We start from the raw sequence: 72089 nt of genomic DNA on the forward strand, positions 1-72089 counted from the left end.
ATTATGTCCTGGGATTTTCGCATATGATGTATCAGACGCGTGTGTCAAACGACTAAAGCGTTTGGTTGGGTTGGTAAGCGTGAGTGCTGGCAAGGGAGGGGGTGTGGGTTCGAACCCCATCTCCTACATATATTTTTTCTAAATTTCCAAACTCCTAATCCCACGCTCACGTGTCCATAGGCTCCACCATACACCCTCAAAAATCTGACCCTTCAGCCACTACCAACTCAGATCTAATGCCCAAGATCTGATCCCCTATAATATGCACCCTCAAGCCACTCATACTGAATCAAAATCCTAACAAACTAAAATAATTTTAATTAAATATTTGTTTTAATTAATTCTTTTAATATATTATTTATATGTTAATAATTATTTTTATAAATAAAAATTAATATGTGATATTTATATTAAAATGCCAATTTGTTGTTCGTGCCGATTAAATCGATTAATCGCTATGGTCAACAATAATTTTAATTAAAATGTTTATTTAATTAAAATACAAATGATTTCTATTTAGTTACATGGTTGCAACTATTTTATTAGTTGTGATGATTAACTTTCCTGTTTTCTAAATTCCAATTTGTTATTATTTGGAATCGTGTTAATCGGTTATGAGGGGTAACAATACAAAATAAAATTCACAAAAATAATAAAATACAATAATCCGTTATTAGTGATAATCGAATCAATCGATTTGAATTGGTAATGGTGCAAAACCCCTAATCTTTTGACTATGGTGATCAAACCTATTGATCATTGCGGTTAATAGTGCCATACTAAATCAGGGTTGTACGCCCATATTTCAAAACACTTTTCAAACTTCAAATTCAAAAATACAGATGTTTATCTACGATAGGCTATTCAAAGCCTTCAAACCTTCAAATCAAATTTCAAACCTTAAGGGCGTACAACCCGCCCCCCGAACTACGTAGACTCTGATCCTCCCTAAGGAGGTACGTAGGCACTTGGCAACAAGGCGAGTCCCCCTCCCTAAAAGCTCAATTTTTCCCCTATTCAATTCCTTAGCCACAAACCTTTATCTTTGAATGTTAGCCTTTAGGAAAGGGTTGAGGGTGCTTAACACCTTCCCTCGACCTGAATATAGTATCTTACCCTGATCTCTATACTGCGTAGGGTTTCCTATTCGCCCTTCAGAATAGGTGGCGACTCTAATCTTTAATTTTTAGGCAGGTTGCTACACATACCACATCCACTGTCCACAATTGAACTCTAACAATTCATACACATACGAACCGCGTCATTTCACGCTTCCGATGCACACTCTGATTTCCCACAACAAACAGATTTACCAATTTCATAACCATCTTCCAGCTCTTTCTAGCATTCACCAGAAACTCATTGTTCTCTCTTAACATACTCAACCTCTTAATATGCTGTGTCAGCTTGCACACCTGACAAAAGTCTTTGTATTATCCAATCAAAGGCAAAAAGCTAATCCAAACACATCCTTGTTTCACAACACAAGCCCTCATAGATCCTTAAGTGACCAAACCGTCCTCTCAGTCTGACCATCCGTTTGAGGATGAGACACCAAACTCAACGCAACTTTGTACCCAAGGTACTTTGAGAACCTTCTCAAAATTTTCGGAAATAAATCTCGGATCTCATTCTGAACAATACCTTTCGAAACACCATGCAAACAAACAAACCAACAAACAATTTTATCAACATACCACTCGCCAGTACTTCCATCGGTTAATCCATTCTTATCGAAATAACGTGAGCAGACTTCGTCAATATATCCACAATGACCCAAATCGCCTCACAATTACTCGACGTCCTCGGCAAACCAGAAACAAAATCCTTAGAAATGCTATTCCACTTCTACTCAGGAATGGATAACAGTTACATGAAACCAGACGACTCCTGACAAGTCAAACACAAATAAACAAATCCCTTCATATCCTTCTTCATTACCTTGCCACTAAAAATGACCTTCTCAAATCTTGATACATCTTAGTAGCATCAGGATGAATACTCAAATCACTATGACGCACTTCATCCAAAGTCCTCTTTTCAAATCCGAACATTAGGAATACAAACTTGATCATGACATCCCATGACATTGTTCTTATCAATCCGAAGATCACCATCTTTATCTTTGACTAATAAATGTCATCTTATCAACCCATTCAAATCCGATTCCTGACCTTTTCTAATCTCATCAAGAATACCATAAGTAAGCTTTCACATATAAAGCTCAACACTTAAAGAATTCGCTTCACAAACCAAACTCAAATCTCACGACTGTTTCAACAATCACAATACTCGAATCATCGACATAGACGTATGCAATGGTTTCTCATATTCAACTCGTTCTGATCAAACGAATACTTCAAACTCTTGTAGTCACTTACACACACAAATCTCGATCCGAATAATTAGTGCCTTCAAATTTCCCAAACAGAAATAACAACTGCCAACTCTAAATCTTGTGACAGATAAATCCTTTCAAAAATCTTAACTTGCATAAAAGCATAAACCACCACTTACCCCTTTCTGCATTAGAACTTCTTGCAAACCCAACATAGAAACATCCCAAAACACCACAAACAGTTCTAACAGATCCGGCAAAATCAAAATAGGAATGATAGTCAACCTCCTCTTAAACCCTTGAACATTCACTTCACTCAACCAAAAACTCACATAAGGAAACTTAGCAAACAACTTCTTCTTTCCAACACGGACAAAACAATTCTCAAGTACTTAGCATGACCATCTTCACACTGATGATACCCATACCTCAAATCAAACTTGCAAAACAAACAAGCTCAAACCAACTTGATCCGTCAAAGTATTAATCCTTGAAAGTGGATACTTTTCCTTAATTGTCACTTTTCTCAATTGTCTAAAATTGACACAAAGCCTGATAGAACCTTCCTTCTTAACCAACAAAACAAGTGCACCCTACGGCGACACACTCGAATGAACAAACCTCTTCTCAAGAAAATCCTTAAGTTGACTCCTCAACTCTTTCAACTCAGAAGTTGGCATCCGATACGGAACCCTCGACACACCAATAGTTCTAGGAACTAAATCCATCAAAACAAAACTCCAAGACAGAATTCCTCTTTCTGACGATGAATCACTTAAACCTTCAAGAAACACTTATACGAATGTGCAACTATCCGCAGTTCCCACAATTGCTATTCCCCAAGAACATCCAAAGTCGTCGACAACATAAACAACATCGTACCACCTTGCACCGACTCATTCTCTTCCAATATTATCAAACTAGCCAGATAAGCCTATCACGTCCAATACGATCCCGTCTACTATCAACAAGAGATTAAGGGTGATCAAGTCCTCAATTTGTCAATAGGTAGCCGACAATCATAATAGAGTATAAACTATCAGTACTAATATTAATAATATTCTTTTCCAACTTTTGCTCATAGCACAGAAGCACTATGATTTCATAATTCACAAATCTCTCAAGATCATCTGAACCAGCTAACACCGACGTCCGGTAGCTACGTACCAAAACACTTCTAACAAATCCCAAGAATAAAATTCCCGAGATCCTACTCAACTCTTCATACTCCTAATTCTTACTCGAGTTCCAAAACGTTTCCAATAACGTCAATAACTCCTACAACAAAGTCTACCACAATACTTTCCTTAATCATTGATCCAACAACGACACTTCACACAAGGCTACTCAAACAACAACTTCATAGTCCATCAGTAGCGTTAGAGCATCACAACTCTCTAAATTCCATTCTTTAGAATTAATCGAAATCTACTCCATGACACTCCAACTTGATTAACAACCAAAGTCTTAAGTCCAAGTCGCCTTCACTTCAGAAAACAACAAATTCCAACAACACTAGTACTGCTGCCCTCAGTAGCATACTAACATCTTGCAACTGAAACATATCCGAGAAGCATATCTTCTCCCCCACTAGGCTTCAAACCACTCCTGCATACACCCGACTAGAGGCACAACAAGTACTGACAGTGCTCCACACACTTATCACATACAGAGGAATTAAACAACATTAGACAACACTGGCCGGACAGACCGACCTGCTCTGATACCACTAATGTAACACCCCAATTCTACCCAAAGCATTTAGGCAAGAAAATATCAGAGTATTAAAATTTCATACAACACAATTAGGATGTTACACTAAGTAACCAAACAAACACCTTGAAAACAAACGGACATCACCGATGCCAAAAGCATACACACCTGCCAATAACATGATACATAACACACGGAAGATATGAACATATATATATATATATACGTATAGCTCTCACTCTCAAAGAGGAGTTTTCCAAAATAAAGTGTTTACAATACACAATGGCACGTTATCACATATACATGTTCAAAAGAGTCATATACAAATAAATAACAACAGACTCCCGACTACCCACTGTTACATATCAGAGCGACCGACAAGACCAACTGGAGAACTACCTCTTCCAAAAGACTCCCAAAGCGGCTAATCTGCAGGATGCCACTCAAGCATCAAATCAGCAGAAGGGTGAGAATATAATTCATAATGAAAGCATGACAATTATAGTAATGCCCACAAATATCATTAAGAATCATACAACAAAGTAGTCCACTCATTCAACCACAATCAATATATAAGTAATGTGACACATGAATGATAACATAAATTATACAGACAGACAATGATGAATGAGACTCGACTATGCATATGCATGTGGTACCAAATCCGGAGTAAAACTTCTCCTTGTCATTATGACAAATACACCTTTGTCGAGCAATAAGCTACGACTAAACGTCATCGAGCATTTAGCCCCCACTGATGACCTCTTGCCACTCGGGCAAATACACCTTTTTACCGAGCATTAAGCCCCCACTGGTAATAATTGCCAATTCAGGCCACCTGTTAATAGCATTCCGCCATTAACGTAATGAAATGTTATACTGTGCAAATATATGACTCTATTACACGACAACAACATCATCAACAATATAACACGGTCACATACCCACGTTACGCCGTTTACATTCTATCCAAAAGGATACATCACCAGTTAATAACATCGTTATCAATTACATCACACCATAATTACCGCACGGGCATTAATAAGCACACAACACACATTCACCGTCAAAACATACTAGCCACATCGGCATAAACGATCGCATAATTGCATCACATCAACAAGTTGTAATAACAACAATTCAACAATGATAATACATCATTCTCATCACAACAATTACTTGCCATAAGGCCACACATCATGTTAACAACAAACAACCAAACATCGTCACATATCAAGAATGAACATTCATTAATACATAACACATATGAACATGATCTCATGTTATCGACAACTAATCACATACCTCGTACCAATACGATAACATTCACACAACACATCATCATGATTTATCATGCACTAGTTCACAAAACCATTTATGAAAATCAACCACCCACTACTACATCCTACATCATTAACAATTACCACAAAGCACTAGGATTATTTACCAATCATATCGCGTATATAACAATTATGTGTTTTCATCAACAACAATTAAAACCAAGTAATCACAAGATAACCAAGCCTATACTATCATATAGAACATCCAACTAGCTTCCTAACGCTTCGAACGGCGTATAAAACGGAGTTACGGATCAAAAGTTACAAGGTTTCAAAGTTTGGAAAGTTGAACATACTACACAATTCATCACTTGATCCTAATAAAAATAATAGGAGACTACATCCTATGAATCATTTAATTAGATAATAGTATAGTTCATTGCGTTAGCTTTCCAACGGCGACAAAATCGGAGTTACGGTTCAGAAGTTACGAAGTTTTGGAAAAACAGAAAATGCTGTTGGCCGCTCAGCGGGCCGCTAAGCGGAAATTCCAGAAACGGACCAACGAAAACTCCGCTCAGCGGGCCTGAGGCCGCTTAGCGGACCTGAGAAAAACCAGAAAAAACCCAGCACAAACAGAACTGTCTCAAGCCCCTTATACCCACCAAAACCACTCCAAAACATCATTATAACACCAATACAACACATACATACCATATAAACAACATAACATCCAACTTTCATGGTTGATTCATCAATCTTTCTTAAAACCTAACTTTTTCTTCAAACTCAATAAAGCCATGGAAATGGAAAACAAACATTATCAATGAAGATATCTATCATCATACTACACATACACACCACAAAATCATGTTCATAACTTCAAAACTCACAAAACTCATAATCTACCATTGTTGGCCAAAGCATGGAAAATGAACAAGAACAAGAACAAGAACAAGAACAAGACTATAAGAATCATACATTCAAGATAAATTAGATTCACCCCTTTACCTTGGATTTGTTCTTGGATCAAGGTTTGTTTTGATCTCCACAAAATCTCTTTTCCTCTTCTTCTTCTCTTTCTCTCTACCTTTTCCTTTTCTTCCTTTTTCTGTTTTTCTTTTTCTTTCTTTCTATCCTTTTTCCCTTCTTATCTCTTCTCCCACAAATATCTCTTAGCCACTTTACAAAATATCTTACTTTACGGTCCAAACTCAATTGCTCAGAAAAACCCCAAAACACAGAATATTACCTTAATAATATTTCTAGTACCAAAAATATGAAAACCTTCAATTAAATATTAGTCCGCCATCCCGAACTAATACCGACTGAAACAACTCCAAAAACGGTAAAATTCCAATAAACGTCACAAACGTCCAAATTAAGCATATACTTATTTTTCCGGGCGTTACAGCAAGCCTCATACTCAGCCATATTATTAGTGCAATTAAAACAGATTCTGGCTGTAAACGGAATATGAAAGCCTGAAGGAGAAGTAATTACAGCTCCAACACCATTCCCAAGTGCATTAGAGACACCATCGAACACGAGTGTCCATCGCGATCCTGGTTCGGGTCCTTCCTCTGGTCCGGGAATGTTACAATCTCTGATGTACAAAACATCCTCATCGGGGAATTCAAACTTCATTGGTTCATAATCTTCGACAGGCTGATGTGCAAGATAATCCGCCAACACACTACCTTTAATGGCTTTCTGGGTAGTATACTGGATATCATATTCAGTCAAAATCATTTGCCACCGGGCTACTCTTCCGGAAAGAGCAGGCTTCTCAAAGACGTACTTGATAGGATCCATCTTGGAAATCAATAAGGTGGTGTGAACCAACATGTACTGCCTCAGCCGACGAGCAGCCCACACCAAAGCACAGCAAGTTTTCTCGAGTAGTGAGTATCGGGATTCACAGTCGGTAAACTTTTTGCTAAGGTAGTATATTGCATGCTCTTTTCGGCCAGACTCGTCGTGTTGACCCAACACACATCCCATTGAATTTTCAAGAACTGTGAGGTACATAATCAAAGGCCTTCCTGGAACTGGAGGCATTAATATCGGAGGTTCCTGCAGATACTCTTTCACTTTTTCGAATGCTTTTTGACAATCATTATTCCACCTGGCCGTCTGATCTTTTCTTAGCAATTTGAATATTGGTTCGCAAGTGGTCGTGAGATGAGAGATGAATCTAGCAATGTAGTTCAATCTCCCTAAAAAGCCACGAACCTCTTTTGCTGTTCTCGGCTTAGGCATCTCTTGTATAGCCTTTATTTTTGCAGGATCGACCTCAATACCTTTTCTGCTAACAACAAAACCCAACAACTTTCCGGATCGAACTCCAAAAGTGCATTTGTTTGGATTCAACCTCAATCTGATTTCCTGAAGCCTTCCAAACAACTTCTGCAAGTGAACCAAGTGCTCTTCTTCAGTGTGAAACTTTGCAATCATGTCGTAGACATACACTTCAATCTCTTTGTGAATCATGTCGTGAAAAAGAGTCACCATGGCACGCTGATACGTTGCCCCTGCGTTTTTCAACCCAAAAGGCATGACTTTATAGCAAAAAGTTCCCCATGGCGTGATAAACGTTGTTTTCTCCATATCTTCTGGTGCCATCTTGATCTGATTGTACCCAGAGAAACCATCCATGAAGGAAAACACTTTGAAAGGAGCAGTATTATCCACCAACACATCAATGTGAGGAAGGAAAAAATCATCTTTCGGACTCGCCCTATTTAAATCTATATAGTCAACACACATCCTGACCTTTTCGTCCTTCTTAGGTACAGGAACGATATTAGCTGTAGCAACCTGCCCTAAAATTAAAAGTTTAGAGAGCCGCCACCTGTTCTGAAGGGCGAATAGGAAACCCTACGCAGACATGAGATTCAGGGTAAGTTATTACAATCAGGTTGAGGGAAGGTGTTAGGCACCCTCAACCCTTTCCTAAAGGCTAACATTTAAAGATAGAGGTTTATGGCAAAAGATAAGGTTTATAGCTAATGAAATGAAAAGGGTAAAAGTTAAGATTTAAAACTGAATTGAGATTTTAAGGGGGGAGACTCGCCTTGTTACCAAGTGCCTACGTACCTCCTTATGGAGGATCAGAGTCAACGTAGTTCGGGCACAGGGTTGTACGCCTTAGGATTGAATTTTGTGATTTGAAATTGTTTTAAAGGCTTTTTGAATGGCCTATTCGCAGTTTGAATTTAATTTGAATGATGAAAAAGTTTTGAGGTTTGGCATACAACCCTGATTTGATTTGGCACCGTTAGATGCGGTGACCAATGGATTTGGTCAGTATAGCTAACGGATTAAAGGCATTGCTGATTGCTCAGATCGATAGATTGATCATCACGGGCAGCAAATTGAAATGTATTTTAATTTATATATTTTTATCTCTCGTATACAACGACTGATAGCTTCAGTCGGGTCGAGGAGAGAATTGATTTAGAAATTATTAATTTATAAATTAATCAGAATAATTTATTTCTCGTTTACTACGACTAATGGATTTAGTTGGTTCGAGGAGAAATTAAGTCGTCAATAAAATAATAGAGCAATTTCCAGAAATTTAATTAATTAGTTATAAGAACACAATTAACAAATTTTAGAATAAAAAAAAATTAAACATTTTTTAGGAATTTGATTAACTAATTATATTTATTTCATAGGGGGTGTATATAGTTAAATGTTAGTAAATTGAGGGGTGTGATTAACGATGGGGCCTGGCCCATGAGGTTGTTACTCCGTTAGATTGTATGTGATGAGGGTGCACAGGATGTGGTGTGCGTTCAAGGTCACACGCGTTAGATCTCATATGAGATTATCAAGAGGTTTGCATGCGTTTAGGGTGAGGGCGCATGGGATAAGGTTGCACATAGAATCACGTTCTATAGTGCTGCCAAATGGCCATGGTAGGCCAAGTGGCGCAGATCGGACGGTGAGGGTTTGTTTGGTGGGCACAAGCAAAAGGAGAAGAAGACTTCTCATTTTTCCAAGTCTCGTTCTCTCTCCTTCTCGTTCTCTCTCTAACACTCTCGCTCTTTCCTCTCTCTTAGAACAATTATCCAGAGAACCAACTGCACCACCACCGGCCGCCCCTGAAACCCACCGTGAAACCCAGTTCAGATGAAGATTCCGATGAATCTTCATCTCCTCCGCCCCATATATTCAACAACAACCCATAATCCAACACACAAACAAACCCTATCCCAAAATAAACCCAGATTCATACCATAAATCCCAAATTAAACATGCAATCGATTCAACCGGAACAAAAATAACACACAAGCATGCAAATCTCTAAGCTAAGTGATAGATCCGATTACCTTGTGTTCTAGATTTCTGGAACGTGTAAGCTCCTCTCCTAATCCCCTCCTCTGTGTGTGCTTTGTAGGTCCGATGAGTGTTCAAACTTAGGGTTCCTGGTGTTCGCGGCGGCGCAAGAACTTTTCTCCAGAAAAATTTTCCAATCCCCCTTCTTCTGTTTTCTCCTTTCGGTTTTATAGACTAGGGTTTAGGATCAATTAGGAAAACTTAGATTGATTTAGGTTTGGATTGATCTGTTAATCGTCTCTGATTCCGATTCGTTGTAATTGATATTTGATTAATGAAAGATTTGATTCATTTAAGTTCATTGTAATGTTGCTTGATTCAATAAAATTATTTGATTCAGTTTGTTTAAGATCTGATTTACGTTATTGTTTGATTTCCTTTTCTGAGATTTGATTGAGTTTGGAGATTAGATTCAATTCGTATGGGCCTGGGCATTTGAGATTAGGGTTTTTGTTTGGAGGAGGGCGGCGCCGCTGCATGCTTGGGGGAGCAAGCCTAGGGTTTGCGTGAGGTTGGAGAAGGTAAACAGGACCTGGGTCGGGTTGACCCGGTCCACCCTTAGTCCAACATGACCTAGCACACTTGGGCCCCAAGTCTTTGGTCCAATTACCAAGTGCAATAACCATTTTTTCTGTTGTTTTGTGGTGCAAAAAACGACAACAACAAAAAAACAAAAACACTAACCTCACTTAATTCAATTAACTAACTTGATTAATTAATTAGTAAAAAAAACTAATTAACTAATATAGTCCTAATGAATGTGTTAGTTAATATAATTGACACCCGTTTAACAACACTAATAATATTAATGATTAAAATTAATAAAACTCCAATAAAAGTGATTAATTTTAATAGTGTTATTAATATAATTTAACTCCTATTTATTTAGGAACAAAATTATATAATAATTCTACCAATAATAATCCAAGTAATATTTAATAATAACCATATTATTTAGTGAAAATGGGGGATGATGGTAAGAATAACAAATGACTTAGAGACAAATGGATCCCAAACTAAATTGGATCTCTAATTTTTTCTATTGACTCCCCCATCTTATTTTAAAACAAATTACACGGGAATTTTATAGGAGAGCGAGTTTAATAATAGGTATATCAAACCCTATGGCTCCTAATTTTTAACTCCCTTAAAAGTGGATTATAACGGGTAAATTTTGGGGTATGACAGCTGCCCCTATTTAATTTCCTTGGATTGAACAGCGTGAGAATACGCAGGTCTCACGCTTTTCAGATCGAAGAGTTATTAAATAATGGAAGACCCCTAAATTTACCTCGAGCTTGAGTGTGAGCGAGATGATCGTCCTGCTAAAGCCTGAGTCTTATATAGCAAGGACTTTTCGTCAGTAGTGGTTAGCTTACCGTATTGCCAGTAAGCTTTCGTAGTTTGTGGACCCCAATAGAATCGTTTGCGAGGGTTATCGCAAATTTACCTGCACCAATAGGATCATTTGCGAGGGTTATCGCAAATTTACCTGCACCTTTAGGATTCTTCGCGAGGGTTATCGCGAATTCACCTGCACCAATAGGATTACTTGCGAGGGTTATCGCAAATTCACCTGCACCTTTAGGATCTTTCGCGAGGGTTATCGCGAATTCACCTGCACCAATAGGATCATTTGTGAGGGTTATCGCAAATTCACCTGCACCTTTAGGACTCTTCGCGAGGGTTATCGCGAATTCACCTGCACCAATAGGATCCTTCGCGAGGGTTATCGCGAATTCACCCGCACCATTAGGGTCCTTTGCGAGGGTTATCGCGAATTTACCTGCACCATTAGGGTCCTTCGCGAGGGTTATCGCGAATTTACCTGCACCAATAAGGTCCTTTGCGAGGGTTATCGCAAATTTGCCTGCACCATTAGGTTGCTTACCCTGGTTCGGGCAAGTTTACCTGTGTAGAAGTTTGTTTTGTAAATGCACATGCATCATGCTTATGCATCGTGCGCATGCCCCTGTTGTTTATGTAATGTATATGTATGAATGTTTACATGCGTAAATGTTACATGTATGCCAATGAACATGTATGATAATTCCAACGTTCTATCTCCTTATCACCCATTGTCTTTGTTTAGCCCCTTTTGAGGTGTTGGTAAATCCTAGCTTGGATTGTATTTGAGTGGTCCATTGATATTATCCTTTGTGAGAGAGTTCTATTAGCTTCGAGTTATCGCAGCGTAGGGCGTATGTAGCCTTCCGGAGATCTCGCAGTTTTATCCTATTGCTTTTGTATTGACAGTTTGTAAGTTTCTCATGTCAAATCCTAGCTAAAGTTTACCAAAATAATTTAATCTTTGCAAACGGTATTGAAATGAGAAAAACGCGGTATGCAAGAAAAGAACTTTTATTGATGTTGCCTTGAATCGGCTAGGGTACAAAATGCAAGAAAAGAAAATGACAAATAGAAATGATATTAATACTGCCGTTGCTCCTTTGTTATCAAGGGTCCCAGTAATCCTTCGACCTTAGAAGTAGATGATTGCACGAATCCCTATCCTTCGTAGTCTGTCTTCAGCTTATGACCAATAATTCTGCCTTTGTTAGGCGTAATATTTCTTGACCGCATCAGAATTGATTGGGTGCGGTAGCTCGTCTCCATCCATTGTAGTGAGAATTAACGCTCCTCCTGAGAACACCGTTTTTACGATATATGGACCTTCGTAATTAGGCGTCCATTTTCCACGAGCGTCAAGTCGAGGTAATAGTATTTTCTTGAGAACAATATCACCTTCTTTGTAAGTTCGAGGACGGACTTTTTTATCGAACGCCTTTTTCATCCTTTTCTGATAGAGCTGCCCGTGACATAAAGCCGTCAGTCGCTTTTCTTCAACGAGGTTAAGCTGATCGAAACGAGTTTTTACCCATTCCGACTCCTCTAACTTTGTGTCAGCCAGGACTCTTAATGAAGGAATCTCCACTTTGATAGGGAGGACTGCTTCCATACCATAAACCAGGGAGAATGGTGTTGCTCCTGTGGATGTACGTACTGAGGTCCTGTAACCGTGTAGGGCGAAGGGAAGCATTTCGTGCCAATCCTTGTATGTTTTCACCATCTTTTGTATTATCTTTTTGATATTTTTATTTGCAGCTTCGACAGCGCCATTCATTTTAGGCCTGTATGGTGAAGAATTGTGGTGCTCAATCTTGAACTCCTCGCACAGCTCCTTCATCATGTTGTTGTTTAGATTCGACCCATTGTCGGTGATAATCCTGTTTGGAACCCCATACCGGCATATGATGTTATGCTTGATGAACCGAGTGACTACTTGTCTTGTCACCTTGGTGTAAGAAGCAGCTTCAACCCATTTGGTGAAATAGTCTATGGCAACCAATATGAATCGGTGTCCATTTGAAGCTTTCGGTTCGATCATCCCTATCATGTCAATTCCCCACATTGCAAACGGCCACGGTGAACTCAGCACGTTCAACGGATTTGGCGGTACGTGTACCTTGTCAGCGTAAATCTGGCACTTGTGACATGTTCTTGCATATTGGAAACAGTCAGCTTCCATTGTTAACCAGTAATACCCTGCTCGTAGTATTTTCCTAGCCATCGAGTGTCCCTTTGCATGAGTTCCGAAGGTTCCTTCGTGTACTTCTCTGATAATCTCCTTGGCCTCATTTTAATCCACACACCTTAATAACACCGAGTCGTAGTTCCTTTTGTATAGGATGTTTCCACTCAGGAAGAACTTAGATGCTAATTTCCTTAATGTCTTTTTATCAATCGTGGAGGCGTTCTCCGGATATTCTTGTTTCTCCAAGTACCTTTTGATATCATGGTACCATGGTTTGTCGTCAGACTGCTCCTCGATTGTGAGACAATAAGCGGGCTCATCAAAGTGTCTAACCGTTATTCGTGGCTCGTGGTTTGGCCAGGTCACTTTGAACATAGAGGAAAGTGTTGCTAATGCGTCAGCCATTTGATTTTCTTCCCTTGGGATATGAGTAAAAGTGATTGTCTCAAACTCAGCCATTAACTCCAGTATAAGGTCACGATATGGGATTAGCTTTGAATCTCGAGTATCCCATTCTTTGTTGACTTGGTGGATTACCAGTGCTGAATCCCCGTACACCTCAAGCAGTTTAATCCTTAGATCGATTGCCGCTTCTAACCCCAGTATGCATGCTTCATATTCTGCAATATTGTTGGTGCAGTCAAAGCATAGTCTTGCAGTGAAGGGTAAGTGTCGATTGTCAGGAGACGTCAGGACTGCCCCTATACCATGTCCATATGCATTTGATGCACCATCGAATGTAAGTGTCCATACCAAGCCCGGCTCGGGTCCTTCGTCGGGTCCTGGTATCTCGTAGTCCCTTACCAGCATAATGTCTTCATCGGGGAAGTCGAACTTCATAGACTGATATTCTTCGATGGGTTGGTGAGCAAGATGTTCTGCCAGTACACTCCCTTTTATCGCCTTTTGGGTGACGTATTGTATGTCGTATTCTGACAGCAACATTTGCCATCTTGCAATTCTACCCGTGAGAGCCTGTTTTTCGAACACGTATTTCAAAGGATCCATTCTCGATATCAGCCATGTGGAATGGTTCAGCATATATTGCCTTAGACGTTTGGAGGCCCATGCTAGGGCACAACATGTCTTTTCCAATGGTGAATATCGAGATTCGCAATCCGTGAATTTCTTGCTTAGATAGTAGATAGCGTGTCCTTTCCTGCCTGTTTCGTCCTGTTGCCCCAGTACGCACCCCATAGATCTCTCGAGAACCGTGAGGTACATGATCAGTGATCTCCCTGGCACAGGAGGTAAGAGTATCGGTGGCTCTTGCAAGTAGTTCTTTATAGTTTCGAAGGCTACCTGACAATCGTCATTCCATTTGATAGGTTGATCTTTCCTGAGCAGCTTGAATATAGGCTCACATGTAGCCGTCAGATGTGAAATAAACCTTGATATATAATTCAATCGACTCAAGAACCCACGCACCTCTTTTTCTGTCTTTGGAACAGGCATTGCTTGTATAGCCTTTACCTTGTCGGGATCAACCTCTATGCCTCGTTGGCTTACAATGAATCCCAATAGCTTTCCTGACCTTACGCCGAATGTACACTTGTTCGGGTTTAACCTCAGCTTGAACTTCTTTAAACGCTCGAACAGCTTATGTAGATGTGTGATATGTTCCTCTTCTGTGCAAGATTTGGCAATCATATCATCTACATATACCTCGACCTCCTTGTGAATCATGTCATGGAACAGTGTGACCATGGCTCTTTGGTATGTTGCCCCTGCATTTCGCAATCCAAAAGGCATTACCTTGTAACAGAAGGTACCCCAGGATGTCATGAAGGTTGTCTTCTCCATATCCTCAGGAGCCATTTTGATCTGATTATACGCGGAGAACCCATCCATGAAGGAAAACACCGAAGCTTGCGCTGTATTGTCCACCAAGACATCTATGTGTGGTAGTGGAAAATCGTCTTTTGGACTTGCTTTGTTCAGGTCTCTGTAATCCACACACATGCGTACCTTCCCGTCCTTCTTAGGAACTGGCACTATGTTGGCAATCCATGGTGGATAGTCAACTACAACAAGAAACCCGACGTCAAACTGTTTGAGCACTTCCTCCCTGATTTTACTATCCATATCCGGTCGAACCCTTCTACGCTTTTGCCTGACAGGTGCACATCCTTCTTTGAGCGGTAACCTATGCACCACAATATCCGTATCCAACCCTGGCATGTCACGGTATGACCAAGCAAAGATCTCTGCATATTCGTGGAGGAGTTTGATTAGCGTCGCTTTCACATCCTCGTTCAGTGTTGCCCCAATCTTGATGTTCTTGGGTTCTTCGTCTGTACCAAAATTTATGATTTCAATGGCCTCTTGAGGAGGGAGCATACTTTTGGATTCCTTATCCACTAACCTTGACAACTCCTCTGGAGGTTCATCGTCTTCCTCATCCCCTTCTTCGGACTGATTAGCAAGAGCCTCGAGTTTGTATAGAGTTTCAGCAGTATTATTATCGGTAGTGTTAGAAGGTGATCTGCACACGTTTTATGTTTTTTTTAGTATGCAGATATGAACGTGTTTTTTTTGTGCAAGAAATTTATTTGTCATTTTGGAAGAAAAGAAAATAAATGCGGGAAAAGACGATGTTTTCAATACCAAATGCAAGGACAATTTTATTAATAAACTTTTAAACTTGGAAATAAATGGGGCCCTTACAAACAAACTCTATGCTTCGGGCGAGGCATGAGCGTTATTGTTTTTTTTTCTTTATTGGAAAGGGAAATAAAACACACAGAAGCAAATTACTTTGAAACAAAAACTATCTCCGGTATCTCCAGGCTTGCCCAATTCTGAAGCTGCTCTCCTGGTCTGACCTCTCGGATGAAGTTGGACGTTCCCTCTTTAGAATCCTCGTTGGATACCATAGCCACATGTTCATATCCTCCTGTTACGAAAGTATGCGTAATCGGGGGGAATTGTGGCTCCTCCTTCACAGTGCTTGTGACCTTTGATGGTTGGTATCCTAGCCCTAGGCGATCCTTCTTCTCTGAGATCTCTGGTACTTTGCCCCAGCCTTCTACATTCAAGTCTTGTAGATCTCTCCAGGATGTTACCGCCCTTCGCACTTTCTCCACGGGTAGCGTGACAGTAGTTGCTATCTCGAGAGCTTGAAATGCAGTACCCAGTGCACCTTCTCCAGCCTCAATATATCTGTACGAATTTAAGTTGCTGACAAATATATCCTCTTCTCCATTGACGGTCACTATGGAGTTCCCGTTCACAAATTTTAATTTCTGGTGGAGAGTGGAGGTGACTGCCCCAGCTGCGTGAATCCAAGGACGCCCTAGTAAGCAAGTGTAAGCTGGTTCAATCTCCATTACTTGGAAATTGATACAAAAGGTATGAGGGCCAATTATAACAGGAAGGTCTACTTCTCCAAATACTGGACTCTGCGATCCGTCAAAAGCTTTAACTACCAGACGACTTGGTCTAACCACAAGACCCTCCAAAGCTATTTTATCTAGTGTAGCCTTTGGCATCACATTTAATGATGAACCTGTGTCAATCAAAACTCTAGCCAGATGAGCCTTTCCACATTGTATGGAGATATGTAAGGCTTTGTTATGTGACTTTCCTTGTGGAGGCAGCTCACTATCACTGAAACCCAGGCATGCCCCAGCAGTCAGATTGGCCACCATGCCATCGAATTGATTGACTGTGATATCCTTAGTTACATGGGCGGCATTCAGAATCTTCATCAAGGCATCTCGATGCCTCTCGGAGTGTATCAGTAGCGATAAGAGTGATATTTTAGATGGCGTCTGTTGCAACTGATCTACCACCCTATAGTCACTCTTATTAATCAAAGCCAGAAACTCCTCAGCATCCTTGTTGACAGTCTCTTTACCCTTAGGCTCAACCTCGTTACTTGGACTCATGGCAGCTTGACCACCAGGTTGTGTCAAGTTTTCATTAGCCGTTGGTTGTGCTTGCGCAGTTTTGAATATGCGTCCACTACGGGTCATGCCCCCAGGCCCCACAATGCTTGATACATCAGGATTAGTGCCAGAATTGTACTCCCAAGGCACTGCTTTCATTTTATCCAAAGGATATGGATCGGTGACCGGGATGATCCTAGTATGCTCTTGTGTAGGTATCATCAAGGTGATCTCGAGCATGGGATGATTAATGGCTTTCTTGCCCCTTGTGTGGGTATCATTAAAGGCTCGTTTCTCTCCACCATAGCCACATACTCTTCTTCAACGTGTTCCTCCATTTGGATAACCCCTTGATCCATGAGCTTCTGCAAAGTGTCTTTGAAAGCTTCGTTATGTTCTAGGATAAACCCCTTCATAAGAAGATACCTCTTAAGGGCATCTACGGGGGAGTTCCTTTGTTGAACCAACTCTTGCTCGTTGACGACTTCTATTGCATTGACCGCGCCATCATGGTGTGGCATCGGATTCGTTTTCACATTGGGTTTGTCAAAGGCGATTGCCCCTGACTCAATGAGATCTTGAACTATGTGCCTGAAAGCCCAACATTTCTCCAAGGTATGTCCAGGAGAATTGGCATGATATTCACACCTCTCATTTGGTTTGTAGTTGGGTGTGATTTTGCCTGGAGGAAGAGGTGCCAATGGTTTGACTTCTACTAAGGACTCGTTTATCAAGTATCTCAGTATCTCCTTTTTAGAAGTAGGAAGTGGATCGAACCTCATTTGGGGCCCTTGAAACCTATTTTGTTGTGGTGGGAATGACACAGGAGGTCTAGCTTCCTGATGCACCACTGCATTAGTTTCTCCTTCCTTTTTCTTTGCGAAGGTGGGAGCAGGCCTCTTTGAGTGATACGATCCAGATGATGCCCCTTGTATCTTCCCGCTCTTAATTCCGCCTTCTATCCTTTCACCAATAACCACTAAATCTGAAAACCCTGAGGACACACTTCCTACCATTTTATCATAGTATGGCCCTTGTAATGTAGCCATAAACATGTTTACGAGTTCTTTCTCCAACAGGGGAGGTTGGACTCGGGAAGCCATTTCCCTCCACCTCTGTGCATACTCTTTGAACGATTCCTCTTTCTTTTGTGACAAATTTTGGAGTTGCATCCGATCGGGTGCCATGTCCAAATTGTATTTATATTGTTTCAGGAATGTATTAGCAAGGTCGATCCAACTTCGGATATGAGACTTCTCTAATTGCATATACCAGTCAACCGATGCTCCACTCAAGCTATCTTGGAAAAAATGCATCATCAGCTTTTGATCATGAGCATAAGCAGCCATTTTTCGCACATACATGCGCAAGTGATTCCTCAGACAAGTGAGTCCCTTGTACTTTTCAAGGTTGGGAACTTTGAATTTGTGTGGAATTGCCAGGTCTGGGACTAAACTCATTTCAAAAGTGTCCACGTCGAAAGCATCATATCCTTCTACAGCTTTCAGTCTCTCTTCCAATGCCCTGATTTGTCCACTCTCCTTAGAATCCTCCCCAGAATTAGTAGAGGTCGGCTTTGGTTGAGGGACTTGATCTGTGTCATTAGTATCCCCATATTGCAGATCCAGGTAGTCCTCATCCCTAAGAGGATTGTTGACAAGAATACGAACTGTGCGAGACGTCCCTTCCTTCTGAGCAGCAGGAATAAATCCTTCTTGAGAGGCTTCTCCTTCTTCCTGGATTGTGACGACCCTTTTGGAGGAATGAGCATTCGTTTTGTGAGGGTCATGGCCTCGAACATATCCTAACAAAGGGTTTCCATCATTTGGCACCTCTTCATACTGATCCTGAACCTCCTTAGCTTTGTCTTGCTTATCCTTGAGGTCTTTCATGAAGCTCAGCATTTGGGTCATCCCTCCCTTGAGGTCCTCAACAGTGCCTTTCAGTTGGGTCATTTCTTCGCGAAGGGCGGCTTGGTTCTGCTCTAGTTGTTCCATTGCTTTCTTCTTCTGGGCTCTGGTCTGGATGAGTGATCGGGTTGCAATGGCGTGACTGGAGATGAAGACAGTTTTTCTTTTAATGTTTTGAAAAGAAATGCAATGCTACGCGTGCTATGAATGATATGCAAATGCTATGCTCATGTCTTATCCACATTGTTATTATAATATATTTATATATATTTATATATTAACATATATGTCTATATATATATATATATATATATATATATATATATATATATATTATTTCTTTTTTTTTTGTTTTTTTTTCCTCTTTTTTTTTTTGTAGTAGGAACCCTTTTTTTTGAATAATCCTTTTTGGTGAAAAATTGCAAAGAAATCGAATAATACGGAAATAAACACACTTTATTAATTTAAAATACTTTAAAGGAAGTACAAATTAAAATTGTTCAACTTTGTGAAAAGAAATAAACATCAACAGAAATAAGACTTTTAAATTTAAAGTGAAAACTAATAAATATCTAAGAACGCCTATGAATGTCCTCCTTGAATTTGTCCACCATGTCTCTACAAAGCTCCATGAATTCTTTGACTTCTTTAGGAAGGATAATAAGAGATGATTCCGCCTTTGCCAAGCTCTTCGGAATGTCTAGGATTAAATCATTGCACAAATAGACCAACTTGTCATAATTGTCACGACATTTCTCATATTCTTCAAGCATCTTGGGAACCATGCTCACATGCTCATATGCCGTAGAAACAATTGTGTATTGTCTATTCCAATAATCCCTTTCATCCCTCGCAGCATCGCACAACTCTTTTTGCCTTAGTAGTAATTGCCTAAGCAAAGCCAAAGCCTGAAGTGCTCTATGACGCTCACCAGTGCGCTGTAAAAGTGCTTCTTCCGCGGCCAATCTTCTTGTGCGTTCTTCTTGTCCAGAATTGCGGGCTTCTTGAAGATCAAACTTTAAATCCCTTATTTCCACCTCTTGATCTTTAGTTCTATCTGTTAATTCAAAGACCACAGCTTCTAAATTTTTCTCGGATTCCGCTTTGTCATGGGAAGCCTTTTCATAGCGCCTTCTCCACCTTGCAATTTCTATATCCGCTTGTGCCAACCTCTCATTATGTGCTTCTAGATTAAAATTAGCACTTAGAACTCCGTCGGTTGCTCGCTTTCTTTTATTCCTTTGTCTATCATTCTCTTCCTTAGCGGCTTGAAGCTCTTGGCTCTTCTCCTTAAGATCGAAGCGTAGTTGACTTTTTTCGTTGGAAAGTCGATGTATGTCAAGCTCTAATTTTTCCTTTTCCTTACGGGACGTCTCTAGGGCAGCCTTGATTCCTTCTATCTCTTCGATGGATAGAGAAATAGGATTAGGAGAATCGGGCTTGTATGCGGGATCCACAACAAAAGGTAGCAAAATCTTTCCAACTCTCTCTTGAACCCATCTAGTGTAAGGTTCCTTAGCAACAATATTCTTCGGTCCATAGTTCTTTGTTTGAACATGCTTCCAAGCTTGAATTATTTTCTTTAATGTCCTTGGTTCTCCTTTCCCATTGTCATGCAAAATTAATCCTTCCACTTGTTGATCGGAAGGCTCACAATCCATAGAATGACCCAATTGGCGCAATGCAAGCACGGGATTATAATTAATACAACCCAAAGTTCTCATTAAAGGCACATTATTAAATTCTCCACATTTATAAATAATTCTTTCAGAATTTAATTTCCTTGCAAACCAAAAAATAGAATCCGCATTGAGAGCTCTTAGCTTTTGAGACCATTCATGCCTAGTCAAATCTTTGATTAAATAGCTAGCCTTGTAAAGATGAGAAGTCAACCAAGAGTACAATAAATGGAGACAACAAGATATCGCTCCCCTTTTCTTTTCATACCGATCATGGATAGTATAGTAAATATTGGCAAGAATAGTAGGAGTTGGATCCTCATTTGAATTTCTGAAGGAAGTGAAGACATGGATAGCAGCATCATCAACATATTCCGCCTTATTAGGCAATAAAACAACACCAAAAATTAAAAGAGCTAAAAAATGTCCACAAATGTCCCATTGTTTCTTTTGAGCATAAGACATAGCTTGAGCTTCTAAATAAGTTCTTTTAATTCCTTGTATTCTTCCATCAGTTTTGTGATTAGCTTCTAAATCCGCAACGGGTACTTCCAAAGCTTTGGCCAAATCAGACATTTCAACCCTCTCTCCAGCACCTGTATAGAATACCTTTTTTATCCTTGAAAACCCAAGCATAGCATCCATCTCCTCCAAAGTAGGAGCCCACTGAAAATCCTGAAAAGTGAAACATCTAAGCGGCGGATCATAAAACTGGATCAAAGCGGTGATTGCTTCTTCTTGAACCTTAACCTTGAGCAAATCCAGAATATCCCCATAACGGCCTTCAAACCTGTTCAAAGCAGTTGATGACATTTTATCCCTTATGTTTCTCAATTTCTTGATGTCAGGCACTGAGACGGTGAGGTGGACAATAGGCTTCTTAGCATTCATTTTTCCTGAATTTTCACCAAAAAGAATTATTATTATTTTTTTATTCTTCTTTTTTTCTCTTTTTTTTTTTACCTGTGGATAAGACATGATAAAAATATGCATGTGATGTATGATGCATGCAAATAATTATACAAAAGAAACACAATATTATAATAATAATAAGCACATATTCAGCATATAATCACATAGGCCCTAAGTTCATAGGTTCGACGTAACGGCTCGGGAGCCTACCCTTCCCATGGGAAAGTTCTAGAAGGTCTCATGGGATCATTCGTAGCCGCCGAGACTTTTTGTCTCTTTGGATTTTAGAACAACTCATTGGTCCATGAGGTTCGAATTTTAGGGGTTGGTTCCCAGAGAGATCAGCTAAATACCCAGTCCACCCCTCAACAAGGTCGAGCCTCGTATCAGAACTTTCTGAATATTTAACCCACTCTGAGTGGAATTATAATAAGACTCGTAGGCGATGTAGTTCCCCTCTAGTCATTATTATAATTCCCACGCTTAGGCTTAACAACAGTAAAATATACCCAATAGTGCAAATTATATAATAATTAAACATTTAATGCAAATATGGCAAATAAACATTTAATAAAAAACAATAAATAAATAAATAAATAAATAATTAAGCATTTATTATCAAAAGATGAACTTTCCCCCAAACCCTAAACGTGGCAAGTTTGCCAAACCCTAAAATGCGCCCAAAACCCTAAACCACAAACCTAAACCTAAACCCTCTCAAGCCTTAGGAGCATAATAATTCACCATATGTGTTTTCCCCAGCAGAGTCGCCAGCTGTAGCAACCTGCCCTAAAATTAAAAGTTTAGAGAGCCGCCACCTGTTCTGAAGGGCGAATAGGAAACCCTACGCAGACATGAGATTCAGGGTAAGTTATTACAATCAGGTTGAGGGAAGGTGTTAGGCACCCTCAACCCTTTTCTAAAGGCTAACATTTAAAGATAGAGCTTTATGGCAAAAGATAAGGTTTATAGCTAATGAAATGAAAAGGGTAAAAGTTAAGATTTAAAACTGAATTGAGATTTTAAGGGGGGAGACTCGCCTTGTTACCAAGTGCCTACGTACCTCCTTATGGAGGATCAGAGTCAACGTAGTTCGGGCACAGGGTTGTACGCCTTAGGATTGAATTTTGTGATTTGAAATTGTTTTAAAGGCTTTTTGAATGGCCTATTCGCAGTTTGAATTTGATTTGAATGATGAAAAAGTTTTGAGGTTTGGCATACAACCCTGATTTGATTTGGCACCGTTAGATGCGGTGACCAATGGATTTGGTAAGTATAGCTAACGGATTAAAGGCATTGCTGATTGCTCAGATCGATAGATTGATCATCACGGGCAGCAAATTGAAATGTATTTTAATTTATATATTTTTATCTCTCGTCTACAACGACTGGTAGCTTCAGTCGGGTCGAGGAGAGAATTGATTTAGAAATTATTAATTTAGAAATTAATCAGAATAATTTATTTCTCGTTTACTACGACTAATGGGTTTAGTTGGTTCGAGGAGAAATTAAGTCGTCAATAAAACAATTGAGCAAGTTCCAGAAATTTAATTAATTAGTTATAAGAAAACAATTAACAAATTTTAGAATAAAAAAAAAAATTAAACATTTTTTAGGAATTTGATTAACTAATTATATTTATTTCATAGGGGGTGTATATAGTTAAATGTTAGTAAATTGAGGGGTGTGATTAACGATGGGGCCTGGCCCATGAGGTTGTTAGTCCGTTAGATTGTATCTGATGAGGGTGCACAGGATGTGGTGTGCGTTCAAGGTCACACGCGTTAGATCTCATATGAGATTATCAAGAGGTTTGCATGCGTTTAGGGTGAGGGCGCATGGGATAAGGTTGCACATAGAATCACGTTCTATAGTGTTGCCAAATGGCCATGGTAGGCCAAGTGGCGCAGATCGGGCGGTGAGGGTTTGTTTGGTGGGCACAAGCAAAAGGAGAAGAAGACTTCTCATTTTTCCAAGTCTCGTTCTCTCTCCTTCTCGTTCTCTCTCTAACACTCTCGCTCTTTCCTCTCTCTTAGAACAATTTTCTAGAAAACCAACTGCACCACCACCGGCCGCCCCTGAAACCCACCGTGAAACCCAGTTCAGATGAAGATTCCGATGAATCTTCATCTCCTCCGCCCCATATATTCAACAACAACCCAGAATCCAACACACAAACAAACCGTATCCCAAAATAAACCCAGATTCATACCATAAATCCCAAATTAAACATGCAATCGATTCAACCGGAACAAAAACAACACACAAGCATGCAAATATCTAAGCTAAGTGATAGATCCGGTTACCTTGTGTTCTTGATTTCTGGAACGTGTAAGCTCCTCTCCTAATCCCCTCCTCTGTGTGTGCTTTGCAGGTCCGATGAGTGTTCAAACTTAGGGTTCCTGGTGTTCGCGGCGGCGCAAGAACTTTTCTCCAGAAAAATTTTCCAATCCCCCTTCTTCTGTTTTCTCCTTTCGGTTTTATAGACTAGGGTTTAGGATCAATTAGGAAAACTTAGATTGATTTAGGTTTGGATTGATCTGTTAATCATCTCTGATTCCGATTCGTTGTAATTGATATTTGATTAATGAAAGATTTGATTCATTTAAGTTCATTGTAATGTTGCTTGATTCAATAAAATTATTTGATTCAGTTTGTTTAAGATCTGATTTACGTTATTGTTTGATTTCCTTTTCTGAGATTTGATTGAGTTTGGAGATTAGATTCAATTCGTATGGGCCTGGGCATTTGAGATTAGGGTTTTTGTTTGGAGGAGGGCGGCGCCGCTGCATGCTTGGGGGAGCAAGCCTAGGGTTTGCGTGAGGTTGGAGAAGGTAAACAGGACCTGGGTCGGGTTGACCCGGTCCACCCTTAGTCCAACATGACCCAGCACACTTGGGCCCCAAGTCTTTGGCCCAATTACCAAGTGCAATAACCATTTTTTCTGTTGCTTTGTGGTGCAAAAAACGACAACAACAAAAAAACAAAAACACTAACCTCACTTAATTCAATTAACTAACTTGATTAATTAATTAGTAAAAAAAACTAATTAACTAATATAGTCCTAATGAATGTGTTAGTTAATATAATTGACACCCGTTTAACAACACTAATAATATTAATGATTAAAATTAATAAAACTCCAATAAAAGTGATTAATTTTAATAGTGCTATTAATATAATTTAACTCCTATTTATTTAGGAACAAAATTATATAATAATTCTACCAATAATAATCCAAGTAATATTTAATAATAACCATATTATTTAGTGAAAATGGGGGATGATGGTAAGAATAACAAATGACTTAGAGACAAATGGATCCCAAACTAAATTGGATCTCTAATTTTTTCTATTGACTCCCCCATCTTATTTTAAAACAAATTACACGGGAATTTTATAGGAGAGCGAGTTTAATAATAGGTATATCAAACCCTATGGCTCCTAATTTTTAACTCCCTTAAAAGTGGATTATAACGGGTAAATTTTGGGGTATGACATTAGCAACCCACTGCGGGTAATTCACAACATGCAAAAAGCCAGCATCAAACTGTTTCTCAACTTCTTTCTTAATCTTCTCAGACATATCTGGGCGAGTCCTTCGAAGCTTCTGCTTGACAGGAGGACTATCTTCCTTGAGAGGTAAACAGTGTACCACAATATCTGTATCAAGACCCGACATATCCTCATAGGACCAAGCAAAGATGTCCGCATACTCTTTCAACATAGCAATAAGCCTCTGCTTCACAGTATCCTCAAGCGCAGCCCCTATCTTGACTTCTTGGACCTGCTCTTTAGTGCCAACATTTACCATCTCGATTACCTCCTGATGCGGCTGAATCGCTTTCTTTTCCTGTTTCAATAATCTGGCCAATTCATTGGGGAGATCACAATCTTCATAAGCTTCCTTCTCGGCTTGGTAGATCGGATTGTCAAAATTATAACAAGCAATAGCGGAACTGCTACCAATGGAATCCGTGGTGGTGGAACATTTGCATGATTGATGTTTTTATTTTAGTTTTATTTTTATTAAGCTATGTGCAAGTGTGTGCAAAAACATTTCCATTTAAAAGGAAAAAGTTAAAAAGACAGACAAAGAGCAAAACATTTGAATGCCAAAACGTCCTTTTATCAAAATCACAGTCACTATCCACTTCTTCCCCATTGACAATGGCATTCACGGCTGGACCCCCATGGGTAGGCATTGAATTATTGACAATATTGGGAGTAGGAGTGAACTGAATAATCTTTTGATCCAACAAGTCCTGGACTTTGTTCTTCAACGCAATACCCCTCTCTGTATCATGTCCAGCGGCACCTGAGTGAAAAGCACACAGCGCATTCGCATTGCAATTCGGAGATTGTGTGTCCGGAGCATTCGGAGCATCTCTCAAAGTAATATTCTCAATCTTGAGCAAATGTTGCAGCACTTGAGCATAGGTCATAGGAATTGGATCAATCTTTCTGTGAGGCCTAGTCCTGGGAGGGTAGCGATCATTTTTGGAACGCTGTCCCTGCTAGTGTTGTTGTTGTTGCTGCGGCTCTGGGATCATGACAGCATTGACCTGTGAATTGTTTCTTCCTGAACCCCTTCTTCCATATATGGCATCCGCATTTCCTTCCTTCCTTCTGGAATAACCCTCAGCTTGTTTCTTACCACCAGCAGTATTAGAAGAAGCACCCAATTGAATTTCCCCATCTTTAGACCTATCTCAACACGTTCGCCATATCTCACCATTTCAGAAAAGTTGGCTGAAGCACTACAAGCCAAGTAATAGTGTCCAGACAAAGTACTGGTGAACATATCGATCATCTCACGCTCAGTCATCGGTGGCTAAACCCTTGCAGCTAACTCGCGCCATTTCTGAGCGTACTCCTTGAAAGATTCTTTAGACCCCTGAACCAAACTCTGCAACTGAGTACTATTGGGTGCCATGTTAACATTGTACTGATAATGCTTAATGACAGCCTCGACAAGATCTCTCCAAGAATGGATATGAGTGCGCTCAAGTTATACATACCACTCCAAGGAAGCTCCAGCCAAGCTATCTTGGAAGAAGTGCATTAGAAAGCCCTCATCCTTATAGTATACCGACATCTTCCGATAATACGCCTTAACATGAGTCATAGGGCAAGTCGCTCCATTGTATTTGTCAAAAGATGGAACTTTGAATTTCGGTGGAATCCTCACACCAGGAACCAACCCCAAGTCATTGATATCCATGTCTAACACCCCTTTTCCTTCAAGAGCTCTAAGACGTTCCTCAATCAGATGATACCTTTCAACTTCATCATGTGCACCCTCAGCACTATGCCTTGATACCTGATCAAAGTTTTCAACATTGAAATCCAAATTACCACGGTTCGGATTATCTCTCCTTCCCAATAGACGAGATGGAGGTGGAGGTGGAAACCCGTGATGCTGATTGAAAGGATTATAGTGCCCTCCCACGTGATCAAACTCATTTGGATCATTGTGATCGTCAATCCTGCCAGACACATCGTCAAAAAGCCCTTGATGTCCTCCATTCTCATTCCTTCTGGAGTTCTCGACGCGAACCCGCAAGTCATCCTGCCCCTTGTTCACATTAGTCAATGCTTCCATAAACTGCGCCATCTGCGCATTCATCTGCTCCGTCAATTGAGCTCTCATCTCTGTCATTTGTTCCTGAATCTATTCCATCTGCCTTCTCTGATTGCTCCTAGTCGGATACGGGTGATTAGCCGTCTTAGAACTCCTTCTGATAACAAAACAGCGAGACATAAGATATAGGCCCCGCAAAACCTGCAAATATATGACATGTATGATATATAAATGATATGCATGAAATGTTTATCAATTTTCAGGTATCCAAGAGTTCATCCCACTTTCAGATAGGACATAGAAACCCTGATACCGAATATATTTGGATAACAATCCGCACCCGAGAATAATTCAGCAAACCGAGCATATTTCATTCAAACATAACTGAGAGTTGGAGTTCATACAAACAAAACACATAATCGTGTCACAATGTTCTCATAAGGCATACAAAAGAAATCCAGAAAATCAAAATGCGACCCCATCCAACAATCCTGGATATGGGTGACAAACATCAAGAATAAACAGTGAATCGACCATGAGCCAAACAAATTCACTCCACAGCAACGCTAGGACCGTCTGATAATAGAGTGAGCTCCTCCATCTCCTCTCCGCTGGGCTCGGAGTCTTGCAAGCTCTTCTTCAAGTCGAGCTGACTTGGATTTTTCTTCCATCAATTTCTTTTCCGAATCCTTCACATTTCTCTTGCTATTGTTTTCGGACCTTCACAACTTCACACATTCCTGTTGTTTTCGGTACAAGCTTTCCTCCATCAAGTCACGAGATCGCCTTTGGGCACGTGTCATGCTTGAACCTTCACCTTGTGCATGCTTGAGCTTACGAGCCAATTCCGCCTTTTCGTGATCTCGAAAATACCTTTCCAAGCCAACCTCTTCGTCCTTTGCTTTTAGCTTGATGTTATCCGCCTTGGCTTGAATATAGATTTCAGCCACAACTGTATCAGATAAAACCACAGGAGGTTGCTCGTACAATGGACATGACCTCGCAAATGGCAACAACAACTCTGCCGCTCTTGCCTCAACCCACTTCCTGTAAGGACCCATAGCAATAGGAACCTTCTTGCTCAAAGTAGTCTGATCTCTCTTGTGTACTTTAGTCCAAGCATACACTATCTTTTCTAGCGCCAAAGGATCTTTACCATCGGCAAAGTACACTGATTCAAACTCTTCTACATCATTCTGAGACCTTTCCACTGCGTATCCCAATTGACGGTAGGCGAGCGTGGGATTGTAACTAATACAACCTCTAGTTCCCATGAGAGGAACATTGGGATATTGACCGCAACTAGTGATGATGTTCCAAACCTTCCCCACACAATAGTTCCACCTGATGTCATAAGATGTGAGGTTAATAATCCTATCTGACCACTTAAGAGAACTCTTCTTGAGCATAAAAGGTCCTCTCACCGGCAAATGCAACATGAACCACTGATACAACAACGGAAGACAAGAACCAACAACATATCCTCCCTTCTTGTTTCTCAAATGGATCGAAAAATAGGCATCTGCAAGCAACATCGGCACGGGGTTTTTGTTCATGAAGACACAAATTGCCGCCAAACTCACAAAGTTCTCTCTTTATAGGAATAAGACAATGCCATAGATCATGATAGCAAGCAAACGACTAAAATCAACCCAATGCTCTTTCTTATCCGCATCCTCAGCCCTACTAATCAAAAAACAAGGATAGAAACCAGAAACACCGCCCGATGACTTCCAATTTCTTTCCACTTCCTTTATACCCATGTGAAGAGCTTCAGCTATCCTTTCAAACCTCACAACCTTGGGAACTCGAACGAAAGGTACATCATCAGTGATTCAGATGTTGAGTATGTAAGAAAATTCCTCGAGCGTTGGGACCAGTTGATAGTCCTGGAATGTAAAACATCTCAACTGCGGATCATAGAACTGAAACAGGGTGATCAAAGCCATCGGATCAAAAGATGTATTGAGGATGGAGAGCAAATTGCCATAATCATGATTGAAGTCACGGAGAACCTTCCCTTTCAACCGAGAACTCAAACCTATCAACCCCGAAACATCAATATCCGGAATCTTATAAGCGCTTGTATGCCTCGTACGTTCTTGGACAGTATCAGTGAGAATGTCCATCTTCAACTTGGGTGAACTCCCGAATATCCATGAAAATATGACATGCAAATGCTTATTATTATATACATTTTTTTTTGCATTTCTTTTGGGAAATAAATATGCTATGATGCAAAGTGGTGGGACTTATTGCCGCCCACCAGACATTCTGGACTGCCGGTAACACACATAATACAGAGTCAAAGGTTCGGCCCCAAATGGCATACCACACGGAACATAGAATGTCAAACCACAGAACCAAAACCCATAGTCAACAACTCACTGGAATAGAACACAGATCACCACTCGAACAAGAACCATAGTACCCCACGAACAGGAACCAATAGTACACTCGAACAAGAACAGCGGTAACCCACTCGAACAAGAACAGCGGTAACCCACAAACAAGAACAGCGGTCACCATCAATATACCTATTAAGCAATGATTGATTCCCGCCCCACTCACGGGTAAATCTAGGCCAGGGTAGGTCGAAAAAGCCAACAGAGGATCGAATGTAGGCGTTATCATACGATATTGCTTCATTCCACCAAGCTCTTCCCGTGGATACGTGATCAGATCAATCAGGCATACGCCCTCTATCCGTCACGACCACTCTATTCCTAGTTCCTATGGTATCACTCATAGCCTGGGTATTGGGCCTTTTACCTCTTGAACACCCACCCAACAAACCAGAGATCCAGATAGTACAGAATATGATGCAGAAAAGTAAAAGCGCACATAGAATGCAATGCAAACAAGTAAATATGCAAAGCAATAAAACACCCAAAGATAAACACACAAGCACTAGGATCGACTCACTAAGTCCGGACCCGTAATAGGTTGAGATCTCCCCAGCAGAGTCGCCAGCTGTCGCTACCGCGAAAATCAACAGAGTCGCCACCAACATATTTATCCTGAAAAGGGAAGGGAATGCCAGCAAACCACAAAATAAAACAACGGTCTCACGACTAGAGAAAAAGGGTAAGGGAGTCGGTTACGCGAGGGGGAGGTGTTAGCACCCCACGCGCCCATCAGACTCGATGGTATCCACACTTTTGTCTAAAACTATGGGTGTGTAAGCAAACTGCGCTAATCTGGACTAAAATGCATGCAAAATGTAGGGAAAAGAAAGAGTTATACTCGCACGGGCCCTACCCCGCTGCCTACGTATCCTTTTTGAGGAATCAGAGGTACCGTAGCTCGGCTAACTAGTTTCTGTTTGTTTTGTGTTTTTTAGGTGAACGAGTTACATTCACACTCCGCTGCTCGACCTTTGGAGACTTATGCTTGGGAATGGAGCGAACATAACAAGCTCTTAAGAAACGAAAATCAAAGAGTGTGGTTTGTGTTTTAAAGAATGCATAAGGAAAACCTAAGCTAAGGGGGGAAAGCTTGCTACCTAATGTTATCATACAAAGGGCACAAGTCTAAACAAAAATAGCAACCTACGGGGATAAGGGAAGGCAAACAAATATATCACACAAACGAGCTCCGCTCGTAAAGCAAACAAACCAACGACACTGGCCGAATGGTAGGAAAGCGGTCCCGTCATAGCCAAGGGGAGTAACTCAACCCAAGTCAACCAAGCATTAGACCTCGCGAAAATGATCGGGCCATAGACAAGAGGAGCGGATCCCTCTCAGCAACCAAGCCGTCACGGATCTGAAAGGAAAACGGTGCGTGTGTACACCGAGCATCAACGTCGAGTGACGCGAGCTATAGGAAGGCGGGGGTCCAGCTACATGAACACTTTTCCTGACATACTCGATAACAAGATCTTGTGCATGTTCAAAAACGAGCGACGCGTAGCGTGCGCATACCGAACGGACTCGATGAGACTAGGCGGGGGTTGATTGCTAACCCTTTCCGCGTGCCTTCCATGAGGACTTAATGGAGTGCCATATAGGACTTATTACACCGTGACTCCCTGCCGCAAAGCACAAATATAAACACACCAACAAAAACAGAGCCTCTTTCGAGGACTTGGTCAGATGCATGTCTAGGTCCTACTTCTCATGTTAAAGGATGATGCGAGAAAGCGATAAAGTGCGAGAAAAATAAAATGAAACAGGATCAATACCAAACGGATGATGATCCGTAAACTATAGCGACAAAAAGCGAGGAAACTAAGGATCCCGCGAGCGAGCTAGCAAAGCAAAAGCAAATAATCAGCACACCGATTAGCCATGAAAGCATACAAAGGTAGACACGCGCGTCGAGCATAATCACAATACACCTGCAAGAGGGACAAGCAAACCAAACAAGCAGATATAAAGCAATAAGATCGTGTCTCTAGGATGAGAACACGACACGAGTGAATAGAATCGTGTCCCGCAAGTGAAGCGGAACACTCCAGTAATAAGCGTCGATCGGTGACTATCCAAATGCCTTGCACACTAGCACACAAGTTTGAGATTACAAACATCGCAATCGGAATTGCGTTATTACTATAGACCAAAAGAAACGGGCAATTAATGTAAACATGAAATGGACGATGAAACATCAAAGAGAAATCAAACATGAATGATCTACAAATTAATGAAAATCAAGTAACTAATAAGATAGTGCATCTCATAAACTTTTCGACGATATAAAGAACGTGCAAATCGGAGCTACGAGTAAAAAGTTATGTAAGATAGAAGTTAGAAAAGAAAACACAAAAATAACACACAGGAATCGATTCCTGCCTAGGGACAACCTGGTTCCTGGTACAAAAAACCAGAGGCAAAAACAAAGAAGCAAATGGGAACCGGTTCCCACCTAGGGGCAACCCGGTTCCTGGTACTAAATCACAGAAGCAAGTATATTCCAAATAACTGGGAGCCGGTTCCCGCCTGGGACAACCCGATTCCTGGCACAAAAACCAGAGGGCAAAAACAACGCAGGAACCGGTTCCTGGCTGGGACGAACCGGTTCCTGGTACAAAAACTAGGGAGACAACAATTTTGGATTGAGTGGGAACCGGTTCCTGGCTGGGACGAACCGGTTCCTGGCGCAGAAAAACATAATTTTGTATAATTTTGAAGCTTCGAAGCCTTTCGCACTCAATCCAAAACCATTTCATTGGCAATCATCACAATCAAGCATCAAATCATGAATTAAGCACGAGTCAACAAGTCAAATGAGCCTAATTATGCAAAGTGCGACGCGTCGAGCAAAGCAAATATCAAGCAAAAGCGCAACACATGCATTTATACAAACACTTTGAGTACGTCACAAACAACATATACGAGCATCAACAATTATGCACACAAAATTACCAACAAATCATGGATTCAAACACGAATATCATAATTTATCATCAACGCGCATCAATTATATGTAACGAACATTAAATCTAACCACGATTCACATGAACATTATCAATTCGAGCAAAAAAATGAACAAATTCACCGATTAATTATCATCAATCATCCATTAATCAAGAACAAAAGGTAGATATATATTCGAATTCACATAACGATCAACAATTAAGCACTTAATTCAAGATCCGAAAGCTTATCGGATGAAGATCTAAACCGAAGTGCGAACACGAACACGACACGAACGCGAACACGACACAAACGCGACACGAACGCGAAAGCGAAATCCAAGCGAAGAGAGAGGGAGGGCGCGCGAACTACAAGGAGGAGAGGAGAAGAAATTCGAACTTCGAATCTTGATCCTTCAATCCATGTTCTTGATCTTGGTGAAAATTGATGAATATTGATGAAAGTTTTATGTAATTTGTGGTTTTGATTCAAGAGAATTGGGAGAGAATTGAGAGAAAGTGTTTGTGAATTTTTGGGTGAAGTCAAGTTATGAGAGTTCCTCCCTTTGTTTATGAAGAGCAAAAAGTTTATATATTGTCAATGCGAAACGTCCAAATTGCCCTCGATGTGTCTTATTTTGGCTCATTCTTAAGGAAACTCGGTTCGGCTCTGAATTCCGGTAAGCGGTGAAGAAAATACGCCCATTTGAATTGCGTAGAATTTTGTGCGTACCGCTCAAAGAACTCGATAAAACTCCATCTTCGGCTCAAAATTTGAACAAGCACGTGTGACGAAGAATCGAAGCTAACGAAATTTCCGAAAGAATGCCGCCAGAATGGGCTTCATACGATAAAAATTGAAGAAGTTATGAATTTTCAAAATCGGCGCGACATACTCGAAAACACACTTTTTACCGAAAGATTACAACGTTCATTAAAATGCTGGGAGTTTTCAGTGCATAGTTGGCCTTCAGTCCGAACATATGAAATCTTGGTAATGATGGTATGGAGCTCCAGTTAAATTTTCAAGCGAATTCGACTAGCGGATTAGGAGATATGAATTTTCTGAGGTCCGAAACCCTATATTCAGCACTCTTTTCTTTATAAAAATCCAAGTAATTTTCCAATTTCGACCACTTTCCTCAAAGAGTTGGCTTCCGAGCCGAACACGAAAGTTGTAGATATCGTCGAAACAGGACTTTATCTCATATCATATCACCTTCCAAACAGGACTTGTGAATTTTCTCGTAATTACACTGTTTAAACCATTTTTCCCGTCGCACTTCCTTAGAACCACAAGAAACTCTTTATTATTTTTCTCCATTTTTGAACAACGAAATAAACGTTGTTAATAACTTATAGCTCAAATAAAGAGGGCAAATTTTGGGGTGCAACAACATCCTAGTCTACTTTCCAACCTGGCATTCACCATAAACTCTACCTTCTTCTATCTTGAGCTTAGCGATTCCTCTCACAGCTTCAATTGAGATAACTCTCTGCATGCCATTCAGGTGTAGATGTCCTAGTTTTTGATGCTACACTTTAACTTCATCTTCTTTGGCTAGGACACATGTGGAGGAATGGCTTAATTCCTGAGGTGTCCATGAGTAAAAGTTATCCTTAGACCTGACTCTTTTCATAATCACCTCACTCATCTTGTCGGTCACAAGGCATTTAGATTTGGTGAAATTTACTCTGTAGCCTTGATCACATAGTTGACTTATGCTTATTAGGTTGGCTGTCAAGTCTTTCACAAGTAACACATCATTGAGGTTTGGAACTCCTAAGCACTCCAGGTTTACAACCCCTTTGATTTCGCCTTTGGCTCTATCACCAAACGTCACATAGCTAGTGGAGTGAGGTTTGATATCCACCAGTAAATTCTTAACATGTGTTATATGTATTGGACAACCACTGTCGAAGTACTAGTCGTCTTTGGTGGAAACTCTAATAGAGGTATGAGCAATAAGACTCGCAACAGCATTCTTAGGTGCCAACTGTTTCATCTTCCTGTTATTGAGACTGGTCTTCTCAAACTTAGAGAGATGTAGGATTGGGGAACCCATACAACCTAAAGCAAAAAGATCTTATATGTCAAAATCGTCCACATTGATGTCATCTCTAGTGCTGGAATTTTTGTTGGTGCAACTAGTGCTACTCTTGTCACGATGTTGAACCATTTGATTTGACATTGTTGATACAGCCTTATGAAGATTGAAATCTGGAGAAAAATCCTTTGTCTTATTGAATCATAGGTTACTCATGTCTCTATTCATTCTCCCCCCTTCAAGGACCTTTTAGGACTTAGCACCTCTGGACCTTGTTATCTCGCTGTTATTCTGTCTGAAAGTCCTTGGAGTTTACTCCAAGGCATTGGGTAGTTTTCTGTTTGTGTATGCAGGTATTTCCTCAAAAACCCTTGATGGTTAATTCCAAGGCATTGTGATAAGGAATTCATATGTACACAGCCGTTACTCTATCCAATTTTCGTCAAGAGTTTCTAATGTATTTCAAAGGCTTGGTGCAAGTTGTGATAAAGATAATCAAGTTCATCTTGGTCCCCAATTGGTATTATGTTGGTTTAGCGATTGGTAGTCCAAAGGATGGGAAATTTAGATTGACTCTTAATGTCAAGTGTTGGCTGCTTATTTTGGTTAGATCGTTCTTTTTTTATCTTTTATTTTATGCTCTAGGATAGTCCCTTCATCTTCTTCCCCCTTCTTAGATTTTCAAAACCTTCTCTCTTTTTCCAAAACCTTCTAATTTTTGCAAACCTTTTTTAAATCCTTTCTTTAAAAATATATTTTTCCCGTAGAGGCTCTTCTTTCAAAGTTTAAACATGATTAATTGTTGTGGTGAGTTGTGATATCCCACGATCTTGATATTAATTGATATGATGGAACCTTTTCCACTTGAGAGAGTTAGTGGCATACTTGTTGATTTTATCAAAGTTGGAGCCCTTCTTTCATTTGTGATGCAAAGAATCCATCTGTTCTGATGTTTAAGATCAATGGCTGAGTATTCTCTCCTATGATGATAAAGTGTTTATTCCTTTTAAAAATATTCCCTTTTAAGTGGAACTACATTAGCTCTGACTTCTCCATTTCAACGAGTAGGTATGTAGGCACAAGATGTAATGTCTTGCCAAGCTTATTTTAAAAAATCAAACAAAACCTTTTCTTTTGCACACAATTCTCTTTTTAATATAGATTTTCAAAAAGGTTCTTGTGGAGTACCACAAGTATGATGGGTGCCCTAAAAATAAAGACTTTTAGAGTCGCCACCTATTCTGAAGGGCGAATAGGAAACCCTACGCAGTTAAGAGATTCGGGGTAAGTTATTATAATCAGGTCGAGGGAAGGTGTTAGGCATCCTCAACCCTTTCCTATTGGCTTTGAATCTAAGGGTCAAGTTTTATGGCTAAAAGTTAAGGTTAATAGCTAAGGAATTGAATAGGGGGAAAATTGAGATTAAAAAAAAATGAATTGAAATTATAGGGGGGAGACTCGCCTTGTTACCAAGTGCCTACGTACCTCCTTATGGAGGATCAGAGTCAACGTAGTTCGGGCACAGGGTTGTACGCCTTAGAATTGATTATGGAGGTGTTTGAAGGCTTTTTGAATGGCCTATCGTAGTTTTGAAAGTTGTGATTTGAAAGGCATTTTGAATTGCCTGATTGAAAAGGATGAAAATCCGTAGTGTCGTGGTTTAGTGTATTTTAAGATTTGGGCGTACAACCCTGGTTTGATATGTCACCGTTAGATGTGATGATCAATAGATTTGATCAGTATAGCTAACGGATTAATGGGCATTGCTGGTTACTCAGATCGATAGATTCGATCATCGCGGGCAGCAAATTAAGTGTGTTTTGAATTTTATGTATTTTTTTATCTCTCGTCTAATGCGACTAATAGCTTTAGTCGGGTCGAGGAGAGAATTATTTAGGGATTAATGGGATTGGCGCAAACCCTAATACATGGGTAATCTTTCTAGGCTTTTTTATGATTTTAACTATTAAAATAATTAAATCAATTAAGTCGAATAATCGACATAATCGAATAATCGGGATGATCCTAAATGATTCTAAACCCTAATCCCTAACCTTTATTATTCTAATCCTAAAATAAGCAAATTAATTAAAAACTAGCATTTAATATTTAATCTAAAAACAAAAATAAAATAATAATATAGAAGAACCTGGCTTCGATTTGGTGTGGGGGCTTTGGAAGGTGCATGGTGGATCCACACTTCTGGGGCGTTAGATTTGAATTATAGAAGATCTTGTGGCTGATAACTGAGGCTGTATCATGGGCCATATGAGGGCGTGTGTACAGGAACTGAGGGCTGATGTTTTGTGGAAAAACAACAAAACAACAGCCTGGTTCGGATTCGAACCTAGGTGATGGAGGTTACTCGTTCTCACTCTTAACCAACCAGGCTGGTACAACCAATTGTTAAGTAATTCAAAGGAATAAAATAAATATTAAAAAGATAGTTAGTTGCGTGGTCAAAAGAATAGTCAGCGTGGGCCCCTGGGCTCATTGAACCACCAATCCCAGGCAGAGAGAGAGGAGTATTTGTTTGACTGGCCAGTAAGGAGAGAGACACGCGTGAAGAGAGAGGACCAAGGTGGACCAACCAATCATGTCTCCCAGATCTGCCACGCGCGCAACTCAAACAACCTGGAAGAATCACCGCCGCCGGAACAGTTGCTCCGGTTATCCTCTCTGATTAGCTCCGGCGTCGAAACCTGCAAAATAGCAAAAATAAACGCGTCCAAGACACCCTACCCCCCTATTTCACACCCTGCGAGTCCAATGGTGGTAGTTTCAAGACCTGAAACTTCCTGTAAGTTTGAATACGAGCAAGGAGATGAAGTCACGGCCAACCATGGCAGGGACTGAGTTTCACGTCGAAACTCGCATGTGATAGCCCAGAATTGTTCTAACTAGCTTCCTAAATGCAACCAAGTACATCAAATGTGTTAGCAACACCTGAATCAATGAATTTGAATTTTAGAAAGAGTTTACCTTCGGTGAGAGACAAAGTTGTAGATAATCAAATTTCCTTCAAAATAGGCTTTGGTTGGGAAATTTCTGATGCTCCATGTGAAAGTTATGATCAGTCAAAGTTGAGTTGACTTTTCCTATAAAAACCCTAATTTGAACTTTTGCAATTTGTTCATTTCTGAGTTTTTATTAATGGATCATGATCAGTCTTTGATCAAATGATGGATATAACTTCACATACTTGATGTTGACCAAAAATCTTGAAGTCTCACTGTATTTTGACTATAGTTGACTTTTAGGTCAACACAGTCGGTTATTGGTCGCCTGAGCCATTGAGTGATCAATCCTTGGAATAGAAGCTTGACTTTTGACATGGAGGTGCCTTGAGACATATGAGAGACCCTAAGATCCATTTGAGGCCTTGAATATTCACAATCCTTTGATAAAATGAAAACCCTAGTTTTGGAGATCTTTGATTAGGAGCATGTTGCTTGAATAAACCCTTGAACCTTGAGCCCTTGATGACGAAATGAGATGGGCAAATTTTGGGGTATGACAATAATCAACACCCGTACCTAAGATATCTTTGTGTTGTTTTAGTTTTAAAAACTTCTTTTTGGGTTTATTTTTCTCTTTTCCCATTTCCTTTGGAAACAATAAAGCGCGGTGGCGACTTTCACTGAAATAATGAGTTAAGTCAATCCAATGGATTTGATCTCAGATTTCCCCCCTACAATAGTAAGATAGATTCAGTTCAATAAGTTTATCAAGGGTAACTCTCTAACTTAATCTTCTCTCGTTTCCTCACTTTTTCTTCCTCTTATTTTTCTCAACCATATTTTCAACTCATACCTCTTTGTCAATCTTTTTCTCATTCTCACTTGCTTATTTTCTCTTATCATTAGCCTTAACGTATGAAGGTACTACTCTATTTCTCAAATCAATAGCTTTGTTAGTCTCATTTTTTAGGAGGTCTATCGTGTTTCCTACAAATCATATGCTTGAGCTAGGCTGCGCTGCTATTTCTTTAGATAACTGACCAAATTGCATTTCTAAATTTCTTAAGGAAGATTTGATTTTCCAAATTATGGTGTTCAGATTCTTAGCTATTGCTTCTTGATTCCTTCTAACTTGTTAAAAATTTTACTTCAAAAAATTGGTTAAGGCTTCTTTCAAAAGTGATGGTTGTAACACCCCAAAATAATTAGATTATTTATTTAATAATTTAATTGGGAATTTTGTCATTGATTTATGAAGTTATGTGATGTTTTGATGAATATGATGTGAGAGGTGGTCCTATGCGTACTAGAGCGAGAATTAAAGAGAAAATGGGTAATTTTAATAATTTTAGATAATTAAAATAGTTAGTTAGAGATGATAAGGGCTTAATGGTCAATTGTAAGAGGTTAAGTGAGGGTGAGGGTGGAAAGACCATATTAGAGGTCCAAGGGATAAGATTGACAAAAAGAAAATATTGAGGTTTGAGCGATTTATTCTGTACGGGGATTATCATGGAACACAAGGAAGAAGAAGCGATTGCTGAAAATCTAGGGTAAAGGGTTATCATGGTTATTATAATTGGTATTAGGTTTAGGTGATCGTGGTTTTTGCATTTCGGGTTTGTGATTGTTGATGATAATATGATGAATATGGTGAATTTGATGTTATGAACAGGATGATATTGATGTATGTTAATAGCAATGATATTTTTAGGTGTGATCTTGCCATATTTCATGAAGTTTGGGTTTTTGAAATTGGGACAATGGGGTTCTCGTATTTCTATTTTTTAGAATTCGTAAAACTGTTTTCACAAGGTGCAATCTATTGCAATGCCAAATGAATCGATTGCACTATCAAATATTTGTGCATATTTGCTTCTGTTTCAGTAAGCAATCAATTGTTGTGAGGGTGCAATCGACTGCAATGTGTGAAAATTTTGAAATTTGGCCTCTCGAACAGGGTGCAATCGATTGCCGTCTGGGTGGAACCAATTGCTTACTGTTTGACAGCATTTTTGTAAATTTTGAAAAATTCACAACTTTTGACTCGGGTGTCCGTTTGACGCGCCGTTTGAACCTAAAAAAAGCTAAAAACATTTTCTATAATTTAAAAATAATCTTGAACATAGTGAATGATTATTTGATGGAAGTTTATGTCTTTTGTATGGAATTAGTCATGTACGTTCGTATTGTGTTGTGCTATGAAGTGTTTGACGTTACTATGGTGATATTATGTTGTATTTATGATGTGTTTGATGTTGTATGAACTGTTTGATGTTCTTATGAAATAATATGAGGTATTTTGAAGTATGTGATCATATTATGGTGAGTATATGAATGATGACGTGTTTTGACTAGTTATGGTCATGTTTTTCCTGTGTTGTTGTGCATCATGCATTCAAAGCATATGTTAGGACTTCGGTCCAGTGGTGATATGTTAGGACTTTGGTCCACTGGTAATTTGTAGGATTCCAGTCATGTGGTGGCATCAACCTCATTGGGTGCATTTATAAGTTGTGCTTTGGTTCCAAGTGGTAATCGATCGTATTGGTGGGGTCTTTGGAGGTAGATGACTTAATGTCATCAGTTATGTTTTGGTACCACATGCATGAGTATGTTGATACATTTCATCGTATGTTACATTGCATATTTGAAGATATACGTGATTGATTGATGAAGTTGTGATTTCAAGCGATGTTTGCGCTTGCGTTATGAATTGAATGTTGTTTAAAATTGAGGTGAACAATCTAATAATATAATAATGAGGTAATTGAGTTGATATTGGTATTATATGTGATATGTGATGTTATGTGAATCATATGAGAATACTGATGTACCTACTATACTTATTCCTTGCATCTTTTATAATGCTTGTGATTTCTCACCCTTTCTGTTTGGATATGTTGCCTCGATACATGGGTAACTTACAGGTAACCATGAATAGACGAAGATGCTTGATGATAGATTAATGGATTCTTTTAGCTGCTTTATTTTGATAAAGAGTGTCTTGCTCTAATACGTAACATCGGGGTCTTTGGGATCATTTAAATTCGAACTATATGTTCTTTGTTGGCATGATATATTGAGATGCTTTATATGGTTTTAATATGTTCTAAGTCTGGCTAATGAGTTAGGAAGTGTGATGATATACTTATTTGAATTATTAAATAAAGATGTTTTCGAGATTATAATTTTCGCTGCGATGTTTGAAGTTCTTGATGATATTTTCAATAAAATAAATGTTTTAATTTTTGAAAACCCGTGTTACAGATCATGATGTCTTATTATGATGTTTTACATTAAGATTTGATGCCCTTGTTGGTGATTTGTGATTGAATATTTATTATTTATTTGCGTAAATTTCTTGAGGTTAAGAAGGGTGTTACATTAGTGGTATCAGAGCAGGTTGGTCTGTTCGGTATGGTTGTCTAATATTGTTTGTCCTTGAGTACGCGACAAGTGTGTGAAACACTGTCGATGTTTTTTTCTCTAACTACTTGATTGTAGAAGTGGGTTTGAAATAAGTGGGGGAGAGATTGTGCTTCTTTGAGATAGTTCAGGTGTGAACAGTTGGTTTAGTGTGATGTGAATTGCATGAATGTCTAACTTTTAATAATTTCAATCACTATAATAAAATATTTTTTTTTCTTTGTAAAAATAAGTAAAATTACATGTATAGTATAAGTAAGTTACACTAGGTACTAAAAAGCATATGTCTCTATTTTTCTTCAATTTGATAAATGAAAGACGATCCCAAAAATCAAAATCAAAATTGTAAGACTTGGTTAATAAAGTCATTATAGAATTTAATGCATATATGTCCTTGATATTGACCAGTAAAGTGTAGCACATGTGGTTTTTAGATGCAACTATCCATGGTGTTGTGAGTGGAACATTTTGAGCGATGTACCAAAATGAAACGAGAAAAGGGGGACTGAGGCGATGTTAGCTTGGAGTCGAAGAGGTATGAAAAAATATGGAAGTGGAGACTTAGGAGATCCTTAATGTCATTATCTTTACCAAAAGGATGGAAGCGGAGGAGATAAAGGTTTTAATTGATAACAAGGAAGTAGTAGATCTGCTTTAATGGTTGAGAAACAGAGACGAAATATAAGAGTGAGCACATTTGAGAAGAATTACGGAACAAACACTGAAAATCCTTAAGGAATTCATAAATAGGCGGGCACAATACATTAGTAGGATGGATAATGGTCAGGCCCATAACGTGGTCTGGTTAGCCATAAGAGAAGGAAACAATACATGGATTAAATCATGCAGTAATACTAAATGGATATATTTCTTAGAATTCTATGTATTTTATGAATCAAACATCATAAGAAACAAACAAAAATAAACAAAAGTTTCGAAAATTGTTTATTAAAATATAAAGAAAACGACATAATGAGTTATAATTATATATGTAAGTTTTGCAAAATGTCAATTTCTCAATTACATTTTACTGCATATGATCTCACAAAGCATACACGAAATTTATTTATTATTGCTAGAACTTATCAAGGATGAAGCAGTATATGTATGCATCAATACTCCAGCACCTACAAAATAAAAAGAACTTTTTATATACTTTATTTGGTTAAGAAAACTAAATTAAATTTTACGGGAAACAAAATAGGAAAATAACCTTGTCATGCAAAGAGATATGATATTGTTCGCAATTTTTTTTTCTACAGTCTGCCACACACGCATCAAAATCGCGGACTGGAGGATTTCTAATACACATACCGCGACACCTTATAGTGCAGTAAGGTTCATTACCGTTGTTTAACTTTAATTCTTGAGATTGAGTGATTCTTTCAGCTTGTATTATAATAAACATTAATACTAGGATCATCACAACAAAATTTTTAATTTGACTGACAGCCATCACTCTGCTCAAGTTCAATTCAAATTTGCAACTTTGTGATGTTTCAAACTTTGCACAACACTCACTTTGCAAAATGTTTTCATTAGACCCTTATTTATAGGGCACATTCTTTTTTTATTGAATTTATAAATTAGAATTTTTTAAAGTATTTGGATATTTTATTAATAACATTTAAGACACATTAAAAGAAATGTACAAAAATACTATTTTTTTAATTACATATCTGTGTGAAATCTTATTAAATAATCAATTACAATCCATAATATTTTATAACTTATATTTTTTTATCGTATTAATAATTAACAATTTTTAATACTTTAGATAAATTTGTTGCGTTGAGAAAGAGTTTTCCAACCTATTGTGTTTCTTCTCTAATCGATGAATTAGCATCTATAGTTGCTTGCAATATATATTAAATCTATACAAAAAAATTATATTGACCAAAAAGTTTTGAGTTTAAGACCCCATAAAAACAATAATAAAGTATTCCTTCATTGTAGTTTAATTAATATTAATATTCACTTTCTCCGAGTCCTTTTAGAATAGGATGATTGTTGAAAAAATTTAATTAATCTAGAATTAAAAGGTGTAATACATTACTCCCTCCATTATATTTTATATTCACCTTTAACTTTTTAGACTCACTTAATAAATGGTGTATTTTGAATATATGTAGACTATATTTATTAATCATTCAATAAATCTAAAATGTTTAGTTTGCTTATACAAGAGAATGGAGGGAGTAAGTTATGTTATTAAGTGCCTAAAAGAATTATATATCATTAAAAATAATTTTTACATAATTTGATAATATAGAAGATCGAACGTATGATATATATGGTAATACTTTTATATCCACTGGTTGATTTTGACAAAATTATGTAATTTTCATATAATTATGTAATTTACCATAATTTGTTGGTATAATCTATATGGTAATATCTTTAAATTCAACTAATAATATTTATTTAATATGATAATATTGTGTGAGTGTAATTCTTTGTGTAACTCTCCGTGTGAGATAATATATGTTATTTTTTTACAAAGATTTGTGTTATCCATTGTATAAATATATTTGAGTTAAATTTAATTTGTCAATATATTATTTTTAATTAGAAATTTGAAAGGTATAATATTTTTAATATGGTTTATAAAATAAATAAAAAAATCTAAATAGATTATTGGTCAACTAACATTAGTTACTTCATACAATATAATAGGTTTATTTACATCTATACAAAAAAATATATTTACCTCAAAGTTTCGAGTTCAAGTCCCTGTAAAAATTGTAAAAAAAATACTCCTTATTTGTTGTTTAATTAATATTACTATTCCACTCGCCTGCGTCCTTTTAAAAAAGGTTGATTGTTTACAAAATATAATTAATCTTAATTACAAAAGGTGTAATATATTACTTTCTCCATTTTCTTTTATATACAGCTTAAACTTTTTGACTCATTCAATAAGTTATGTATTTAGATTATAAATTGACTAAATTCAATATATAAAAAGGTAAATTTGTTTATAATTTATGCCTAAGGAAATTATATAATAATGTATTTTTATATGTAAAGTCTTTTGATTTTTTTTTTTTTTTAGTTTTAGAACAATATAAAATTTCAAATTTCAAATATGTTTTGATTGCCTAACTTTTAATAATTTCAATCACTATAATAGTATATGTTTTTTCTTTGTAAAAATAAATAAAATTACATGTACAGTATAATTAAGTTACATTGGCTACTAAAAAGCAAATTTCTCTATTTTTCTTCAATTTGATACTTGGAAGACGATCCTAAAAATCAAAATGAAAATTTTAAGACTTATTTAATAATGTTGTTAAAGAATTTAATGCATATATATCCTTGATATTGACCAGTAAAGTATATCACATGTAGTTTTTAGATGCAAGTATCCATGGTGTTGTGAGTGAAACATTTGAGCGATGTACCAAAATGGAAAGAGAAAATAGGGATCGAAGCGATGTTAATGATGTGGTGAATCACGTCAAAGTAATAAAAAAAGATTATCGTTCCAACATAGACCAATTGTCAATCTATCAATTTCTATTATTAAGGTGCTTATCTAAGGCGGGTCAATTCAGTTGTTTGAGAGTATACAGTGCAAGGAAATAAAGGAATAATGTAAATTCAGATAAAAGACAGGATCGAATGTAATTCACATCAGTCAGATAATATTCCGATTATTTCTAAATAGAACTACTTATGGGGTAATATTTTCTACTCTTGAAAAGAAACAATTTAATGGGAACTTGTCTCTTTCGCAAACTAAGAACCGAGTTTATTCTCTAATCAATTCCTTCTATTTTCACTTATAAAAGGTGCTTTTAGTGTTAAAGAAGTAAACCTATTTTTAAGAAATTGGTTCCTTGACTTAGTAAAAAAAGGTGGTTTTGACTTTAAATATTTAATTTAGAAGAAATTCATGGCTTTCACTCAAGAATCGGATTTCAACCCCATGAACGTGCCGAAAACAATTTCAAAATCTTTTTCTAAAAGTGTCAAAGATTCGTAATTAACTAGACAAAACGCTTTCGCCCTCTTTGAATTGTTAAAAACTAACCAAGTTTAACTTTGAAAATTGGACGGCTTTCGATCTTATCCAAAACAGTTAAGTACATAAAACTTGTGTTAAAAGTTAAAACAACCCCTAAAGTATTTCTACACATACAATATATGGAATGCTGTCACAAAGAATATCCTTACATTCTAACCTTTAAAGATTTAGCCAGACATTGAAATGAAAGCAAGCATATTGAGGTTTGTCATGTTAAAATAGCAATAAAGACAAGCAAGATAATAAATCAATTAAAGCAACTGCAAGAAATAAATAATTAAATAAAAGTAAATCTTTAAATTAGGAACCTGCTCCAAAACAGAGTCTTTAATCTGGTACAACTAGAAAGTAAACTTGATTGGAAGAAAAATGGCGGCAAGATTTAAAATAAAGTGCTCCAACCTAATCATAACTATGGTGGAATAATCCCCCGAAGTGGCAAACTATTGCTTTTACAGATGCTAAGTATAGGCTTAGTGTTGTAAACTAAGTTATATTATAACAAAAGAAATGAAAAACTCCTATTTATAGACGTTCTTCAGGACATGCTTTTATAGGAATGCCCCCAACTGCTTTTGAGCGGGATTTGCTTTTGTGAAGACGGCGGGCGCCGGGCTAGGATGGCGGCCGCCGAGTGTGTAAATTGGAAGATCGTGGAGGATGTGGCATTTATCTCATGAGTTGAAATAGACAAGTCATGGCGTCCCTTAGAGCGACCTCCATGTTGAACGCCATGTGTGTATTTTGCTAAAAGAATCTTGATTTCTTGGCCTTTTAGCTTCGCTTCTATAAGGAGAGACCCAAATAAGCATGATGCCTGAAAACAAAACAAAAACAAACATAATACATGAAAATAATACTTAAAACTATAGGAATCATGTGTAATTTGAGTCTAATACATAGTGTATCAAATACTAAAAACCAAGAATTCATAATGACCATATCGCATCCTAAATGCGGTCTTCGACACGTTCGACTTTTTTACCTGATTATGATGGTTTCCTGACTAGAGATAAATCTTCGAGAGCACACAAGCTCCTTTCAACTGATCCAGGAGGTCATCAATTCATGGTAAAGGATACTTGTTCTTTATGGTCACTTTGTTCAACTTACGATAATTGATGCACAAATGCATACTACCATCCTTATTCTTCACCAAGAAAACATGAGCTCCCCATGGAGAAACACTAGGCCAAATAAAGTGCTTCGCCCCCAATTCTTCCAATTGGCCCTCTAATTATCTTTACAGATCTTCTGAGCATCCACTATGTCATCAGTAGCAGAAGATATAATCATAGGATTAGGAAGGAGACTTGCTTCAAAACCAAGTCGTTTTACACGCTGATTAGAAATAAAGGAGTGTGTCGCTCCACAATCATCTAACACAAACAAAGGTTGATTATTAACATAGCACGTACCAGCAGCAAGTTTGGTGTTTCCCTTGGCCTTCCTAGCATCCAAGGTAAAGACTCAAGTATTGGTGTTGTTCGCATCTCTAAGAGAGAAGGGAGATGTCATGGCTAACAATTTGCTAGTTGTGTGGGAGTCCTGATGTTGTTTTTGGGATAATTACGGCTTGTCGTTAGAGCGAGATGTTTGATTAACTTGAAGTTATCCTTGGGTTGAACTATTTGGAGTTAAGCCAAGTGATTATGAATTATTTTGACGAGTTGATGCATATTCTTATGCTGGAAGATATCTGTTAAGAAAGTATAATGACTCTTAGAAGATGAAGCTCATATGGTTGCAATGTTTTCAGCACTGCATGTTGATCGTGACCTTGTCAGTGTTGAGTTATCATTGTGTGTGATGTCGATGTTTTTAATTATGGTAAATTTTGTGGTTGGAATCATGTAAGTTATTGTTGAATATTGTTGATGTTGTTGGGTGTTCCTGAATCACTATTCAGAGTCGGAACTCGTAGATATGAGTAGATTTGTGAAAAGGACTAGAGGCTTGGTGTTTTGAAAACAAAGTTTTTGACAAATTAATGTGTCTCTCGAGTTATCTATAACTATAGATAAAGGGGATACACACTTTTGGGCTGACCTTAATTTTTCCCAAAATACCCTTATTTTCTTATTTATTTAAAAGAAAATAAGATTATTTTATAAGGATATTTTAAGAAAAAATTAAGGTCAACCCAAAAGTGTGTATCCCCTTTATATATAGTTATAGATACCACAGGGGCTTTGATGTTCTATTTTCACTTTTTGAATAATCACACATCTCTCCACATACTTCGCCACGTCCCTTTTCATACCGGGCCACCAAAAACCTTTCTTCAAGTCGTGGTACATCTTGGTGGATCCAGGAAGGATGATGAACCTGTTTTTGTGGGCTTCATCCGAAATCAATCTTCTCAATTTTATATCATTTAAAAGAAAATAAGAGTATTTTATAAGGGTATTTTGGGGGAAAATTAAGGTCAACCCAAAAGTGTGTATCCCCTTTATATATAGTTATATATACCACTGGGGCTTTGATGTTCTATTTTCACTAGTTGACAAATTCCACATCTCTCCACATACTCTGCCACATCCCTTTTCATTTCGGGCCACCAAAAACGTTTCTTCAAGTCGTGGTACATCTTGGTGGATCAGGGAAGAATGGTGAACCTGCTTTTGTGGGTTTCATCCAAAATCAATCTTCTCAAATATATACCATTGGGTACACACGTCCTCTACTTAAAGAAATTAACTCCATCGGATGCTTAGAAGATGTTTGGAATATTCAGATTACTAATCAACACACCTGTTGGTGCCCACTCAAAGTATAAATCGAGATTTCTTAACTTCTCCAAGAGATCATATTCCAACATCATTAGCTCTACAATGAGGATCTCTTTCCTACTTAGAGTATCTGCCACCTTGTTAGCTTTACCAGGACTGAAACTCTGGTATTAGATATGTGATGTCGAATGAGATGTCACGACACTAATATCTAAGAACAAATACATATGGAACAAGTTGGTAATAGAAAAAAATAGTGCAGAAGCGTAAAAGACACAAGGAATTATTTACCCAAATCGGAACAACCTTGCTACTCTGGGGGCTACCAAGCCAGGGATGAAATCAATATACGATAGTTTCGATTTTAAGTTAAACTCCCCTGTTTACAACTACTCACTTAATCACTGCCCTTCCTATGACTTCTATCTAAGACTCACCTAGGAAAGAGGCCCTCCTCAAATCCACTCACTCATAACCAGTGAGAAACAACACAAACAATCAAAAGTAGTAGACACTCTTCAAAGACACACCATTCTCAATGCTTAAAAGCTGATGAGAACTGACACCTACTCTCCTTGCTTAACAGCTTCGGAGATCAAACATTCAACACCTACAGGTTTGTGAATTAACAAATATCGAACGTACAACACAACCAAAATAAGGATTCCCAAAACCCTAACAAAATACAAAATCAGTTCCACTTAAAACTACGTTTAGGCCAGTCTATTTATAGAATTAGTATTGACTGAATTGGGCCTAAAACCGCATCAAGGAGGTTGCACATAGTTTGTTACTTAATTTCCAAGAAATTAGGTTTCCAATCCAAATTTTCCTAAATTGTCTCCAATTATAGAAAGTGTGAAAACCAACAAATATCCATGATTGAATCGATCTTGGATGACATATAAGCTAACTGAATATTCCACAATATTTTGTGGCTAATAAATCGGCTGATACACTTGACATATCAGCTTCTGCAAACACGATGTCATACCTACCTTGTTGTAACATCTTGTTAGACATGTTGAAATCGGTATGATATGGCATTTTATTCAATATGTTTCTGCTAGGTTGGTTTTACTAAAATGCATGCCAATCTTAGAGAAACTACAATCTCCCCCTTTGGCACATTTTGGCTAAAACAACCAAATAATCCTTGCATCAGAAGAAAAGTAGCGAAAGAAAAAAATGTCGGGTAATAGCCCCCCCTCAACACATGCTAGCACACACTAACAAAGTGTACGGCAGAAACCTGAAGCAATTTAGCATACTCCCCCTCAAGCACCTCCTGTGCCTAAATTACTACTATTACTACTACTCCTCCTTTTTAGCCACAAAGTGACAAAGATAGTAGAATAGAAACTTAAGCACCTGTTGATTAAGAAGTTTTTGGTGCAAGCAAAATTAAAAATATCCTGGGCACTTAACTCTTACAAAATCATAGACTAAAATAAACAGAACCACAATGCGGGTCCAAATAAAATCACTTGACCAGCAGTCATGCATCAGCAACCACAGCAGATGCTCCTTCTTCTCAAATGGTACCAGCAGAAGTGGTACCAAATTCAGCATCTTTAGCTCTTCCACCAGTAGATGCAGCTCTTGAAGTAGTTGCTATAATTATTCATGAATACATACCCCAAGTTTTCCTCTCAAATTATTAAATTGATTTGCATCTAAGGCCTTAGTGAAAATGTCAGCTAGTTTCATTTCACTAGCTACGTGTTCTAGAGCAACAACTTTATCTTCAACTAGCTCTCTTATGAAATGATGACGAATATCAATATGCTTAGTCATGATGTGTTGAATAGGACTTTTGGATATATTTATGGCACTCAGATTATCACAAAATAATGTCATGACATCTTGTTTGACATTATATTTAGTCAGCATTTGTTTCATCCAAAACAGCTGGGAACAAATGCTTCCTGCAGCAATATATTCAGCCTCAGTTGTGGATAGAGACACACAATTTTGCTTCTTGCTGAACCAGGATATGAGATTATTCCCCATAAAGAAACATCCTTCTGAAGTACTCTTCCTATCATGAACATTTCTTGCCCAATCAGCATCACAATATCTTATTAATGAAGAACATGATCCATGAGAGTATAACATACCACAGTCGCTTGTCCTAATCACATATTTTATTATCCTCTTCACTTGATTAATATGGCTGACTTTGGGTTCAACTTGATATCTAGCACATACCCCTATAGCAAAGGCAATGGCAGGTCTACTGGCTGTGAGATATAGTAGATTGCCTATCATACCTCTGTAGAGACTTTTATCCATGCTAACACCTTTCTCATCTCTAAATAGTTTTAGATGAGTGGGAGCAGGTGTTCTCTTGTGACTTGCATTTTCCATCCCAAATTTCTTCACGATATTCTTGGCATATTATCTCTGAGAAAGAAATATGGAGTCTTCCATTTGTTTGATCTGTAGGCCAAGAAAGTAGGTTAGCTCGCCCACAAGGCTCATCTTAAATTCTGACTGCATTTGCTTGACAAAGTGTTGAACCATTTCATTTGTCATTCCACCAAACACAATGTCATCAACAAAAATTTGAGCAGTCATGATCTTTCCTTTTACTTCTTTAACAGAGAGATTTTTGTCAATACCACCTTTCCTGTATCCATTTCCACTAAGAAACTCTGTTAGTGTTTCATACCATGCTCTAGGAGCCTGTTTCAACCCATACAGAGCTTTCTTCAACTTATACACGTGGTTAGGAAAACAAGGATCAACGAATACCTTAGGTTGTTCCACATAAACTTCCTCGTTCAGGAAACCGTTCAGGAAATCACTCTTTAAGTCCATTTGAAACAACTTAAACTTGAGAATGCAAGCTACTCCTAAGAGTAATCTGATTGATTCAAGTATAGCCACAGGAGAAAAGGTTTCATCAAAGTCAACTCCTTCAATCTGAGTGTACCCTTGAGCAACAAGTCTTGCTTTATTTCTGGTAACCACACCTTTTTATCAAACTTATTCTTATACACCCATTTAGTCCCAATAACAATTGTCCATTCAGGTCGTGGGACCAAATCCCATACTTCGTTCCTTTTTAATTGTTCTAGCTCTTCTTGCATGGCATTGATCCAGAACACATCTGTCAAGGCATCTTTGACATTCTTGGGCTCAACTTTCGAAACATGACAAGAGTTTGATATTATTCCCCCTGTTCTTGTGATAACTCCTTGATTAGGATTTCCTATAATAAGTTCGTTAGGATAATCCTTTTGAATTCTGATGGAAGGTCCCTTGTTGACTTGATCTGACTCAGGTTCTCCATGAGCAAGAATAGTGTCAGTAATTCTGTCAGATTGGATAGGATCAACAGTTCTGTTAGACCTGATAGGGTCAGTACTTTGGTCAGTAGATTCAGTCAGAGTTTCATTAAGAGATGTTCCAACATCTTCTAGGAAATCATCTTCATCATTCCACCCTTTATCATCGATGACAACATTTGTGGACTCCATCATCACTTTGATTCTGGAGTAAAAACTCTATAAGCTCTGCTGTTCATGGAGTAGCCCAAAAATATTCCCTCATCACTCTTGGGATCTAACTTTCTTCTTTGTTCACGATCAACCAGAATAAAGCACTTACTTCCAAACACATGAAAGTATTTGATAGTAGGTTTTCTCCCCTTCCACACTTCATACAAAGTAGTTGAAGTCCATTTTCTCAGTGTGACCCTGTTTTGAATATAGCACACGGTATTCATAGCTTCAGCCTAAAAATGATTGGGTAATTTTTTTGCATGAACTATGGCTCTCGCAGATTCCTGAAGTGTACTATTATTACCTTCAACAATCCCATTTTATTGAGGGGTAATAGGAGAAGAGAAGTCATGACTGATTCCTTCAGATGAGCAAAATTCAGCAAAATTCTTAAATTCTTTCCCATGACCACTTTTGTTTCTAATGACATTGCTTTTCTTTTCTCTTTGAAGTCTTTGACGCAGGTCTTTGAAAACATCAAAAATTATGATTTTTCTCTGATGAAGTTTATCCAAGTGTATCTATAGTAGTTATCTACAACTACATAGGAATATTTCTTTCCACCAAGACTTTCAACTTGCATAGGGCCCATTAAATCCATGTGAAGAAGTTCCAGAACCTTTGATGTTGTAAGATGTTAGACCTTCTGATGTGACATCCTAGTCTACTTTCCAACCTGGCATTCACCATAAACTCTACCTTCTTCTATCTTGAGATTAGCGATTCCTCTCACAGCTTCCATTGAGATAACTCTCTGCATGCCATTCAGGTGTAGATTTCCTAGTTTTTGATGCTACACTTTAACTTCATCTTCTTTGGCTAGGACACATGTGGAGGAATGGCTTAATTCCTGAGGTGTCCATGAGTAAAAGTTATCCTTAGACCTGACTCCTTTCATAATCACCTCACTCGTCTTGTCGGTTACAAGGCATTTAGATTTGGTGAAATTTACTTTGTAGCCTTGATCACATAGTTGACTTATGCTTATTAGGTTGGCTGTCAAGCATTTCACAAGTAACACATCATTGAGGTTTGGAACTCCTAAGCACTCCAGGTTTACAACCCCTTGGATTTCGCCTTTGGCTCCATCACCAAATGTCACATAGCTAGTGGAGTGAGGTTTGATATCCACCAGTAAATTCTTAACATGTGTTATATGTATTGGACAACAAATGTCGAAGTACCATTCGTCTTTGGCGGAAACTCTGATAGAGGTATGAGCACTAAGACTCACAACAACATTCTTAGGTACCAACTGTTTCATCTTCCTGTTATTGAGACTGGTCTTCTCAAACTTAGGGAGAGATGTAGGATTGGGGAACCCATACAACCTAAAGCAAAAAGATCTTATATGTTTAAATCGTCCATAGTGATGACATCTCTAGTGCTGGAATTTTTGTTGGTGCAACTAGTGCTACTCTTGTCACGATGTTGAACCATTTGAATTGACATTGTTGATACAGCCTTATGAAGACTGAAATCTGGAGCAAATTCCTTTGTCTCATTGAATCATAGGCTACTCATGTCTCTATTCATTCTCCCCCCTTCAAGGACCTTTTAGGACTTAGCACCTCTAGACCTTGTTATCTCGCTGTTATTCTTTCTAAAAGTCCTTGGAGTTTACTCCAAGGTTTCATACCCCAAAATTTGCCCACTATATTGCAAGCTTTTGATTCATAAAATAGCTCAAATAGTCAACAGTCAACTAGTTTGACCTAAAAGTCAACTGTGGTCAAAGTACAGTCAAAATTCCTGATTTATGGTCAACATCCTCATTTTGAAGTATCATTCATCATTTGATCAAGGATTGATCATGATTCATCAAGGAAAGTTCAAAAATCAACAAAACCTAAAAGTTTCTAAATTAGGGTTTTCATAGGAGAAAGTCAACTGAACTTTGACCAGCCATAACTCCTACATGGCACATCAGAAATTTCCCGTCCAATGCTCATTTTGAAGGAAATTGAATTCTCTACAATTTTATCTCTCACATGCCAAGTCCAAAAATGCTTCATTTGAGAGATATGGATCAAAAGATTATAGGTCCTTTTTGAAAGTCAACCAAAAGCAGTTTTTTTGTCAAAGCCAATATCATCAAGATAAATTCTTCAAATGGAAAAAAGCTTCTAATGTGGCTTGTAGAAGACATCTTGAGGTTTCCAAAAAGTCCTAGAACTCATCCATATCTTAAAAATTGAGTGAGATATGCCTCGTCAAAGTTGGACAATTTTAAAGGGAAAAATGTGAAATAAAAGGCCCCAAAATGAATTTCTTTGCAAAGAGGCCCACTATTTTATGATCCAATTTTGCTATACAAGTCATCTAGAAGTCCCAATTTGAATACCACGAATTTTTGATCATTATTTGATTTTTAGTGAATTTAATTCATTAAAAAATGGATGGAAATCAAAGATTTGGGAATATTATGAAGAGATTTGATTTAATTTTGATTATCAACTAATTCCAATCATCATTTATGGCATATTTTTCAGTTCAAATTCGTACATAGGGTAATTGGGGCAGATTGAAGCAATTTGGTCAAAATTAGAAAGATTGAAAAATCATGTTTCAATCAAATCTCCAAGTTTTGATTCAAAAGGATCTTGCAAGGTTTGGTTGACCTAAATTCACCTATTATATAAGCATAACACGTCCAAAGCATAAGGGGGAGGGATTGGCAACTTCATAAACTCAAACAAATCTCACAAAATCTCAAGAAAAAATCAACTTCGTTCTTGGAGTTTGGTACCAATTCGAAGGCTTTTGAAGGATCAAACGTGTTGCTGGAGCCTTGTTGATCGTATCCCAATCAGAATCGAAGCCTGCCACACCTGGAATCGACGCCTATCAACTCACGGTTTAGCCATGTTTTTTAAGATTCGATTATCATCATACAAGCATTATAAACATCCATTGATCGCATATTATGGTTTGTATTAATGTTTAGAACATGTTTGGTTAGTTGGATTTGAGTTTTGATGCAGGTATCACCATGTGCCATGGCTAGGGTTTCGGCTTCTTGAAATTGGGAACCATGGAAGCAAGCAAAATCGGACCAAATTAATGCCCTCATCATGTTTAGAAATTAATTTCGGGTGGAAATCTGTTTTTGATTGACATTTATTGATTGAGTTTCATGAATTTAGAAACTGCAGGTCTTGGCTACAATGGAACTCGCACCTAAATCATAGCAAGTTCGTAGCAAAATGTCCAGAAAAAAGAAATAGCAAACGAAGAAGATGAAGTGGACAAGGCGCGCGTTTGCAGTTTGAATTTTTGGAGAACATCTTGTTTCATATATTATATTATTCGCGCGTGTTATTAGCAGCGACATATAAGTGGCGCGCTAGGTTAGAGGCGAGGGTTGGTAAACGAAGGGTCTTGTGTTCGATCCCCATCCGGGCCATTCTTTTTTTTCTTCTTTTAACAACATGTTGTTTGCTATAGATCCAGTATTACCCTCCCAGCGTGACTATGGTGCACTCTCGTTCAAGAGCCCTTTGATCTCCATCAGATGCATCTTCACCCAGATCCTACGCTCACCAGATTACAGGTCCACCATGTTCTTCCCCAGCCATGCCACATGCAATCTGAGCTAAGTTTCTTATAATTTTTTTTATTTTTTCTATTACCTCAATGTTTTTATTTTTTATTTTCTTATTTCTCTTTTAGTTATTATTATTTATATCTCTTATTTAACTAATTAAAATTTTATTATAACAAATTATAATTATTTATTTTATCGAAAGTTCGATTTTTCACAATGTTATTCATAATTGTTTTATTATTATTATTATTATTTAAAATTCAATATTATTTTCAAATAAACTTTTTTATCAATTAAATAATTAGGATTACATCCAATAATTATTTAATTGATATATTGAGTCGAACTCTCAATTTTTCTCTGTTAACTTTGGTATTATTTCAATTAGATTATTATTTTATTAACCATTGTTAATTTGTGCCCTAATCAGGGTTTACGAAGATCATGCCTACACTGAAAATTTCTTTTTTTTTCTTTGTGCAGCTTTTCCAGGGTTACCATCAGGGTTCTTCCGACTACGTGCCATATCAAATCAAAAGCTAAGTCCCCGATTTTATTATTATTTATTTATTCATTTATTTTTTTCCTTATAAAATAAATTAGGGTTTACTTTCAAATGTCAATGAACTCTTCCTACACTCACCCTTTGTTGTTTATTTTTCCTTTTCCAATTTTCAGGGTTAACCGACCGGTCAAAGCTCCAATTTTTCCTTTTTATTATTACTTATGTCAGACTTTTTTTGCTTTATTTGGGTTTTATTATTGCTTTTTCCCCCTCTCCATGGTTTATTATGTATCTGTTCCTGGACTGTATTGTGTGGCCTTGAAGGCATTTAACATTGTTTATATTTATTGCGTGGTTAGTAATTTAGGGAGTGTAACCTCGAATTGAACATAGAATCACTAATTTTACAAGATAAATGTAATCGAAGTTAACCACGTGATTGTGCCACACACACACCTTTTATGGTAACCCCTTTTGTTGCCTGTTGCCTTGTTGCCTTGTGTTTTTCAGTGCAGAATAGCCAAGTCCCTCGAATACGAGGACGCCTCGGCAATGCTTCCCTCAGTTCATTCAGATCATAAGTCTCAATGATATTGCCTTCGATTCGCTAATATGATCCCGTCCCTCGAAGTTGCCTACGAAATGCTGAGGTGTCCTCTGGTTGCCTAATAATGATGGCTCTTCTGATCCTTCCTTTAGACTACCTGCCCCTCTATGGCAGGGACAGTCTCATGGCGAACGATAATTGCGACGACCCTTTAACCTCCAAATAAAAGGACTTTCTACCCTCTTATGGTATGGATAGCCCTGAAAAGCTAAAAGAATCTTTTACAAATATCAAGGTAATTTGCCCTTAATTGCATGCTCTGGTTTAAATTCCCTTTTCTACCCTTTTCTTAAAAACTTCAGTAAGGCTACGCTCATTTACGAGCTAAAGTCCTTATTTTCTTCTTCTACATTTCTAAACTTTTGGTTTCAAAACTAAAGAGCAAAGCAATTAAGAGCCCATGGAAAACCATGATGCAAAGGGTGCCTTACACCTTCCCTTTGTATAAATTACCCCCCGAACTCAGTTTTCTTTTAAAAAGGTTTTTTTCTGTTCTTTTAGCCTTTCTATAATTTGGATAAAATAAAAGTCGGTGGCGACTCTTGCTTACCGTACATTTCGAATAAAGTCAGTTCACCGTATTAAACAAGGCATTGGGTAGTTTTCTGTTTGTGTATGCAGGTATTTCCTCGAAATCCCTTGATGGTTAATTCCAAGGCATTGTGATAAGGAAATCATATGTACACAGCCGTTACTCTATCCAATTTTTTTCAAGAGTTTATAATGCATTTTAAAGGCTTGGTGCAATTTGTGCTAAAGATAATCAAGTTCATCTTGGTCCCCAATTGGTATTATGTTGGTTTAGCGATTGGTAGTCCAAAGGATGGGAAATTTATATTGACTCTTAATGTCAAGTGTTGGCTGCTTATTTTGGTTAGATCGTTATTTTCTTATCTTTTATTTTATGCTCTAGGATAGTCCCTTCATCATCTTCCCCCTTCTTAGATTTTCAAAACCTTCTCTCTTTTTCCAAAACATTCTAATTTTTGCAAACCTCTTTTAAATCCTTTCTTTAAAAATATATTTTTCCCGTAGAGGCTCTTCTTTCAAAGTTTAAACATGATTAATTGTTGTGGTGAGTTGTGATATCCCACGATCTTGATATTAATTGATATGATGAAACCTTTTCCACTTGAGAGAGTTAGTGAAATACTTGTTGATTTTATCTAAGTTGGAGCCCTTCTTTCATTTGTGATGCAAAAAATCCATCTGTTCTGATGTTTAAGATCAGTGGCTGAGTATTCTCTCCTATGATGATAAAGTGTTTATTCCTTTTATAAATATTCCCTTTTAAGTGAAACTACATTAGCTCTGACTTCTCCATTTCACCGAGTAGGTATGTAGGCACAAGATGTAATGTCTTGCCGAGCTTATTTTAAAAAATCAAACAAAACCTTTTCTTTTGCACACAATTCTCTTTTTAACATAGATTTTCAAAAAGGTTCCTGTGGAGTACCACAAGTATGATGGGTGCTAAAAATCTCCCCCTTGTATAATCAACACCCGTACCTAAGATATCTTTGTGTTGTTTTTGTTTTAAAAACTTCTTTTTGGGTTTATTTTTCTCTTTTCCCATTTCATTTGGAAACAATAAAGCGCGGTGGCGACTTTCACTTAAATAATGAGTCAAGTCAATCCAATGGCTTTGATCTCAGATTTCCCCCCTACAATAGTAAGATAGATTCAGTTCAATAAGTTTATCAAGGGTAACTCTCTAACTTAATCTTCTCTCGTTTCCTCACTTTTTCTTCCTCTTATTTTTCTCAACCATATTTTCAACTCCTACCTCTTTGTCAATCTTTTTCTCATTCTCACTTGCTTATTTTCTCTTATCATTAGCCTTAAGGTATGAAGGTACTATTCTATTTCTCAAATCAATAGCTTTGTTAGTCTCTTTTTTTAGGAGGTCTATCGTGTTTCCTACAAATCATATGCTTGAGCTAGACTGCGCTGCTATTTGTTTAGATAACTGACCAAGTTGCATTTCTAAATTTTTTAAGGAAGATTTGATTTTCCAAATTATGGTGTTCAGATTCTTAGCTATTGCTTCTTGATTCCTTCCAACTTGTTAAAAGTTTTACTTCAAAAAATTGGTTAAGGCTTCTTTCAAAAGTGATGGTTGTAACACCCCAAAATAATTAGATTATTTATTTAATAATTTAAATGGGAATTTTGTTATTGATTTATGAAGTTATGTGATGTTTTGATGAATATGATGTGAGAGGTGGTCCTATGCGTACTAGAGCGAGAATTAAAGAGAAAATGGGTAATTTTAATAATTTTAGATAATTAAAATAGTTAGTTAGAATTATTTTAGTTAGAAATATAGAGTAATATTAGTGTTAGAGATGATAAGGGATTAATGGTCAATTTTAAGAGGTTAAGTGAGGGTGAGGGTGGAAAGATCATATTAGAGGTCCAAGGGATAAGATTGACAAAAAGAAAATATTGAGGTTTGAGCGATTTATTCTGTACGGGATTATCATGGAACACAAGGAAGAAGAAGCGGTTGCTGGAAATCTAGGGTAAGGGGTTATCATGGTTATTATAATTGGTATAAGGTTTAGGTAATCATGGTTTTTGCATTTCGGGTTTGTGATTGTTGATGATAATATGATGAATATGGTGAATTTGATGTTATGAACATGATGATATTGATGTATGTTAATAGCAATGATATTTTTAGGTGTGATCTTGCAATATTTCATGAAGTTTGGGTTTTTGAAATTGGGACAATGGGGTTCTCGTATTTCTACTTTTTAGAATTCGTAAAACTGTTTTCACAAGGTGCAATCGATTGCAATGCCAAATGAATCGATTGCACTATCAAATTTTTGTGCATATTTGCTTCTGTTTCAGTAAGCAATCAATTGTTGTGAGGGTGCAATCGACTGCAACGTGTGAAAATTTTGAAATTTGGCCTCTCGAACAGGGTGCAATCGATTGCTGTCTGGGTGGAACCAATTGCTTATTGTTTGACAGCATTTTTGTAAATTTTGAAAAATTCACAACTTTTGACTCGGGTGTCCGTTTGACGCGCCGTTTGAACCTACAAAAAGCTAAAAACATTTTCTATAATTTAAAAATAATCTTGAACATAGTGAATGATTATTTGATGGAAGCTTACGTCTTTTGTATGGAATTAGTCATGTACGTTCGTATTGTGTTGTGCTATGAAGTGTTTGACGTTACTATGGTGATATTATGTTGTATTTATGATGTGTTTGATGTTGTATGGACTGTTTGATGTTCTTATGAAATAATATGAGGTATTTTGAAGTATGTGATCATATTATGGTGAGTATATGAATGATGACGTGTTTTGACTAGTTATGGTCATGTTTTTCTTGTGTTGTTGTGCATCATGCATTCAAAGCATATGTTATGACTTCGGTCCAGTGGTGATATGTTAGGACTTTGGTCCATTGGTAATTTGTAGGACTTTGTTCCAATGGTGATAAGTTAGGACTTTGGTCCATTGGTAATTTGTAGGACTTTGTTCCAATGGTGATATGTAGGACTCCAGTCATGTGGTGGCATCAACCTCATTGGGTGCGTTTATAAGTTGTGCTTTGGTTCCAAGTGGAAACCGATCGTATTGGTGGGGTCTTTGGAGGTAGATGACTTAATGTCATCAGTTATGTTTTGGTACCACATGCATGAGTATATGTTGATACATTTCATCGTATGTTACATTGCATATTTGACTATATACGTGATTGATTGATGAAGTTGTGATTTCAAGCGATGTTTGTGCTTGCGTTATGAATCGAATGTTGTTTAAAATTGAGGTGAGCAATCTAATATTATAATAATGAGGTAATTGAGTTTATATATGATATGTGATGTTATGTGAATCATATGAGAATAGTGATGTACCTACTATACTTATTCCTTGCATCTTTTATAATGAGAATAGTGATGTTTTTTTCTCTAACTACTTGGTTGCAGAAGTGGGTTTGAAATAAGTGGGGGAGAGATTGTGCTTCTTTGAGATAGTTCAGGTGTGAACAGTTGGTTTAGTGTGATGTGAATTGCATGAATGTCTAACTTTTTATAATTTCAATCACTATACTAAAACATGTTTTTTTTTGTAAAAATAAGTAAAATTACATGTATAGTATAAGTAAGTTACATTAGCTACTAAAAAGCATATGTCTCTATTTTTCTTCAATTTGATAAATGAAAGACGATCCCAAAAATCAAAATCAAAATTGTAAGACTTAGCTAATAAATTCATTATAGAATTTAATGCATATATGTCCTTGATATTGACCAGTAAAGTGTAGCACATGTGGTTTTTAGATGCAACTATCCATGGTGTTGTGAGTGGAACATTTTGAGCGATGTACCAAAATGAAACGAGAAAAGGGGGATTGAGGCGATGTTAACTTGGAGTCGAAGGGGTATGAAAAAATATGGAAGTGGAGACTTAAGTGATCCTTAATGTCATTATCTTTACCAAAAGGATGGAAGCGGAGGAGATAAAGGTTTTAATTGATAACAAAGAAGTAGTAGATCTGCTTTAATGGTTGAGAAACTGAGACGAAATATAAGAGTGAGCACATTTGAGAAGAATTACGGAACAAACAGTGAAAATCCTTAAGGATTTCATAAATAGGAGGGCACAATACATTAGTAGGATGGATAATGGTCAGGCCCATAACGTGGTATGGTTAGCCATGAGAGAAGGAAACAATACATGGATTAAATCATGTAATAATACTAAATGGATATATTTCTTAGAATTCTATATATTTTATGAATCAAACATCATAAAAAACAAACAAAAATAAACAAAAGTTTCGAAAATTGTTTATTAAAATATAAAGAAAAAGACATAATGAGTTATAATTATATATGTAAATTTTGCAAAATGTCAATTTCTCGATTACATTTTACTGCATATGATCTCACAAAGCATACACGAAATTTATTTATTATTTGCTAGAACTTATCAAGGATGAAGCAGTATATGTATGCATCAATACTCCAGCACCTACAAAATAAAAAGAACTTTTTATATACTTTATTTGGTTAAGAAAACTAAATTAAATTTTACGAGAAACAAAATAGGAAAATAACCTTGTCATGCAAAGAGATATGATATTGTTCGCAATTCTTTTTCCTACAGTCTGCCACACACGCATCAAAATCGCGGACTGGAGGATTTCTAATACACATACCGCGACACCTTATAGTGCAGTAAGGTTCATTACCGTTGTTTAACTTTAATTCTTGAGATTGAGTGATGCTTTCAGCTTGTATTATGATAAACATTAATACTAGGATCATCACAACAAAATTTTTAATTTGACTGACAGCCATCACTCGGCTCAAATTCAATTCAAATTTCCAACTTTGTGATGTTTCAAACTTTGCACAACACTCACTTTGCAAAATGTTTTCGTTAGACCCTTATTTATAGGGCACATTCTTTTTTTATTGAATTTATAAATTAGAATTTTTTAAAGTATTTGGATATTTTATTAATAACATTTAAGACACATTAAAAGAAATGTACAAAAATACTATTTTTTTAATTACATATTTGTGTGAACTCTTATTAAATAATCAATTACAATCCATAATATTTTATAACTTATATTTTTTTATCGTATTAATAATTAACAATTTTTAATTCTTTAGATAAATTTGTTGTGTTGAGAAAGAGTTTTCCAACCTATTGTTTCTTTTCTAATCGATGAATTAGCATCGATAGTTGCTTGCAATATATATTAAATCTATACAAAAAAATTATATTGACCAAAAAGTTTTGAGTTTAAGACCCCATAAAAACAATAATAAAGTATTCCTTCATTGTATTTTAATTAATATTAATATTCCCCTTCCCCGAGTCCTTTTAGAATAGGATGATTGTTGAAAAATTTTAATTAATCTAGAATTAAAAGGTGTAATACATTACTCCCTCCATTATATATTATATTCACCTTTAACTTTTTAGACTCCCTTAATAAATGGTGTATTTTGAATATATGTAGACTATATTTATTAATCATTCAATGAATCTAAAATGTTTAGTTTGCTTATACAAGAGAATGGAGGGAGTAAGTTATGTTATTAAGTGCCTAAAAGAGTTATATATCATTAAAAATAATTTTTACATAATTTGATAATATAAAAGATCGAACGTATGATATATATGGTAATACTTTTATATCCACCGGTTGATTTTGGCAAAATTATGTAATTTTCATATAATTATGTAATTTGACATAATTTGTTAGTATAATCTATATGGTAATATCTTTAAATTCAACTAATAATATTTATTTAATATGATAATATTGTGAGTGTAATTCTTTGCGTAACTCTCCGTGTGAGATAATATATGTTATTTTTTACAATGATTTGTGTGATCCATTGTATAAATATATTTGAGTTAAATTCAATTTGTCAATATATTATTTTTAATTAGAAATTTGAAAGGTATAATATTTCTAATATGGTTTATAAAATAACAAAAAAAAATCTAAATAGATTATTGGTCAACTAACAGTAGTTACTTCATACAATATAATAGGTTTATTTACATCTATACAAAAAAATATATTTACCTCAAAGTTTCGAGTTCAGTCCCCGTAAAAACTGTAAAGAAAATACTCCTTATTTGTTGTTTAATTAATATTACTATTCCACTCGCCTGCGTCCTTTTAAAAAAGGTTGATTGTTTACAAAATATAATTAATCTTAATTACAAAAGGTGTAATATATTACTTTCTCCATTTTCTTTTATATACAACTTAAACTTTTTGACTCATTCAATAAGTTATTTATTTAGATTATGAATTGACTAGATTCAATATATAAAAAGGTAAATTTGTTTATAATTTATGCCTAAGGGAATTATATAATAATGTATTTTTATATGTAAAGTCTTTTGATTTTTTTTTTTTTTAGTTTTAGAACAATATAAAATTTCAAATTTCAAATATGTTTTGATTGCCTAACTTTTAATAATTTCAATCACTATAATAGTATATGTTTTTTTCTTTGTAAAAATAAATAAAATTACATGTATAGTATAATTAAGTTACATTAGCTACTAAAAAGCAAATGTCTTTATTTTTCTTCAATGTTGTTAAAGAATTTAATGCATATATATCCTTGATATTGACCAGTAAAGTATATCACATGTGGTTTTTAGATGCAACTATCCATGGTGTTGTGAGTGAAACATTTGAGCGATGTACCAAAATGAAAAGAGAAAATAGGGAACAAAGCGATGTTAATGATGTGGTGAATCACGTCAAAGTAATAAAAAAAGATTATCGTTCCAACATAGACCAATTGTCAATCTATCACTTTCTATTATTAAGGTGCTTATCTAAGGCGGGTCAATTCAGTTGTCTGAGAGTATACAGTGCAAGGAAATAAAGGAATAATGTAAATTCAGATAAAAGACAGGCTCGAATGTAATTCACATCAGTCAGATAATATTCCGATTATTTATAAATAGAACTACTTATGGGGCAGTATTTTCTACTCTTGAAAAGAAACAATTTAATGGGAACTTGTCGCTTTCGCAAACTAAGAACTGAGTTTATTCTCTAATCAATTCCTTCTATTTTCACTTATAAAAGGTGCTTTTAGTGTTAAAGAAGTAAACCTATTTTTAAGAAATTGGTTCCTTGACTTAGTAAAAAAAGTGGTTTTGACTTGGAATATTTAATTTAGAAGAAATTCATGTCTTTCGCTCAAGAATCGGATTTCAACCCCATGAACTTGCCGAAAACAATTTCAAAATATTTTTCTAAAAGTGTCAAAGATTCGTAATTAACTAGACAAAACGCTTTCGCCCTCTTTGAATTGTTAAAAACTAACCAAGTTTAACTTTGAAAATTGGACGGCTTTCGATCTTATCCAAAACAGTTAAGTACAGAAAACTTCTGTTAAAAGTTAAAACAACCTGTCATACCCCAAAATTTGCCCATCTCATTTCTCTTTCAAACTCATACTAAGGTTCAAGGCTCAAAGACACCTCCTCCTAAACAATGGTTCAAGGAATTAGGGTTTTGACTTCTCTGAAGAAAATGAATGAATCAAAGGCTCCAATGCATTTCATATGGCTTGTGATGTTTCAAACTATCTCCATGACAAAATTCAGGTTTTAATTCCAAGGATTGATCACTCAATTGCTCAGAAAGTCAACAGTCGATTAGTTTGACCTAAAAGTCAACTGTGGTCAAAGTACAGTCAAAACTCCTGATTTTTTGTCAACAACCTTATTTTGAAGTATCATTCACCATTTGATCAAGTATTGATCATGGTTCATCAAGAAAAGATCAGAAATCAACAAAATCAAAAGTTTCTAAATTAGGGTTTTCATAGAAGAAAGTCAACTAAACTTTGACCAGAAATAACTCCCACATGGAACATCATAAATCACCCATCCAAAGCTCATTTTTAAGGAAATCGAATTCTCTACAATTTTGTCTCTCACAAGCCAAGTCTAAAAATGCTTCATTTGAGAGATATGGATCAAAAGATTATAGGTCCTTTTTGAAAGTCAACCAAAAGCAATTTTTTGTCAAAGCCAATATCATCAAGATAAAATCCTCAAATGGAAAAAAGCTTCCAGAATGGCTTGTAGAGGACATCTTGAGGTTTCCAAAAAGTCCTATAACTCTTCCATATCTTTAAAATTGAGAGAGATATGCCTTGTCAAATTCGGACAATTTCAAGGGGAAAAATGTGAAGGAGAAGGCTTCAAAATGGATTTCTTTGCAAAGAGGCCCAATATTTTTTGATACAATCTTGATCCACAAGTCACCAATGAGGTCTATATCCATTTACATGAATTTATAGGATTTAGTTGATTTATTATGAATTTTTTATTCATTTGAAAATAATTAAATTCAATTAAATCAAGCAAAAATCAAAAGATTTGATATGGCTTGGATTTCCAATCAAATATAATCATCCAAATACATTATTATTGATTGAAATTCGTGGGAATAATGATTGGAAAGAGATGAAGGAAATTTGAGCCAAATTTGGAAGATTTAAATCAAGATTCAATACAATATCAATCTCACAAATTACCATTTGATCATATATTCTTGTTCATGTTGATGCATACTATGTTTCTGGATGATTTAATTGAGTTTTAGATGCAGAATGAAGCAAGTGCCATTATTAGGGTTTTGAAGATCTAATTGGGGAAATCGCGTTAGAGCCAAAATCGAACGAAACCGATGGCACAATCGAACTCAGGAGTCGATTTTACATTGATCCATGGTTTTGTATTGAATTTATGTGCAATATTTTATGGTTTTGATTCGTACAGGTCTAATGCGACGCAAGAAAACCGTGGCAAAAGACTTTGTATTTCCAAAAGTTGAACAAGGAAGAAGAAGCACCAGGGCGCGCGTTTTTATTTTTGAAAGCTTCAAATAATTTGTTTTTTATATAATGTTTGTGAAACAATGTGTTGACAGCGAATGAATACCAGCCTAGTGGAGAATGAGCGCGTCCAAAGGTTCTGTGTGCAAGGTCAGGGGTTCGACCCCTGGGTTCTGCAAACTATTTTTTCCAATATTTTGTTTTACAGATTTAGTACACCATGGGCGCTTCTGTATACCGTACGTCTTCAAATATCCACCATTGGATTACTAGATCTCCATATCCAAGGAGCACTATAGTGCCGGCCTACCATGCACCTGCAAGAATTCAACCACACCTAATCAAAGTTGAGTTATTCTAATTTCTTTTAATTTTAATTATATAAATACTTTTATTTTATTTTCTTATTTATTTTTTTAATACAATTATTATTATTCATATTTTTTATTTTATCTTAATAAATTAGTTTTTATATGTAATAATTTCCTACTTATTTATTTTTTATCGAAAACTCGATTTTCTTTCGTAATTCTATTAATAATTGTTTATATATTTAAAATTCAATTTTATTTTCATTAGGATTTACATCCAATAATTATTTAATTGTTATTTTTAATCGAACTTTCGATCTTCTTAACCTCAAATGTTAATTTAAATTATTGTTTTTTCATACCTTATGGTTTTAACCCTTATTAATCCCAATAAATCAGGGTTGTAGATCAGTCAATGCACTAACATTTCTCTTCTTTGTGCCCAACTTTCAGGGTTAATCAAGAACTTTCAGCCACGCGCCATACCGTTCGAAAAGCTAAGTTTCCAATTTTATTTTAATTTAATATCATTTTATTTTGCCCAAAATAGGGTTTACTTCAAATAGTCAATGAATTACTCATACACTCACCCCTTTTATTTTTTCTTCATTTTCAGGGTTAACCAACCGATCAAAGCTCAAACCTTCGGTAACCCTAAACTCGTTCTCCTTTAATTCTTCTTTAATTATTACTTGTGTTAGACTTATTGCTTTACTGGGTTACATTATTGCTTCTTCCCTTCCCCATGGCTATATTTTGTAACTGCTCTTGGGTTGTATTGTTTGGCTTTGAAGGCACTTAAACTGTTATTATTACTGCGTGGCTAGTAATTCTAGGGTGTGCAACCTCGAACTGAATTTAGATTATGGGTTTGCTTCAAATGGTTAATGAATTCCTCCTACACTCACCCTTTTGTTTATTCTTCCTTTGCTAATTTTCAGAATTAACCAACCGGTCAAAGCTCAAACCTTCGGTAACCCTAAACTCGATTCTTCTTTAATTATTACTTGTGTTAAACCTATTGCTTATTTGGTTATATTATTGCTTTTTCCCCTTCCCCATGGCTATATTCTATAACTGCTCCTGGGTTGTATTGTTTGGCCTTGAAGGCACTTAAACTGCTATTATAACTGCGTGGTTAGTAATTCTAGGGAGTGCAACCTCGAACTGAATTTAGAATAACAAATTTATAAGATAATATTATCTGAATTGAATCACGTGATTGTGCACCCACACACCTTTTATGGTAACCTCTCTTGTTGCCTGTTGCCTTGTTGCCTTGTTGCCTTTTGTTTTCAGTGCAGAATAGTCAAGTCCCTCGAATACGAGAACGCCTCAGCAATGTTGCCCTCAGTTCATTCTCATCATAAAAGATCATAAGTCCCAATGATGCTGCCTTCAATTCGCTTATATGATCTTGTCCCTCGAAGTTGCCTACGAAATGCTGAGGTGTCCTCTGGTTGCCTAATAATGATGACTATTCTGATCCTTCCCTTAGACTACCTGCCCCCCTATGGTAGGGACAGTCTTATGGAGAACGATAATTGCGACGACCCTTCAACCTCCAAATAAAAGGACTTCCTACCCTCTTATGGTATGGATAGCCCTGAAACGCTAAAAGAACTTTTTACAATGTCAATGTAATTTGCCCCTAATTGCTTTGCTCTGGCTTAAATATTTTTATTACACTTCTTCTTAAAAACTTCAAAATGGCTACGCTCATTTACGAGCTAAAGTCCTTATTTTCTTCTTCTACATTTCTAAACTTTTGGTTTCAAAAGAGCAAAGCAATTAAGAGCCCATGGAAAACCATGGATGCAAAGGGTGCCTTACACCTTCCCTTTGTATAAATTACCCCCCGAACTCAAAATTTATTTTAAAGGTTTTTTTTGTTCTTTTAGCCTTTCTTTAATTTGGATAAAATAAAAGTCGATGGCGACTCTTGCTTTCCGCAACATTTCAATAGAGTCAGTTCACCGTATTACACAACCCCTAAAGTATTTCTACACTTACAATATATGAAATGTTATCACAAAGAAGATCCTTACATTCTAACCTTTAAAGATTTAGCCAGACATTGAAATGAAAGTAAGCATATTAAGGTTTGTCATTTTAAAACAACAATAAAGACAAGCAAGATAATAAATCAATTAAAGCAACTGCAAGAAATAAACAATTAAATAAAAGTAAAACTTTAAATAAGGAACCTGCTCCAAAACAGAGTCTTTAATCTGGTACAACTAGAAAGTAAAGTTGACTGGAAGAAAAATGGCGGCAAGATTTAAAATAAAGTGCTCCAACCTAATCACAATTATGGTGGAATAATCCCCCGAAGTGGCAAACTATTGCTTTTACAGATGCTAAGTATAGGCTTAGTGTTGTAAACTAAGTTATATCATAACAAAAGAAATGAAAAACTCCTATTTATAGACGTTCTTCAGGCCATGCTTTTACAGGAATGCCCCCAACTGCTTTTGGGCGGGATTTGCTTTTGTGAAGACGGCGGGCGCCGGGCAAGGATGGCGGCCGCCGAGTGTGTAAATTGGAAGATCGTGGAGGATGTGGCATTTATCTCATGAGTGGAAACAGACAAGTCATGGCGTCCCTTAGAGCGACCTCCATGTTGAACGCCATGTGTGTATTTAGCTAAAACAATCTTTATTTCTTGGCCTTTTAGCTTCGCTTCTATAAGGAGAGACCCAAATAAGCATGATGCCTGAAAACAAAACAAAAACAAACATAATACATGAAAATAATACTTAAAACTATAGGAATCATGTGTAATTTGAGTCTAATACATAGTGTATCAAATACTAAAAACCAAGAATTCATAATGACCATATCGCATCCTAAATGCGGTCTTCGACACGTTCGACTTTTTTACCTGATTATGATGGTATCCTGACTAGAGATAAATCTTCGAGGGCACACAAGCTCCTTTCAACTGATCCAGGGGGTCATCAATTCATGGTAATGGATACTTTTTCTTTATGGTCACTTTGTTTAACTTACGATAATTGATGCATGAATGCATACTACCATCCTTATTCTTCACCAAGAAAACATGAGCTCCCCATGGAGAAACACTAGGCCAAATAAAGTGCTTCGCTCCCAATTCTTCCAATTGACCCTGTAATTATCTCAACTCTTGAGGCGAAATTCGGTAAGGAGCAATAGAAACTGGAGCGGTTCCCAAAATAAGATCAATAGAGAATTCGACTTCCCTTTATGGTTGGAGAGAAGTGACATCCTCGGGAAAAACATCAGGAAATTCGCATACAATAGGAATCTCTGACACATTCTTCTTATCTTCCGATTTCGTGGAGAGAATCAAAAGAAAGGACTTTTCTTGTGCAAGAAGATAATTGACCATGTTAAATGTACCTTCAATCAGATTACCAATAACATCAATTGGAGTATTCTCCTCAGCGGGAACGAAAATAGCCTTCTCTTTGCATCCAATGTATACCGAGTTAGCTGACAATTAAGAAATGACGGCCGTTGAAAATAACAGAACAATCTTTACAGATCTTCAGAGCATCCACTATGTCATCAGTACAGAAGATATAATCATAGGATTAGGAAGGAGACTTGCTTCAAAACCAAGTCGTTTTACACGCTGATTAGAAATAAAGGAGTGCGTCGCTCCACAATCATCTAACACAAACAAAGGTTGATTATTAACATAGCATGTACCATTAGCAAGTTTGGTGTTTCCCTTGGCCTTCCTAGCATCCATGGTAAAGACTCAAGTATTCGTGTTGTTCGCATCTCTATGAGAGAAGGGAGATGTCATGGCTAACAATTTGCTAGTTGTGTGGGAGTCCTGATGTTGTTTTTGGGATAATTACGGCTTGTCATTAGAGCGAGATGTTTGATTAACTTGAAGTTATCCTTGGGTTGAACTATTTGGAGTTAAGCCAAGTGATTATGAATTATTTTAACGAGTTGATGCATATTTTTATGCTGGAAGATATCTGTTAAGAAAGTATAATGACTCTTAGAAGATGAAGCTCATATGGTTGCAATGTTTTCAGCACTGCATGTATATCGTGAACTTGTCGGTGTTGAGTTATCATTGTGTGTGATGTCGACGTTTTTAATTATTGTAAATTTTGTGGTTGGAATCATGTAAGTCGTTGTTGAATATCGTTGATGTTGTTGGGTGTTCCTGAATCGCTATTCAGAGTCGGAACTCGTAGATATGAGTAGATTTGGGAAAAGGACTAGAGGCTTGGTGTTTTGAAAACAAAGTTTTTGACAAATTAATGTGTCTCTCGAGTTATCTATAACTATAGATAAAGGGGATACACACTTTTGGGCTGACCTTAATTTTTCCCAAAATATCCTTATTTTCTTATTTATTTAAAAGAAAATAAGATTATTTTATAAGGATATTTTAAGAAAAAATTAAGGTCAACCCAAAAGTGTGTATACCCTTTATATATAGTTATAGATACCACAGGGGCTTTGATGTTCTATTTTCACTTGTTGAATAATCACACATCTCTCCACATACTTCGCCACGTCCTTTTTCTTACCGGGCCACCAAAAACCTTTCTTCAAGTCGTGGTACATCTTGGTGGATCCAGGAAGGATGATGAACCTGTGTTTGTGGGCTTCATCCGAAATCAATCTTCTCAATTTTATATCATTTAAAAGAAAATAAGAGTATTTTATAAGGGTATTTTGGGGGAAAATTAAGGTCAACCCAAAAGTGTGTATCCCCTTTATATATAGTTATATATACCACTGGGGCTTTGATGTTCTATTTTCACTAGTTGACAAATTCCACATCTCTCCACATACTCTGCCACATCCCTTTTCATTTCGGGCCACCAAAAACGTTTCTTCAAGTCGTGGTACATCTTGGTGGATCAGGGAAGAATGGTGAACCTGCTTTTATGGGTTTCATCCAAAATCAATCTTCTCAAATATATACCATTGGGTACACACGTCCTCTACTTAAAGAAATTAACTCCATCGGATGCTTAGAAGATGTTTGGAAGATGTATCTTAGCTTGCAATTCAGCATTCGACCACTGCGCCTGACAGATTCTCTCTTGCAATTTAGTTTGAATATTCAGATTACTAATCAACACACCTGTTGGTGCCCACTCAAACTATAAATCAAGATTTCTTAACTTCTCCAAGAGATCATATTCCAACATCATTAGCTCTACAATGAGGATCTCTTTCCTACTTAGAGTATCTGCCACCTTGTTAGCTTTACCGGGACTGAAATTCTGGTATTAGATATGTGATGTCAAATGAGATGTCACGACACTAATATCTAAGAACAAACACATATGGAACAAGTTGGTAACAGAAAAAAATAGTGCAGAAGCGTAAAAAACACAAGGAATTATTTACCTAGTTCGAAACAACCTTGCTACTCTGGGGGCTACCAAGCCAGGGATGAAATCAATATACGATAGTATCGATTTTAAGTTAAACTCCCCTGTTTACAACTACTCACTTAATCACTGCCCTTCCTATGACTTCTATCTAAGACTCACCTAGGAAAGAGGCCCTCCTCAAATCCCCTCACTCACAACCAGTGAGAAACAACACAAACAATCAAAAGTAGTAGACACTTTTCAAAGACACACCATTCTCGATGCTTTAAAGCTGGTGAGAACTGACACTTACTCTCCTTGCTTAACAGCTTCGGAGATCAAACATTCAACACCTACAGGTTTGTGAATTAAATATCGAACGTACAACACAACCAAAATAAGGATTCCCAGAACCCTAACAAAATACAAAATCAGTTCCACTTAAAACTAAGTTTAGGCCAGTCTATTTATAGAATTAGTATTGACTGAATTGGGCCTAAAACCGCATCAAGGAGGCTGCACATAGTCTGTTACTTAATTTCCTAGAAATTAGGTTTCCAATCCAAATTTTCCTAAATTGTCTCCAATTATAGAAAGTGTGAAAACCAACAAATATCCATGATTGAATCGATCTTGGATGACATATAAGCTAACTGAATATTCCACAATATTCTGTGGCTAATAAATCGGCTGATACACTTGACAGATCAGCTTCTGCAAACACGATGTCATACCTACCTTGTTGTAACATCTTGTTAGACATGTTGAAATCGGTATGATATGGCATTTTATTCAACATGTTTCTGCTAGGTTGGTTTTACCACAATGCATGCCAATCTTAGAGAAACTACAATCTCCCCCTTTGGCACATTTTGGCTAAAACAACCAAATAATCCTTGCATCAGAAGAAAAGTAGCGAAAGAAAAACAATGTCGGGTAATAGCCCACCTCAACACATGCTAGCACACACTAACAAAGTGTACGGCAGAAACCAGAAGCAATTTAGCATACTCCCCCTCAAGCACCTCCTGTGCCCAAATTACTACTATTACTACTACTCCCCCTTTTTAGACACAAAGTGACAAAGATAGTAGAATAGAAACTTAAGCACTTGTTGATTAAGAAGTTTTTGGTGCAAGCAAAATTAAAAATATCCTGG

The 72089-nt window shown here is 37.0% G+C and overlaps 1 protein-coding gene and 2 long non-coding RNA genes across 3 annotated transcripts; all 3 read right to left on the reverse strand.

Annotated features, from left to right (window-relative positions):
* Positions 1-27910: 27910 nt before the first annotated feature.
* On the reverse strand, positions 27911-28723 carry LOC131629292 (uncharacterized). The gene has a single exon (XM_058900083.1). The coding sequence runs from the start codon at positions 28721-28723 to the stop codon at positions 27911-27913; it is 813 nt and encodes a 270-aa protein (XP_058756066.1).
* Positions 28724-41954: 13231 nt separating this feature from the next.
* Positions 41955-42491, reverse strand: LOC131629300 (uncharacterized). The gene is made up of 2 exons (XR_009292006.1): positions 42195-42491; positions 41955-42108 (listed from the first exon to the last, which is right to left on the reverse strand). It is a non-coding gene; the product is annotated as an uncharacterized LOC131629300 (long non-coding RNA).
* Positions 42492-60741: 18250 nt separating this feature from the next.
* LOC131629301 (uncharacterized) lies at positions 60742-61295 on the reverse strand. Its single transcript, XR_009292007.1, has 2 exons — positions 61000-61295; positions 60742-60913 (listed from the first exon to the last, which is right to left on the reverse strand). It is a non-coding gene; the product is annotated as an uncharacterized LOC131629301 (long non-coding RNA).
* Between the last annotated feature and the right edge of the window lie 10794 nt (positions 61296-72089).

Source organism: Vicia villosa, unplaced genomic scaffold, assembly GCF_029867415.1.
Source record: "Vicia villosa cultivar HV-30 ecotype Madison, WI unplaced genomic scaffold, Vvil1.0 ctg.000547F_1_1, whole genome shotgun sequence".
NCBI lineage: Eukaryota > Viridiplantae > Streptophyta > Magnoliopsida > Fabales > Fabaceae > Vicia > Vicia villosa.

What these genes read in the sequence shown, in the direction of transcription:
- LOC131629292 (XM_058900083.1), bottom strand. Translation starts at nt 28,723, where the DNA reads ATGTTGCTTGCAGATGCCTATTTTTCGATCCATTTGAGAAACAAGAAG.